This window comes from Camellia sinensis, chromosome 9 (genome assembly GCF_055761805.1).
Source record: "Camellia sinensis isolate YWXY chromosome 9, ASM5576180v1, whole genome shotgun sequence".
NCBI lineage: Eukaryota > Viridiplantae > Streptophyta > Magnoliopsida > Ericales > Theaceae > Camellia > Camellia sinensis.
This window is the reverse complement of record NC_138969.1, coordinates 181,797,591-181,869,679: the sequence shown is the minus strand read 5'-3', so window position 1 is coordinate 181,869,679 and position 72,089 is coordinate 181,797,591. Positions and strand designations below refer to the sequence as shown.

At 42.2% G+C, this 72,089-nt stretch overlaps 2 protein-coding genes and 1 pseudogene across 2 annotated transcripts; all 3 read left to right on the top strand.

The window, feature by feature from the left end:
* The first annotated feature begins 41,741 nt into the window (after positions 1-41,741).
* On the top strand, positions 41,742-49,093 carry LOC114307436 (cysteine-rich receptor-like protein kinase 25). The gene is made up of 5 exons (XM_082889609.1): positions 41,742-42,084; positions 42,375-42,457; positions 43,225-43,323; positions 48,571-48,781; positions 48,891-49,093. The coding sequence occupies exons 1-5, from the start codon at positions 41,742-41,744 to the stop codon at positions 49,091-49,093; spliced, it is 939 nt and encodes a 312-aa protein (XP_082745735.1).
* A 374-nt stretch (positions 49,094-49,467) lies between these two features.
* Positions 49,468-49,956, top strand: LOC145799959 (cysteine-rich receptor-like protein kinase 6 pseudogene; annotated as a pseudogene).
* Positions 49,957-59,861: 9,905 nt separating this feature from the next.
* LOC145800060 (uncharacterized) lies at positions 59,862-60,708 on the top strand. The gene is made up of 2 exons (XM_082889720.1): positions 59,862-60,458; positions 60,566-60,708. The coding sequence occupies exons 1-2, from the start codon at positions 59,876-59,878 to the stop codon at positions 60,592-60,594; spliced, it is 612 nt and encodes a 203-aa protein (XP_082745846.1). The 5' UTR covers positions 59,862-59,875; the 3' UTR covers positions 60,595-60,708.
* Positions 60,709-72,089: the final 11,381 nt, after the last annotated feature.

The window sequence follows — 72,089 nt, the reverse complement described above, 5'->3', positions numbered from 1 at the left end:
TGTTGTATCTCAAGCAAAAGGAGATTGGAAAGTCAAGGAGGAAAGGATGATAATCTACCACCAAACCTTGGATTTGTTAATTCCTCGGTTTGAGAAGCTAAATTTCACCCACCTCGTAAGAGAGAACAACAGGTTTGCAGATTCATTAGCAACTCTATCTTCTATGATAGACATCCCGTCCGGAGTCCGGATGCGTCCAGTCATTATTGATCAGAAGTTCGCGCCAGCATACGAGTCGATTTCCGCCATAGATGAGGTTCAAGACGGCAACCCCTGGTATTACGACATCTGGAACTTCTTGGAAAAAGAGACATATCCACTAGGGGCAAATGCCAAGGATAAGAAGGCCGTCAAAAGAATGGCTGCTCAGTTCATTATCTGCGGGGGAAAGCCGTACAAAAGGGGTCATCTGGGAATGCATAAGCTCTGTGTAGAAGCTGAAGAGTCGAAACGCCTGATGGAAGCCATCCATGGGGGAGAGTGCGGTGCACACATGAATGGAGTGATGCTGGCTAGAAAGATCCTCAGACAGGGCTACTACTGGTCAACCATGGAGGAGGATTGTATTAGTTTTGTTCGGCGATGCCACAAGTGTCAAATCCATGCAAATCGCATGAACATCCCACTGTCAAAACTGTACAACATGACTTCGCCGTGGCCTTTTTCAGTCTGGGGAATTGATGTGATCGGAGCTGTTACCCCGATGGGGTCAAACGGGCATGAGTTTATCCTGGTAGCGATAGATTATTTCACAAAGTGGGTCGAGGCCCAATCATACGCGGTGTTGAAGGCGTCGCACGTCGCAAAGTTCATCAGAAACAACATCATCTGTCGCTACGGGGTGCCAAACGAGATAATTTCAGATAATGGTTCCCATTTCAAGAAAGAAGTGATAGACTTGTTGGAAAAATACAATGTGGCTTTCCATAAGTCATCTACATACAGGCCGCAAATCAACGGAGCGGTTGAGGCCGCCAACAAGAACATCAAGCATATACTACAGAAGATGGTGGGAACCTATCGGGACTGGCCAGACAAGCTGCCATTTGCTCTGTGGGGCTACAGGACTTCAATCAGAACTTCTACTGGAGTAACTCCATATTCATTGGTCTATGGAATGGAGGCTGTTCTACCCATTGAGATTGAAGTTCCGTCGTTACGAGTATTGGCTGAATGCTAGATAGCCGAAGCAGATTGGCAGCAAAGCAGATTCGAAGAACTCATGCTCTTTGATGAAAGAAGACTGAAAGCACTGTACCACATCCAAGGCTATCAACGCAGAATTGCCCGGGCTTTCAACAAGAAGGTTAAGTCCCGGAATCTGAAAGAAGGAGATTTGGTGCTCAAAGACAACCGAGCTCCCATCCACGACCCAAGGGGCAAGTTCAAACCCAATTGGACTGGTCCTTACATCATCAAAGCTATCTGGTCAGGTGGAGCTGTGGTTCTGATGGACCTAGATGGCTTGGAGTTCTCACAACCGATCAATATGGACAAGTTGAAGAAATACTATCCTTGAGAGGCTCGCTAGGCCGAAAACCCGAAAGGGCGACCTAGGCAAAAGTCAGAGCACAAAAAAATTAGAAAATATAAAAACTGAGCTCGCAAGGTTGAAAACCCGCAAAGGGCGGCCTTGTCAAAAGTTAGAGCGCAAAAGGAGAGTGAAAATACTCGAGTGAACCTTAGCCTGAACTACGTAAGGCTTGATTCCCATCTTTGGGATACGTAGGCAACTTCACCTTGAAGTTCAGCCATAAACTTTTCCCCGATCAACTCTGTCCATTTTGATCATCTCAGTCATCTTTATCCATCAGCATTTATCGTGATCTCCGGTACAGTGTTGTTCAAACTAGGGGCAACTTTCTGTTGCCGCGACGGTGCAAAATTACTCAGACAAGGGGCAACTTTCCGTTGCTTTGCAATGCCGCATTGTTCTTCAGACTAGGGGCAACTTTCCAGTTGCAGGGATCTGGGGTTGTGCATCTCAGTGACAGATCTTCGGCGTGTCCAGTTCTGATCCACATCGAAAATAGTTTTGAAAAGTTTTAATAAAAGTTGACTTTGTTCAAATCAATCTTTTTACGACTGAGACCTTTTTTGAACCAAAAGCGAAAAAATTTCAGTACCATAACTTTCAATTTCATTGATTTCAAAATAGAAATCTCCTGCTTTCGCATTACAATTGAGGTTGCTTTTTAGTACATTCGTAAAGAAAACTTGAAAATACTAAATAAGCAACAAATTTGGGGCATAGTTGAATCAAGTATCTCTGCGCCCCCTCCCAGAGCTAGACGGAGCATCTGATGCCAAGCTAGGCCCAACCTGTGCCTCCTCATTGAGCCAATCCAAGCACTCATTGGACAAAGTGCAACTTAAAGTGGAAGTAGGGGCCAGGAGCTCTCTAGTCCTCCATGCTGTGGCATATCGGGCAAGCTATGCACCCCGGACTGGGAAAGCAGCTGGGTACTCAATCCCCTCCGGTGGGCAAGTCTGATCATGGCCAAACTGACGCAGAAACCGGAACGGAAAATAGAATACGCAGTGGGTTAGACCAATCAGTTGGATCCCAATCAGCCGAGACATACTATAGCTCATGGCCGGGAGGTTGAGCCAAGGACAACGCCAAGCAATGCCGTCTGCGGACAAATTGCACATCCAATCGAACCACCACCTTTCGTCAAAAGCATTGACTAGACGCTGCCGAAAGAAGTAGCCTCGAGCTGAATAGGCCGGGCAAGAGTCCACAACCTGCAACTTGTCCATTAACCATACCTAGGGGAGGGATGAAAAATGAGAGAATAAAGAACAGAGAGATGTACGATGAGAGAAAAGTAAGACAAGGGTTTTTGTGAGAAAAATCGAGCCTGAGGGTCGAGTGATGTGAGCAAATATATATGTAAGGTTGGGTGGGAAACATTACCTGCAGTAGCAGTGGACTCCCAGCAAACCTAGTCGCCTCCCGGCGATAGACAGAATCTAAGCCCATCAATGTCTCGGCCAAGGTCATGGCAATACAGCTCTTCCCTTCTCTTAAGCCTTGGGCGACTTCGATCAGGCGAATGCCAGCCCCGCCGAAGCCCGAGGAAAGCAGAAAGTGAGACAACATACATAAGCAGAGGGCGTGTTGCCGGAAACCCTGCCAATAATGGTTGCTGCGGTTACCAGCGTCGGAAAAACGATGGACCAAGCCGAGGATGTCCAGTTCCCCACTGCAGATCAGGGATTGAGCGTCATGCGCCATGAGCCCACACATCCGCCCTAAAGCCTGAGCATGGCCAAAACGGAGCTGGGGCAAGATCACTTCAGAACATTCAGACTCCATCAAAACCTGAAAATCTTTGAAAGTGGGGCACATCTCTTGGCCGCCAAAGCTAAAAACATGCGTCACTGGATTCTAGAACCTTGCCGCGGCATGGAGAAAAGGGAGGTATAGCAGAGTACGGCTCAACGTGAATAGTGCATTCAAGCCGAAACCTCGGAAATTCAGCTTTTCCGAGCCATCTAGAGAAGAGATCCAAGATGCGACATTTTCTGCGAGAAACGCCTCCATCTTTGTCTAAAACTAAGATGAAATGAATGTTCCCGAAGTTGAGGCTTTTATAGAAGAAAAAACACTATTCACGGGGACACGTGTCAAAAATCTGGTGGCTGCAGGACTGAGTGGCCGGCCGGCCACCTTTTCTGGCTGGCCAGCCATTTACTTTTTTCAAAACTGGCCGGCCAGCTGTCTCTCTCCACAAAAATGGCTGGCCGGCTCCCAGAGGTGGCTGGCAATGCTGCAGTGTATCTCCTTGACCCTGTTTTACTCTTCGAGGGGAAGTTTCAAGCATTTCCATACAACGGGAGAGTCAAAGGCCTTCATTTCGGATGCGTTTCGGTGCCCAGATCGTCCGAAGTACACTCTGTTATTGCTGAGTTTTGATTATCGAGTTGTTGTTTGATTATCGAGTTGTTGTTTTGCTTATCGAGTTGTTTGTCGAGCGGACGTGTTCATGTTTTCGAGCCATTGTTCTCTGTTTAAACAATCTTTGTTAAAGTCTTATTTATTTGCGTTGTTGCATTTTGTTTATCGAGTTGTAAACTTCCTAAGGTCCTGTTATATCTTAGTAAGTTGAGTTGCTTAGTTTGTTGCGTCGGTTCACTACCTGACTTGATGATTACACAATGCGCATTCCCATTCAATTTCATTTTTGTGCAAAATAAATTGATGCGATACGATGCTAAAAATACAAACACCTTTTCAAAAGCTATTTCATTCCATCATGCTTTACAACAAACAAAGGTACAAGTTTTACAAAAATAAAACTGCCTAACAATGTGCAAAGTGCTACAAACTACTAGCAAAAAAGAAAAATAAAGCAGGAAATAGCAGCATCAAAGTCCTCGGGAGCGGGAACGAGAAGCACGCCTCATCCTCTTCTGCGGGACAATCTCTGCACCATCATCATCATCTGAGTCAGAGCTGTCATCCTCAAGATCCCCCTCGACCTCGCCTCTATTCCCCGAGCCAAAACCGGAGCCCCCCTCCTCAGCAGATGTCTTTGACTGACGATCGGTAGCCTCCTCCTCCTCCTCAGCCTCCTCCTCCTCCTCATCAGGCTCCACCTCCACAACGTGAGCCCTGCGTCTGCGGACAGGCCCTCCTCGAGCTCCTCGAAAAGGCCTAGATGGCCCGGATCCTCGGGAAGGCCGAGATGACCCCGCCTCCTGAAAAGGCCCAGATGGCCCAGCTCCCCAAGGAGGCCCGGGTGACCTGGCCTGCGGCTGACCGGACCATGAAGGCATCTGAAAACAAAGAGTTCAATTCAAATACATCAATCCAAATATATACATCAGATGCAGATACAAGCAAAGGCTACGTGAAGTGAGTGCATGTAAATACAGTGTACAAGAGGGGTATGTGTCAGATGTGCTCTACACAAGTAGTCTATCGATGCAGTAGAAATCAGCATGTCATCAGAAGTATGATAAATGCCAGAAAACTGAAGGGTACCTGAATGCCCGCGACAGACAACTGTGCCTCCCTACGCAGGACCATGCCCTCGAGTGTGGCCACCAGCCCAACCACCTCCTCCATATACCCTCGATGTGGCTGCAAATATGAGCTCATAATCATCAGTGAACAAAAGAATGTCTAAACATCTGAATGATGAATGAAAAACAGTAGAGCATACCAGCGGTGAGTCAGGATCAATGGCGTATCGATCACTGGGCATCGGAGGCTCTAGTGGGATTGGGGTCGGAGAGATCGCCCCATACTGCCATGCCATCAACTCAGTGGGCATATCTGGCCATCCAGGATGAGGATAAGCCGACGGAGTCGAAGGAACCGGTCTACTCCCGCCTCTAGATGTACCAGCCCTGCTAGTAGAAGGGGCGTCTGCAGCCCGAGCCTGAGCCTGGCCCGAGGATGACATACCGGCAGGCCTCATCATCGGGATACGAGCTCCCGTCAATGGAGGCATCAAATATATGTGACGGTAAGTGGCGTAGTCCCCCTCCTCAATATGTAGTAAAGCATCACTACCCAGCATGGCGCCGACTACCTCCGAGTAAGAGAGCCTGTCAGCAGTCCGCATACTGGCTGGGGGTACTGCAGGAAGATCCTGAGAAAGATACCCCCATACCTGGCGCAGAAAGCGTTCCCCCAGGAACCATACCCTGCCAACCGGCCCTTCGAGTAGGACCCTATACTGGGAGATGTCCGACGCTCCGGTATACTGAAGTTGGAGACCATCACCCAGGGGTGCCCAAGGCTGCCATGTGATCTGCAAATGATAAATGCATAAACCAATCAGAAATCGAGAATATACAGAGCAAGTCAAAGATGAAAATGAAAAGAACTGAAAGTTCTGAGGTACCTCTGAATGTCGCACAGTGTCAAAGTACTGTCGCAGGTAAAGGAGGGTCTCTCGATGTCTCGGCCGGTGCGGGCCCTCGAACACCAATGAATAAGGGGTCATGGGAATCCCTGCCACCTCCAGCTCTGGGGCTAATGATGGGAAGTATACATAGGCCCATAGCTGAGAAAAGCAGTGCAGAATGTAAGTACGAAATGCTGAGAGCAAAATACAGACTGTAAAAAGTGTGCCGTGTGTGCAATGTACAAGTAATGAGAAGCAGAAATGCAAATCAAGGGGGACAGAAAAGTACCTCCCAGGCTCTCCAGTAGCCGCCAAGTAAATCGCCCCGCCCGCGGGAGGTCGCGCTCATATAAAAGTAAAGGGTAGCCAGGCCGGCGCCACCCCAGTCATATCTACTGACCTGTGATAGGTCGACTAGAGCGCTCAACAGATATAACCCGACTGTGTTCCCTCTGTCGGCGAACAGGGTAGTCCCGAAGAGGAACATAAGGAAACCACGGGCGTACTGCTCCGTCTCCTCGGGACTCTCAGGCACCATCTCCGCCCGCCGGAAGTGGGAAGAGAACCAAGTGTATCGGACTCTCCCAGAAACCCTGTCAACAGGCGGGCGAGTCCCCAATAGATACATCCAGGCGGCCTCCCACTCGCCCATATCCTCATCATAAGGGATGGACCAACCTCCGAGATCTAAGCCGGTCAGCACAGCGAAGTCTAGGGGCGTCATGGTCATGTCTCTAGTGGCAGAGAAATGAAAGGAGTTGGTGGTGTCCCACCATCTCTCTACCAAGGCTGCCATCAGTGTCCTCCTGGCAGGACAACGTGACAACCCGACGTAGAAGGGCCCAAACCCTGCCAAGTCTACTAAGTCTCGGACACCCTCCGGGAGCTCAGCGTACCAGTCCTGTGCGATGGTGGAACCATACCCCCGCACACTGCGGGAACAAACCTGCATTCAGAATGAATACATGTGTCAATAATGAAATGAATTGGCTGTGTGCCAATGAGATGAACTGGGCTGTGTGCCAATGAGATGAACTGGGCTGTGTGCAAAAGAGATGAACTGGGCTGCGTGCTAATGAAATGAAATGGGCTGTATGCCGATGAAGTGAAATAAGCTACATGCAAAATGAAGTTTGGGCTGCGTGTTCAACTTTCAGTTAAATTGTGGGCTGCGTGTTCACTATCTATCTGGGCTGGGTGTTCAGAAAATTTGAAGTTTGGGCTGCGTGTTCAACTTTCAGTTAAATTATGGGCTGCGTGTTCACTATCTATCTGGGCTGCGTGTTCAGAAAATTTGAAGTTTGGGCTGGGTGTTCAACTTTCAGTTAAATTGTGGGCTGCGTGTTCAGAAAATTTGAAGTTTGGGCTGCGTGTTCAACTTTCAGTTAAATTGTGGGCTGCGTGTTCACTATCTACCTGGGCTGCGTGTTCAGAAAATTTGAAGTTTGGGCTGCGTGTTCAACTTTCAGTTAAATTGTGGGCTGCATGTTCACTATCTACATGGGCTGCGTGTTCAGAAAATTTGAAATTTGGGCTGCGTGTTCAACTTTCAGTTAAATTGTGGGCTGCGTGTTCACTATCTACCTGGGCTGCGTGTTCAGAAAATTTGAAGTTTGGGCTGCGTGTTCAAATTTCAACTATTGTGGGCTGCGTGTTCACTATCTATCTGGGCTGTGTGTTCAGAAAATGTAAAGTATGGGCTGTGTGTTCACTTTCGAATTCGGGCTGCGTGTTCGATAGATCAGTGTTTGAGCCGTGTGTTCGCCTCTTAACTAATGTGTACTGTGCGTTCACAATTAATTAGTGAGCCAAGTATTCAGAAATTCGAGTGTTTAAACTACATGTTCAGGATGCAAGCAAAGTACTAAGCTAAACTGCGTGTTCAAGCATGGCAAAGGTGCGAAATCTATGAAAAATACAGAAAATGAAGTAAATACCTCTCGGGCCTCATGAGAGAGGTGCTGCTCCGGCTCTCGGAGAAGCAGATCCCCGGGTGCTCGCTCGTCAAAGCTAGTAAAGTGACGGAAGACAGCACGCGGGAGGACATGTGCTGACGGACGGTACCTCCCGGGAATAAAAGGTCGGGTCCTCGGGGGGAGGGTCATGGGATCGAAATCGTCTCCGGCACCTGGAAAACCTCCGCCGTGGGGAGAATTGCCCGCCATTTTCAAAGAATCTGCAAAAGGGAGCAAAAATGAGCAAAATGAGCCAAAATTGGAAAAAATCAACAAAAGTCAACTCTCGGGAAATGAAAAAGTCAACAAAGTCAACTCCCGAGAAAATCTTCCAAATATTAAGACAAACTTACCTCAAGTGGCGAAAATGCAAAAAGAAGCTCCGAAACCGAAATTTAATCGCTTCAAAGTGCTTGGAACTGAATGTTTTTGCGAAAATAATTTGCACGGGGCGTTGGAAAACGCGCGTGAAACTCAGATCTGGAGAGGAAAGTGTTGTAGAAGGCAAGAAAGGAAGGGGCCTCGGCTGCCTTTTATAGGCCTCAAGTCTTGGTTGAAGAAGCATGAAGGAAGGAGGCGAAAAAGACCAAACTGCCCTCGGATTTGGCATATGGCCGGCCGGCCCCTTTTTCTAGCCGGCCAGCTATCTGCTTTTTGGATAACTGGCCGGCCAGCTATCTACTTTATGGGAAACCGGTTGGCCACCTCCCCTCTTCCCTATAACCGGCCGGCCATGTCCCCCACATGCCCACCTAGCTCTCTGCAAATTTTGAGGAAGATCGGAGTTCCCGGGACCTGAAAAAGTTCAAGAAAAGTACACTTCCGGTCGCGAAATAGCTCCACCGGGACTTCAGCTTCAAGTTCTGACATATGTCTCATCATTATTCATCGAAATCGAAGTGTATCCTTTTTGAATGAGTTGTAACCTTCCAGGAAGTGGATCGGAGGCCGTAATTGAGTTACCTTCGCCGAAACATGCGTTTCCGTGCTCGTTGTTTCATGACAAACGGACACCCTGATTCACGCTCGTGTCACATTATCTTGCATTCTCATGAGTATACCTGCATTAACATGCACATTTCTTGATATTGACATAACTCTATGTTTGAGCATACGTTGTCACGCATGTTCCACACTTGCATTGCGATGCATTCACTCACCGGCACTGCGTGTGTCGAACTTTCGGAATCACATTAAATATATGTTGGTAGCATGTTGTACTTGTTGCAATTTCTCTCTTTTGCAGGCACGATATTGTATGTACGGTTCAATTGAGGCTGGTGCGACCAGATGAATCGCGCAGGTATCGTATCTTCTCCGTGTGAGACGTGGCGGGGATTGAATAATCCTCCGCATTTCTTAACTGCATGAAATGTAGTTGTTGCTTTGCATTCTTGCTTAAAACTGTTGCATCTATTCGCGAATACTTGCTTCATTACAGCTTGCTGCATTTGCATGATCATTGGGTTACCTTCGGCTTCTTGCATATCATTTGCATTTTGCCCCTGCTTGCGGGCATGCCTGCGGGCACATTTCTGTTTACCTTGTACGTTTGTCTAAGTCTTCGGCCTTGTCAAAAATGGGTCGTCTCTGGGCTTTGACACTCACTCCCGTCACTTGTGACTTCCGAGTTCTGTCAAAGAGGGGCAACTGTAGACACCCCATTTTTGACCGACCTTAAGACTCAGACGTCACCGATTGAGCGCTTGGTGATGTTGCATAATGTGCTCGTTCAGAAGTTTCAGAGTCGCGGCCATGAGCCCTGCCTCCGGACTTCCGAACCCTTTTTTATACTTTGCCTCGGTTTGCGAACCAGGCTCGGTTTTCTTTGTTTCTTTTCCTGAGGGAAGGGAGAGGTCCCGTAGACCATCTCTCAATGTCCGTAGGCTACATTTGGTGGCCGTAGGCCATTTTTCCCATTTCGGAGTCCGGTTTCCGGTTTTCGGAGCCGTCAGGCCGTGTGCCACGGTTCGGGACCGCTTAACCATCTCCTATTGCTCCGATTTTTGTCATACTTCCTATTTTCACCCTTTTGAGGGACACTGGGGTCTGAGAAACCCACTTCGTGGCCGAACGCCACTTTCGGTGCTTAACAGCCCATTTTCGGGACCCCGAACTGCGTGTTTTGGCCCCGGAACTTTCATTTTGCAACGGTTTTCGTTCATTTTTGGCAGGTACCTCTGTTTTATCGCTAGGAAGGTCACTGAAGGGTGGGAGGCCAGCAATTGTTGCAGCAACCAGTTATACATCCTTCGACGCCCTCCGGCGCCCGTTTTTCACACTTCCGGGCTAATGTTGAACCCCTTGGGCCCATTTTCTCGAACTTTGAACCACATATTTGTGATGTACACACTTGGGAGGACCCTAAAAGTTGGTGGCCGGCCAGTAATGCTGCTTGACCCTTTTGACCCCCTCCTTCCGGGCTAATGTTGAACCCCTTGGGCCCATTTTCTCGAACTTTGAACCACATATTTGTGATGTACACACTTGGGAGGACCCTAAAAGTTGGTGGCCGGCCAGTAATTCTACTTGACCCTTTTGACCCCCTCTTTCTGAGCTAATGTTGAACCCCTTGGACCCACTTTCTTGGACTTTTAACCACATGGTTGTGTTGTACACACATAGGAGGACACCATCAGTTGGTGGCCGGCCAGAAAATCTGATTGACCCTTTTGACCCCTAGCCGGCCGGCTAGGGGGTGTGGCCGGCCGGCCACCTGGAGCAAAAGTACCTGGCCGGCCGTGTTCCTTGCACTGTGCACTTTACAGCTGTGGGGCAATATCCCCCAGAAAAGATATTTATCCGGGGGATATTTTGAGGGGGAAAGTTTCTCTCCTTTTCCCCCACCTTTACACCCCCTTGTTGGCCTATATAGCAAGCAAGATATATCCTTTGTTGGGGTTGAAAAACTTCACCTTCAAGCATCCATACAAAAAGCCATCTTTATCCCTCTCATTTTCTTAAAAAAACCTTAAGTCCCTAAGCACCATTTCTTCTACACCACCAAGCTCTACCACCACCACCTAATTTCGAGCAACAAGAAAGGTTTCTCAAAGGCAAAAGGAGCTGCAAATTGGTCCAAGAAACAACAAAAGTTTTAGTCTTCAAGGGTAAGTGATACTTCTACTCTTTTGACCCTTTTTCTTGATCCATTTGTAAGCCCCACTTGCTTTTTGTTTCAAGCTCCGGCCCTAACTGAGAAGGGCCCTCTTTTGAGCTCATCTTCACTTTTCATTAAGGGCTCAACCCTGTTTGAGCCCTCCATGATACACTTGCTTCATTGATCCTCTTATATGTCATGATTTTGCATGCTATTTTTAGCCCGTGAGTAATCTGTTTTTGAGCATGTTGTAAACTGATATTAGGCTCATTTTGAGCCCCTCTTCAACATTGAAGAAGGGCTCAACACCATTTGGGACTTCCATGTTGTACCTACCTTTATACTCCTCTTTTCTTCTCCATTCTTGCATGCAATGGCAGCCTACCATGCTTTTGTTTTTGGCCATTTTATAGTTCTGAAAAAGTGCTTATTTTGGTCCATTCTTCATGTTCCATTTAGGTCCTTTCATGGTTTGGGACCTCCTTATGCCACTTCATGTTATATCTCTCTTTTATTCCCCATTCTTGCATGTTTAGTTAGCCTACCATGCTTTTGTTTTTGGCCATTTTACAGTTCTGGAAATAGTCTTATTTTGGCCCATTCTACATGTTTTATTAAGGGTCTTTGGCTGTTTGGTGATTATTTTGCATATCTCATGTTATAGCCACTTTTGAGCCCCTTTTTGCATCACATTTCTATCATGTTTGTATACTGATTTTGAGGCTGCCATGTACTGTAAATATTCATATTTTTGGTCCCTCTTCAGTGTTGTAGAAGGAAATTTTTCAGTTTGGGTTTTGCTTATATCACTTGCTTCATTACCACTCTTTTGGCCCCTATTCTTGCATGCCATTTTTGCCATACCTATGCTTGCTGTTTGGCCATGTTTATAACTGTGAAAGTGCCTTTTTGGGACTATCTAGCTTCTGTCTTTGCATTGCATGTCCATATTGTGCATGTTTAGCATAGCTATAGGCCATTTCGGGTGCCTAAATTCACATTTCGGGACAATTCCATGCATTTCATGTCATTTCGCCGCATTTCGGGACTATTTTCCCCCATATTTTAGTGCTGAAATTCCATTAGAATGATTGCTATCCATTTCATGTCATTACATCGCATTTTATCATCGCCTCGGTTTGCGTGCCCGTGTGCACGCAAACCGAGGCACTTCATTTTTATCCGCCGGCATCCGATGTGAGTGTGGCTGAGGCTCACTCATGTTGGTATAAGCCCATATCATGTTTCCATGCCATTACATCGCATTCCATCATCGCCTCGGTTTGCGTGCCCGTGTGCACGCATTTCGAGGCACTTCATTTTTATCCGCCGGCATCCTATGTGAGTGTGGTTGAGGCTCACTCATGTTGGTATAAGCCCATATCATGTTTTCATGTCATTTGCATTGCGTATGCCATTGCCTCGGTTTGCGTGCCCGTGTGCACGCATTTCGAGGCACCTCATTTTCATCAACCGGCTTCTTATGTGAGTGTGGCTGAGGTTCTCTCATGTTAGTATAAGTCCATGTTACCTTTCCCATGCCATTTTAGTCACTTGCATTGCATTCTGTCATTTTCTCGGTTTGCGTGCCCGTGTGCACGCATTTCGAGGCATCTCATTTTCATAGCATTGTGTATGTTAGGATTGCATCTTAGTTGCATTTCATGCATGTCATGCATATTGCATCGTGTCCAGAATAGGAGTTAGCCCGGGCACGGGAAACGAGGTACATTTCGTACTCCGAGTGACGGAATGTGTCTCAATCCCCCAGTCACCGACACTCCGGATTATCCATGATGGAGTTAGGATTTAGCTGTAGTTTCATGTGCATTCATCCTATATTGAGTTGTGCATTTCGACTCCTCGGCCATCATGCCTCGGTATGCGTGATTGGTGGCACGAGGATCGAGACATGCATATATCTGTGCAAATACATTGCTATGCCCCTTTCCTGCTCTCTGTTGCAACAAAACGAAGAATCAGCAACCTTTTGGGGCTTGGCACGCATTTCAAGAACAGGTGTAAACAGAGGCTAATTGGGACATTCCGGTGGATTTCCGCGCAAGACAACCCGGACATGCATCATCCATCAGAAGCAAGGCAGTCCCTGGCTTGCACGCCAGCTTTATTTGCTTTCTTAGTTAATTCATTAATTAATTAGAATTTTGTAATATTTTGGACTGTAATATTCTTTTATTCGGGACTGTAATATTTGGACTGTATTATTTATTTGGACCCTCTGCGCGAGGGCATAACTGTAATAAGTGTGCGTGCGTGTGATGTATGTCTTCCAACCCCACGTCTTTCTTCCCTTTTATTTACCCGCTTATAATGGTTAGATTAGGGCATATTTCAATTAGCATACAGTATGATAGCATGTTTGCATTCATTCATCTGTTTTGCATGCACCGGGCTCGGCACATCATACTAACTGCATTTGTATTTCAATTCCAAGTTGAATACATGATTAGCTGTAGCATTTCATATACCATGTTTAGAATAGCCGAGCCTGCTATAGTTGCATTTTGCATGTGTTGCATTAGGCATTTCTGTGTATTTAGGATCATGCATGATTTCTAATGAGCTTCTGTTTTGGCTTGGAGTACTCGGTGAGTTTTATGCTTTAGCATCCTTGCATACGTGTGAGTGACTGCCATGAATAGCATGCTTACCATGAGGCTATGTGCTTATATGATATACTTGCCTGAATGCCTGTGGGTGAAGGTTGGGTTATCTGAATTGGAATAAATCATCAAATGTTTCAAGCCTACCTGCGGGTAGAAAACCATTTTCAAAAAACAAACATGAAATGCTTCGTCCCAATTCAGACGACCCGGTCTATATCTGTATGCTGTGCGCATCACATAGTAACCTAGGCTAATAACCGGAATAAGAACTCACAATGTTTTCAAAAATTGATATCATGGTTAGTAGAGGCCGGTCTATGACCGGGCGAGCGGGGGTGCTCACGAAGTGACCTTCCCCAATCGTACCCAAGTTCCCGAGCCGAGGCAACTTTGGTGATGACAGACACGTGGCCTTTTGGCACCGAGTCAGGGTTTCCTAAATTTCCCAAAATAAAATATTTAGGTGGCGACTCTGTATCTGGCAAAGCAGTCCATGTTTGGCACTTCTTTCAAAAATCTGTTTTTCTTAAAACGATTTGCCGGATTTGGACTCTTTGGTTCAGACTTAGAACCGTGACAAATTTGAGAGTCCTGAGCTGTAGTGACCCCAAAATGAACAGAACGGGAGCTCGTTCCTCCCGGGGCGTTCCGGGGACGTCTACAGTTTCTGGCGACTCTGCTGGGGATTTAAGAGAACTTGACTCAAACTCATGATATCTGTTTTTGACTACACTTGTGTGTTTCTTTGCATTGCATTTGCATTGGTGCGCCTAGGACACCGTGTTTGCCATCTGCTATTCCTGAACGGTTTGCCGGAGGCTTGTCTTGTCAAGGCATGACCATAAGGCTGACCGGTTGTGGGCTCTGCCAGTATGGGAACACAAACCCCGGTTTTACCGGGGCACCCTCTTTGACCATTCGACCTAGTGCATATTCGGATCCATAGTGACTATTCCAACTAGGACCGGTTGCTTACCCGTTTATAGGTTGTTTGAAACCGCTGCGTGCGTAGTGAAACCCTAGCTCCTGACACAATAGGACAGGGAAACCCTACCCCAACATAGGGGTGTTTTGGCTCTCACTTATCTGTTATGTGCTTTAGAGTGCGTCTCTACAGGAATGCATGTATCAGTATATGAGTTTGGGCATCAAGCCTGGGGGCTTCAGTTCAGTATTGACAGTATCAGGCCTGCGGGCATCAGATTAGTATATGAGTTTGAGTATCAGGCCTGCGGGCATCAGTTCAGTATTGACAGTATCAGGCCTGCGGGCATCAGTTCAGTACATGAGTTTGGGTATCAGGCCTGCGGGCACCAGCCAGTATTTGAGGATTAGTTATCTGCGGATATCAGATTCTGTTTTTGGGGACAGTGATACAGGGATAATAATCAGTGTTCGAGGACAGTGTGTATTCAGCTTATTGACTGTGTGTTGTTATGCCCGACTGTGTGTCATGCATTTTATTTTAAGCTGTTATGCTGCCCGTTTATCTGTTTATTTATTTCTTTTTCGCTTTATTTATCTTTTGCTAGGTCAGTTTTTAGCACAATTGCTTCCAATCCAGCAAGCATTTCCCAAGCACTTTGGACACGAGGTCGTCGACTCCATCGATCTGAGGATCTAATCGACGGACAGCCAGTGTTCCATTCTCTACCCCCTGTTACCAGAAGGAAGCAGAAAAAACGCAGTGTATCTGAACAGAGAGCACCAGAACAGTGGTTTCCCCCATCAGAGGACAGTTGGATTGAGATCCCCATTGAGACAGATCTGCCAGTAGTTCAGACAAATCAAAACAGTATGACGGCACCAACAGGAGTTGAGGAAATGATACGCCAAATGCAGGAAACTATGCGGGCCATGCAACAGGATGCCGTCCGCCGGGATGAACTCGCTAAGCAGCAGGCCGAAATTATGACCCAACAGGCTGAGCTGATTACCAGACTGCAACAACAGAATACAGCATCTGCTTCACACCAAATTCCTCCTCCGGCAGGGGCTCCATTACCTGAGCAGACACCTGCTTTTCAGAACGCTCCTCCAAACACCCAGAATACTGTACCGACTATCCAGAACCCGCAAGAGGACACCAATCTTCCAACGGGGCCAGCTCCGCCCCCGCTTCCACCACAACTGTCCAAGGTCCATACCTCCAATCACCCGGACTCTCCATTCGAGGTCAAGGTTGATCATACGGCTCTGAAATTGAGCAAACTGGAGAAGCTCTTCAAGAAATCCCAAGGGGTCAAGGCTATGCCGGATATCGAAGATGGATATACCGAGGAGGCCGTAACACTCCCCGATAGGTTCAAAATGCCACAAATCGACCGCTTTGACGGGTCTGGCGACCCCATGGTCCATATCCGACTGTTTGCAGACATCTTGCGGCCAATGGGCCTAACACGACCACAGAAGCTCTCACTATTCGGCCGAACCCTGTCGGGTGTGGCCTCCCATTGGTACGCAAGATTACAAGATGAAGTGAAGAAGAATTGGGATGAGATGGCTGAGGCCTTTGTCAGGCAATATTCATACAACACTCAGATCGAGATCACAACTCGTGATCTTGAAACGACAAGGCAAGAACCCAAGGAAACTTTCTCGGAATTTGTGATCCGATGGAGGACGAAGGCATCAATGATGACCTTAAGGCCCACTGACAAAGATCAAATCCGGATGATTGTGCGCAATCTCCACCCAAAGCTGATGCAGAGAATGATCGTAGTCCCCTTCCCTACTTTCGCAGATTTACATGATATGGGGGTGCAAATCGAAGACGCAATGAAACAAGGTCTGTTTGACCACGACAGAAAACAACCGAGGAGGACCTTCAACCGCAACAACAATGCAGGCCCGAGTGGCGCTGCAAATACGAGAGCCTCGGAAGTTAGTATGGTCACCACCACTCCCCCTCCCCCTCCAAGGCCCATAACTGCCACACCCTTCTCCGGCGCGTCCGGAAGCAACACACAAACCAACAGATTCCAACCGCGAGGCCAAAGAACCTTTACCCCACTATATATGCCCCTGACCAAGGTTCTGGGAATATTGATCAGAAAAAATCATTTAAAACCCCTGGAGCCAAAGCCATTACCGAATCCACTCCCCCCTCTTATGACCCGTCAAAGTACTGCGCATATCACCAACAACACGGTCACGACACCGACCGTTATTACAGATTGCGTCATGAGATCCAGGATCTTATTGACAAACAGGTGATCGCGTCTCCTGATAAACCCAATGTCACAACCAACCCTCTCCCACCACATAACCAAGCTCCTCCTCCCAAAAGAATCAATTTTATCCAGACTGGGGTCGCATCTTACGATCCTAGCACCTATATTACGCCCGCCCACCTACCCAAGCCAGAGGTGCTCCTTCCCGATTGCACTGACTTCTTGTGCATGGTGGACATCTCTAAAACCCAACTAGAACCGATGGTGGTGACCGTCGAAGACAGGGCAGGGCAAATTTTGGGCGAGAATGAGATTGTTGAATCAGGGACTGGACAGAGTTTTGCTGGGAGAGCCTATGATCCAAGCGAGTATATCCTATCAACGAGCCGAATTGGGCTAGGTATAGAATTGCCAGAGACAGGAGAGCTATGCATGATCCGGGGGGATGGATCTGGGCTATGGGCAGATGATCTGACAGCCGTAGAGGAGGACTTCGCTAACCTGCAATTTTTAGATGGCCAGGAACTGGACGATACGTCAATCAACTGGTATGATTATGAGGGATCAGAGGAGGCCACTGGATGGCTTGAGGATCAACCAGATGCAGTGGGGGAAGCCCAACCAGAACAGAGCCCAGCAGGGGCAGAAGTATCAGTTGTGGCCGGAATGGCCGAAAGTCAAGTTGTATCGCCGGAGAGCGCCGGTGCTAAGAATTCCGCTCGAGACATGGGCATTACAAATACGGGAATTGTTGAATAAACAGCTGTACTGATGCAGCTGGAACGAGAAAAGTTTGAGGAGGCTGAGAGAATTAGGAAAGCTAAGGGCCCTGAGGGGACTGAAAGTGCTGTGTGCACGAAGACAGACAATGCTGCGAGCATATGGACAGAGAGCACTGAGAGTGCGAGTGGACCGGAGCCAGACAGGTGTCTGTTGGCTGCCAGCGGAATGTGGTGGGAAGATGACGACCTGTGTCTTGCCCACACCGATGAAGACTGGGGAAGTGGCCAACCGGATGACACTTGGTACCTCGATGAGGTTGACCATATGACAAGAAGTGGGCGGTACTTCAAACCCCCACACCTGGACCAACCCGAGGCATCCGGGAAGGATAGAGAAGCGCAGAAACAGAAGGAGAAGCAGATTGAAGAGGAAGCTGTGCTGAAGCAATTAAAGAAGATACAAGCAGACATCTCCATCTGGGGACAGCTAATGGCATCGCGAGTACATAGAGAAGCTGTCCTATCTGCCATGGACAAATCCAAACTCTCCATAGACACCACGCCTGAACAGCTGGTTGGGCTGGTTTTTCCGGGAGGAGGTTCCCCGGCATTAACCTTTTCGGACAAGGAACTACCACCTGAGGGCACAAGTCATACCAAACCTCTCTATATTTCTGTGGAATGTAGAGATAAGTGGATACCGGTGGTACTTGTTGATACCGGGTCTGCGATTAATGCCTGCCCAACTAGAACGGCATATGCAATCGGGTTGAAACCCGTGGACTTCGTCCCAACCACCCAAGTGATCAGAGCATACGACAATACCAGCAGAGAACTGATGGGGACTGTTAAAATTCAAACCAAGGTTGGTCCAGGACAACACAGCATCGAATTTCATATCTTGGACGTTCCCGCAACCTTTAACCTACTTTTGGGGCGACCGTGGTTGCACCAGGTCAAAGCAGTCTCTTCCACTCTACATCAGATGCTAAAGTACCCTCACGGGAAAGGGGTAACGATTGTTTTTGGGAATTCATCAATCCATCCACCGCCGGAAGTGTCTACACCTGTCTTGGAGATCGAGCACGGCACGGAGGATGTGTTTTTGTCGGGGTTCACTTCGGCCGAGGCTCAAGTGGTGCAGAATGTCATGGCTGTGAATGAGGGTATGTACGTAAGTGCTCAATCTATCTACTTCATGAACAAGCTAAAACATACCCCCGGGATGGGATTAGGGAGAAGCGGCCGGAAGGGCGTCTCAGTGTTGGCCGAAGTGCCACATAACCCTCACGCCTTTGGACTGGGTTATCTGCCCACCAAAGAGGACTGGGTGAGGAAAGGAAAAGAAATGGCCGGAAGGGCCAGAGCAAAGAAGGCCGGGAAGCCATTTGAGTTAATGCACAGGCCCATCTGGGGTACCCTAAACGGACGCTTCGTCCGGGAGGGAGAAGATTTTCCATTCTACGGCTTCCCGGAGCCATGGCTAAACGCGGAGGGGAAGCGCGTGCCTGGTTTTGAAATCTTCTTCGACATACAATTATCTGGGGATGACGTTGCCGAAGCGCAGACAGACCCACCAACTGAGGCTGAGCAGTGTGAAGCAGTGGATCCTGAGAGCACAGAGCTTGAAATGGGGGTAGCACTGGCGTGTCTACTATCAGATCCTCCGATCGGCCAAGAGTGCTTGGGGGATAACTCTTCGGTTTCTATGATTGGAGATGAAATAGCTGCGGGCTTTCCAGCGCCGATCTTGGATGCATCTATCGCACCTTCTCTCATCTGGCAATATGAAGAAGGCTTTTTATCTAGCAGCTCCGGGTCAGGTAGTGAGTCGAAATCTGATTCTACCGAATCTTGTGCGTCGGAATCAGATTCCAGCTCGACTGAGTCTGAGTCCGGTATTCCTGGGGGTGATAACCCGGATGCCACAGTCCTGTCTAGGTCGTCTTTTTCATTTTCTTTTGAGTCTGTTGTAACAGAGGAATCTGACGGCTTGGAAGTATTTAATGAGAATGATGTGGATGTGGTTTCCGAGTATTTTTCTGTGCCTTTGATTTATTGCTTAAATCAGGATTTTCAAAATTTTGATGAAAACAGCGAGGAAGAAATTCCCCCAGTTTTGCAACGATTAATTGATCAAGAGCAGGAAAGATTTGTTAAACCTTTGATGGATGAAATCACTACTGTGAATGTTGGTACTGAGAAGGACCCGCGGCTGGTCCAGATCGGGTCCACGTTGTCTTCGGAGGAGCGCGAGCGCTTAGTCACTTTATTAAAAGATTTCAAAGATGTTTTCGCGTGGTCCTACGAAGACATGCCTGGAATCGATCCTGAGATTGTACAGCACCGGATCCCTCTTGACCCCGAGGCCCGCCCTGTCAAACAGAAACTCAGAAGGATTCGCCCGGACTGGGCCCTCAAAATAAAGGAAGAGGTCACCAAGCAAATTGACGCAGGGTTCCTGCTGGTATCTGAATATCCAACTTGGTTGGCCAACATTGTTCCGGTGCCAAAGAAGGACGGCAGAATTCGGGTCTGTGTAGACTTCAGAGATTTGAACAGGGCCAGTCCGAAAGATGACTTTCCCTTGCCGCACATCGATGAATTGGTGGATCTCACGGCAGGACACGCCTTGCTTTCGTTTATGGATGGTTTCTCAAGCTATAATCAGATAGTGATGGCACCCGAAGACCGGGAGAAGACTGCGTTCACTACCCCGTGGGGGACATATTGTTATAGAGTGATGCCATTCGGGTTGAAAAATGCTGGAGCTACGTATCAACGGGCAGCAACTACAATATTGCATGATATGATCCATAAAGAGGTCGAGGTGTATGTGGACGACATGATTGTCAAGTCCAAAGATAGAGAAGGCCACTACACCGCCTTACAAAAATTCTTTCAAAGGATCAAGGAGTTTCGGCTGCGACTGAATCCCCAGAAATGCACGTTTGGTGTTACAGCAGGGAAGATGCTAGGGTTTCTGATTACACAAAGGGGCATCGAGGTCGACCCTTCCAAAATCAAGGCCATCTTAGAAATGCCACCACCAAGGACTGAAAAGGAGGTGCGAGGCTTTCTGGGTAAAGTGCAATTCATAAGACGGTTTATTTCTAAATTAACCTTGACTTGTGAACCACTTTTTGGTCTCCTGAAGAAAGGAAAGAAATTCCAATGGGACGGCCGATGTCAAGCAGCTTTTGAGCAGATCAAAGAGTATCTACAGAACCCACCCGTGTTGTCACCACCAGAACCGGGGAGACCGTTGATACTGTACCTTTCGGTAACTGAGACTACCATGGGCTGCATGCTCGCGCAGGAGTCAGAAGACAAAGTGGAAAGGGCCATATACTATCTGAGCAAAAAGATGCTGGATTACGAGACCCGCTATACGCCGCTGGAGAAGGCTTGTTTGGCCTTGGTATGGGCAACCAGGAAGCTGCGGCACTACCTGTTAGCCCACTCTGTAATGTTGGTTTCGCGTTTGGATCCCATCAAATATCTTTTCGAGAAACCAGCACTTACGGGTAGGCTAGCTCGTTGGTTGCTGTTGCTCTCCGAATTTGATTTGAAGTATGTAACGCGCAAGTCAGTAAAAGGGAGAGCGGTAGCGGAGTTCCTTGCCGACCACCCGGTTGAGGGGGATGAAGCGGTTGAGTATCTATTCCCAGATGAAGCCATTCTGCACGTCGAAGATGAAACTTGGACGATGTACTTTGACGGAGCGTCAAACCAGTATGGGTATGGGATAGGGGTGTTGCTGATAGCGCCTGATGATTCCCGTATCCCTTTAGCATTCAAGCTCCAGTTCAAAGTCTCCAACAATGAAGCAGAGTATGAGGCATGTATTGCTGGCCTGGAAGCAGCCCTAGAACTAGGGGCAAGACGGTTGGACGTCATTGGGGACTCGAACCTTGTTGTATCTCAAGCAAAAGGAGATTGGAAAGTCAAGGAGGAAAGGATGATAATCTACCACCAAACCTTGGATTTGTTAATTCCTCGGTTTGAGAAGCTAAATTTCACCCACCTCGTAAGAGAGAACAACAGGTTTGCAGATTCATTAGCAACTCTATCTTCTATGATAGACATCCCGTCCGGAGTCCGGATGCGTCCAGTCATTATTGATCAGAAGTTCGCGCCAGCATACGAGTCGATTTCCGCCATAGATGAGGTTCAAGACGGCAACCCCTGGTATTACGACATCTGGAACTTCTTGGAAAAAGAGACATATCCACTAGGGGCAAATGCCAAGGATAAGAAGGCCGTCAGAAGAATGGCTGCTCAGTTCATTATCTGCGGGGGAAAGCTGTACAAAAGGGGTCATCTGGGAATGCATAAGCTCTGTGTAGAAGCTGAAGAGTCGAAACGCCTGATGGAAGCCATCCATGGGGGAGAGTGCGGTGCACACATGAATGGAGTGATGCTGGCTAGAAAGATCCTCAGACAGGGCTACTACTGGTCAACCATGGAGGAGGATTGTATTAGTTTTGTTCGGCGATGCCACAAGTGTCAAATCCATGCAAATCGCATGAACATCCTGCTGTCAAAACTGTACAACATGACTTCGCCGTGGCCTTTTTCAGTCTGGGGAATTGATGTGATCGGAGCTGTTACCCCGAAGGGGTCAAACGGGCATGAGTTTATCCTGGTAGCGATAGATTATTTCACAAAGTGGGTCGAGGCCCAATCATACGCGGTGTTGAAGGCGTCGTACGTCGCAAAGTTCATCAGAAACAACATCATCTGTCGCTACGGGGTGCCAAACGAGATAATTTCAGATAATGGTTCCCATTTCAAGAAAGAAGTGATAGACTTGTTGGAAAAATACAATGTGGCTTTCCATAAGTCATCTACATACAGGCCGCAAACCAACGGAGCGGTTGAGGCCGCCAACAAGAACATCAAGCATATACTACAGAAGATGGTGGGAACCTATCGGGACTGGCCAGACAAGCTGCCATTTGCTCTGTGGGGCTACAGGACTTCAATCAGAACTTCTACTGGAGCAACTCCATATTCATTGGTCTATGGAATGGAGGCTGTTCTACCCATTGAGATTGAAGTTCCGTCGTTACGAGTATTGGCTGAATGCCAGATAGCCGAAGCAGATTGGCAGCAAAGCAGATTCGAAGAACTCATGCTCTTTGATGAAAGAAGACTGAAAGCGCTGTACCACATCCAAGGCTATCAACGCAGAATTGCCCGGGCTTTCAACAAGAAGGTTAAGTCCCGGAATCTGAAAGAAGGAGATTTGGTGCTCAAAGACAACCGAGCTCCCATCCACGACCCAAGGGGCAAGTTCAAACCCAATTGGACTGGTCCTTACATCATCAAAGCTATCTGGTCAGGTGGAGCTGTGGTTCTGATGGACCTAGATGGCTTGGAGTTCTCACAACCGATTAATATGGACAAGTTGAAGAAATACTATCCTTGAGAGGCTCGCTAGGCCGAAAACCCGAAAGGGCGACCTAGGCAAAAGTCAGAGCACAAAAAAATTAGAAAATATAAAAACTGAGCTCGCAAGGTTGAAAACCCGCAAAGGGCGGCCTTGGCAAAAGTTAGAGCGCAAAAGGAGAGTGAAAATACTCGAGTGAACCTTAGCCTGAACTACGTAAGGCTTGATTCCCATCTTTGGGATACGTAGGCAACTTCACCTTGAAGTTCAGCCATAAACTTTTCCCCGATCAACTCTGTCCATTTTGATCATCTCAGTCATCTTTATCCATCAGCATTTATCGTGATCTCCGGTACAGTGCTGTTCAAACTAGGGGCAACTTTCCGTTGCCGCGACGGTGCAAAATTACTCAGACAAGGGGCAACTTTCCGTTGCTTTGCAATGCCGCATTGTTCTTCAGACTAGGGGCAACTTTCCAGTTGCAGGGATCTGGGGTTGTGCATCTCAGTGACAGATCTTCGGCGTGTCCAGTTCTGATCCACATCGAAAATAGTTTTGAAAAGTTTTAATAAAAGTTGACTTTGTTCAAATCAATCTTTTTACGACTGAGACCTTTTTTGAACCAAAAGCGAAAAATTTTCAGTACCATAACTTTCAATTTCATTGATTTCAAAATAGAAATCTCCTGCTCTCGCATTACAATCGAGGTTGCTTTTTAGTACATTCGTAAAGAAAACTTGAAAATACTAAATAAGCAATAAATTTGGGGCATAGTTGAATCAAGTATCTCTGCGCCCCCTCCCAGAGCTGGACGGAGCATCTGATGCCAAGCTAGGCCCAACCTGTGCCTCCTCATTGAGCCAATCCAAGCACTCATCGGACAAAGTGCAACTGAAAGTGGAAGCAGGGGCCAGGAGCTCTCTAGTCCTCCATGCTGTGGCATATCGGGCAAGCTGTGCACCCCGGACCGGGAAAGCAGCTGGGTACTCAATCCCCTCCGGTGGGCAAGTCTGATCATGGCCAAACTGACGCAGAAACCGGAACGGAAAATAGAATACGCAGTGGGTTAGACCAATCAGTTGGATCCCAATCAGCCGAGACATACTATAGCTCATGGCCGGGAGGTTGAGCCAAGGACAACGCCAAGCAATGCCGTCTGCGGACAAATTGCACATCCAATCGAACCACCACCTTTCGTCAAAAGCATTGACTAGACGCTGCCGAAAGAAGTAGCCTCGAGCTGAATAGGCCGGGCAAGAGTCCACAACCTGCAACTTGTCCATTAACCATACCTAGGGGAGGGATGAAAAATGAGAGAATAAAGAACAGAGAGATGTACGATGAGAGAAAAGTAAGACAAGGGTTTTTGTGAGAAAAATCGAGCCTGAGGGTCGAGTGATGTGAGCAAATATATATGTAAGGTTGGGTGGGAAACATTACCTGCAGTAGCAGTGGACTCCCAGCAAACCTAGTCGCCTCCCGGCGATAGACAGAATCTAAGCCCATCAATGTCTCGGCCAAGGTCATGGCAATACAGCTCTTCCCTTCTCTTAAGCCTTGGGCGACTTCGATCAGGCGAATGCCAGCCCCGCCGAAGCCCGAGGAAAGCAGAAAGTGAGACAACATACATAAGCAGAGGGCGTGTTGCCGGAAACCCTGCCAATAATGGTTGCTGCGGTTACCAGCGTCGGAAAAACGATGGACCAAGCCGAGGATGTCCAGTTCCCCACTGCAGATCAGGGATCGAGCGTCATGCGCCGTGAGCCCACACATCCGCCCTAAAGCCTGAGCATGGCCAAAACGGAGCTGGGGCAAGATCACTTCAGAACATTCAGACTCCATCAAAACCTGAAAATCTTCGAAAGTGGGGCACATCTCTTGGCCGCCAAAGCTAAAAACATGCGTCACTGGATTCCAGAACCTTGCCGCGGCATGGAGAAAAGGGAGGTGTAGCGGAGTACGGCTCAGCGTGAATAGTGCATTCAAGCCGAAACCTCGGAAATTCAGCTTTTCCGAGCCATCTAGAGAAGAGATCCAAGATGCGACATTTTCTACGAGAAACGCCTCCATCTTTGTCTAAAACTAAGATGAAATGAATGTTCCCGAAGTTGAGGCTTTTATAGAAGAAAAAACACTATTCACGGGGACACATGTCAAAAATCTGGTGGCTGCAGGACTGAGTGGCCGGCCGGCCACTTTTTCTGGCTGGCCAGCCATTTACTTTTTCCAAAACTGGCCGGCCAGCTGTCTCTCTCCACAAAAATGGCCGGCCGGCTCCCAGAGGTGGCTGGCAATGCTGCAGTGTATCTCCTTGACCCTGTTTTACTCTTCGAGGGGAAGTTTCAAGCATTTCCATACAACGGGAGAGTCAAAGGCCTTCATTTCGGATGCGTTCCGGTGCCCAGATCGTCCGAAGTACACTCTGTTATTGCTGAGTTTTGATTATCGAGTTGTTGTTTGATTATCGAGTTGTTGTTTTGCTTATCGAGTTGTTTGTCGAGCGGACGTGTTCGTGTTTTCGAGCCATTGTTCTCTGTTTAAACAATCTTTGTTAAAGTCTTATTTATTTGCGTTGTTGCATTTTGTTTATCGAGTTGTAAACTTCCTAAGGTCCTGTTATATCTTAGTAAGTTGAGTTGCTTAGTTTGTTGCGTCGGTTCACTACCTGACTTGATGATTACACAATGCGCATTCCCATTCAATTTCATTTTTGTGCAAAATAAATTGATGCGATACGATGCTAAAAATACAAACACCTTTTCAAAAGCTATTTCATTCCATCATGCTTTACAACAAACAAAGGTACAAGTTTTACAAAAATAAAACTGCCTAACAATGTGCAAAGTGCTACAAACTACTAGCAAAAAAGAAAAATAAAGCAGGAAATAGCAGCATCAAAGTCCTCGGGAGCGGGAACGAGAAGCACGCCTCATCCTCTTCTGCGGGACAATCTCCGCACCATCATCATCATCTGAGTCAGAGCTGTCATCCTCAGGATCCCCCTCGGCCTCGCCTCTATTCCCCGAGCCAAAACCGGAGCCCCCCTCCTCAGCAGATGTCTCTGACTGACGATCGGTAGCCTCCTCCTCCTCCTCAGCATCCTCCTCCTCCTCATCAGGCTCCACCTCCACAACGTGAGCCCTGCGTCTGCGGACAGGCCCTCCTCGAGCTCCTCGAAAAGGCCTAGATGGCCCGGATCCTCGGGAAGGCCGAGATGACCCCGCCTCCTGAAAAGGCCCAGATGGCCCAGCTCCCCAAGGAGGCCCGGGTGGCCTGGCCTGCTGCTGACCGGACCATGAAGGCATCTGAAAACAAAGAGTTCAATTCAAATACATCAGTCCAAATATATACATCAGATGCAGATACAAGCAAAGGCTACGTGAAGTGGGTGCATGTAAATACAGTGTACAAGAGGGGTATGTGTCAGATGTGCTCTACACAAGTAGTCTATCGATGCAGTAGAAATCAGCATGTCATCAGAAGTATGATAAATGCCAGAAAACTGAAGGGTGCCTGAATGCCTGCGACAGACAATTGTGCCTCCCTACGCAGGACCATGCCCTCGAGTGTGGCCACCAGCCCAACCACCTCCTCCATATACCCTCGATGTGGCTGCAAATATGAGCTCATAATCATCAGTGAACAAAAGAATGTCTAAACATCTGAATGATGAATGAAAAACAGTGGAGCATACCAGCGGTGAGTCAGGATCAATGGCGTATCGATCACTGGGCATCGGAGGCTCTAGTGGGATCAGGGTCGGAGAGATCGCCCCATACTGCCACGCCATCAACTCAGTGGGCATATCTGGCCATCCAGGATGAGGATAAGCCGACGGAGTCGAAGGAACCGGTCTACTCCCGCCTCTAGATGTACCAGCCCTGCTAGTAGAAGGGGCGTCTGCAGCCCGAGCCTGAGCCTGGCCTGAGGATGACATACCGGCAGGCCTCATCATCGGGATACGAGCTCCCGTCAATGGAGGCATCAAATATATGTGACGGTAAGTGGCGTAGTCCCCCTCCTCAATATGTAGTAAAGCATCATTACCCAGCATGGCGCCGACTACCTCCGAGTAAGAGAGCCTGTCAGCAGTCCGCATACTGGCTGGGGGTACTGCGGGAAGATCCTGAGAAAGATACCCCCATACCTGGCGCAGAAAGCGTTCCCCCAGGAACCATACCCTGCAAACCGGCCCTTCGAGCAGGACCCTATACTGGGAGATGTCCGACGCTCCGGTATACTGAAGTCGGAGACCATCACCCAGGGGCGCCCAAGGCTGCCATGTGATCTGCAGATGATAAATGCATAAACCAATCAGAAATCGAGAAAATACAGAGCAAGTCAAAGATGAAAATGAAAAGAACTGAAAGTTCTGAGGTACCCCTGAATGTCGCACAGTGTCAAAGTACTGTCGCAGGTAAAGGAGGGTCTCTCGATGTCTCGGCCGGTGCGGGCCCTCGAACACCAATGAATAAGGGGTCATGGGAATCCCTGCCACCTCCAGCTCTGGGGCTAATGATGGGAAGTATACATAGGCCCATAGCTGAGAAAAGCAGTGCAGAATGTAAGTACGAAATGCTGAGAGCAAAATACAGACTGTAAAAAGTGTGCCGTGTGTGCAATGTACAAGTAATGAGAAGCAGAAATGCAAATCAAGGGGGACAGAAAAGTACCTCCCAGGCTCTCCAGTAGCCGCCAAGTAAATCGCCCTGCCCGCGGGAGGTCGCGCTCATATAAAAGTAAAGGGTAGCCAGGCCGGCGCCACCCCAGTCATATCTACTGACCTGTGATAGGTCGACTAGAGCGCTCAACAGATATAACCCGACTGTGTTCCCTCTGTCGGCGAACAGGGTAGTCCCGAAGAGGAACATAAGGAAACCACGGGCGTACTGCTCCTTCTCCTCGGGACTCTTAGGCACCATCTCCGCCCGCCGGAAGTGGGAAGAGAACCAAGTGTATCGGACTCTCCCAGAAACCCTGTCAACAGGCGGGCGAGTCCCCAATAGATACATCCAGGCGGCCTCCCACTCGCCCATATCCTCATCATAAGGGATGGACCAACCTCCGATATCTAAGCCGGTCAGCACAGCGAAGTCTAGGGGCGTCATGGTCATGTCTCCAGTGGCAGAGAAATGAAAGGAGTTGGTGGTGTCCCACCATCTCTCTACCAAGGCTGCCATCAGTGTCCTCCTAGCAGGACAACGTGACAACCCGACGCAGAAGGGCCCAAACCCTGCCAAGTCTACTAAGTCTCGGACACCCTCCGGGAGCTCAGCGTACCAGTCCCGTGCGATGGTGGAACCATACCCCCGCACACTGCGGGAACAAACCTGCATTCAGAATGAATACATGTGTCAATAATGAAATGAATGGGCTGTGTGCCAATGAGATGAACTGGGTTGTGTGCCAATGAGATGAACTGGGCTGTGTGCCAATGAGATGAACTGGGCTGTGTGCCAATGAGATGAACTGGGCTGCGTGCTAATGAAATGAAATGGGCTGTATGCCGATGAAGTGAAATAAGCTACATGCAAAATGAAGTTTGGGCTGCGTGTTCAACTTTCAGTTAAATTGTGGGCTGCGTGTTCACTATCTATCTGGGCTGGGTGTTTAGAAAATTTGAAGTTTGGGCTGCGTGTTCAACTTTCAGTTAAATTGTGGGCTGCGTGTTCACTATCTATCTGGGCTGCGTGTTCAGAAAATTTGAAGTTTGGGCTGCGTGTTCAACTTTCAGTTAAATTGTGGGCTGCGTGTTCACTATCTATCTGGGCTGCGTGTTTAGAAAATTTGAAGTTTGGGCTGCGTGTTCAACTTTCAGTTAAATTGTGGGCTGCGTGTTCACTATCTACCTGGGCTGCGTGTTCAGAAAATTTGAAGTTTGGGCTGCGTGTTCAACTTTCAGTTAAATTGTGGGCTGCATGTTCACTATCTACCTGGGCTGCGTGTTCAGAAAATTTGAAATTTGGGCTGCGTGTTCAACTTTCAGTTAAATTGTGGGCTGCGTGTTCACTATCTACCTGGGCTGCGTGTTCAGAAAATTTGATGTTTGGGCTGCGTGTTCAAATTTCAACTATTGTGGGTTGCGTGTTCACTATCTATCTGGGCTGTGTGTTCAGAAAATGTAAAGTATGGGCTGTGTGTTCACTTTCGAATTCGGGCTGCGTGTTCGATAGATCAGTGTTTGAGCCGTGTGTTCGCCTCTTAACTAATGTGTACTGTGCGTTCACAATTAATTAGTGAGCCAAGTATTCAGAAATTCGAGTGTTTAAACTACATGTTCAGGATGCAAGCAAAGTACTAAGCTAAACTGCGTGTTCAAGCATGGCAAAGGTGCGAAATCTATGAAAAATACAGAAAATGAAGTAAATACCTCTCGGGCCTCATGAGAGAGGTGCTGCTCCGGCTCTCGGAGAAGCAGATCCCCGGGTGCTCGCTCGTCAAAGCTAGTAAAGTGACGGAAGACAGCACGCGGGAGGACATGTGCTGACGGACGGTACCTCCCGGGAATAAAAGGTCAGGTCCTCGGGGGGAGGGTCATGGGATCGAAATCGTCTCTGGCACCTGGAAAACCTCCGCCGTGGGGAGAATTGCCCGCCATTTTCAAAGAAACTGCAAAAGGGAGCAAAAATGAGCAAAATGAGCCAAAATTGGAAAAAATCAACAAAAGTCAACTCTCGGGAAATGAAAAAGTCAACAAAGTCAACTCCCGAGAAAATCTTCCAAATATTGAGACAAACTTACCTCAAGTGGCGAAAATGCAAAAAGAAGCTCCGAAACCGAAATTTAATCGCTTCAAAGTGCTTGGAACTGAATGTTTTTGCGAAAACAATTTGCACGAGGCGTTGGAAAACGCGCGTGAAACTCAGATCTGGAGAGGAAAGTGTTGTAGAAGGCAAGAAAGGAAGGGGCCTCGGCTGCCTTTTATAGGCCTCAAGTCTTGGTTGAAGAAGCATGAAGGAAGGAGGCGAAAAAGACCAAACTGCCCTCGAATTTGGCATATGGCCGGCCGGCCCCTTTTTCTAGCCGGCCAGCTATCTGCTTTTTGGATAACTGGCCGGCCAGCTATCTACTTTATGGGAAACCGGTTGGCCACCTCCCCTCTTCCCTATAACCGGCTGGCCATGTCCCCCACAAGCCCACCTAGCTCTCTGCAAATTTTGAGGAAGATCGGAGTTCGCGGGACCTGAAAAAGTTCAAGAAAAGTACACTTCCGGTCGCGAAATAGCTCCACCGGGACTTCAGCTTCAAGTTCTGACATATGTCTCATCATTATTCATCGAAATCGAAGTGTATCCTTTTTGAATGAGTTGTAACCTTCCAGGAAGTGGATCGGAGGCCGTAATTGAGTTACCTTCGCCGAAACACGCGTTTCCGTGCTCGTTGTTTCATGACAAACGGACACCCTGATTCATGCTCGTGTCACATTATCTTGCATTCTCATGAGTATACCTGCATTAACATGCACATTTCTTGATATTGACATAACTCTATGTTTGAGCATACGTTGTCACGCATGTTCCACACTTGCATTGCGATGCATTCACTCACCGGCACTGCGTGTGTCGAACTTTCGGAATCACATTAAATATATGTTGGTAGCATGTTGTACTTGTTGCAATTTCTCTCTTTGGCAGGCACGATATTGTATGTACGGTTCAATTGAGGCTGGTGCGACCAGATGAATCGCGCAGGTATCGTATCTTCTCCGTGTGAGACGTGGCGGGGATTGAATAATCCTCCGCATTTCTTAACTGCATGAAATGTAGTTGTTGCTTTGCATTCTTGCTTAAAACTGTTGCATCTATTCGCGAATACTTGCTTCATTACAGCTTGCTGCATTTGCATGATCATTGGGTTACCTTCGGCTTCTTGCATATCATTTGCATTTTGCCCCTGCTTGCGGGCATGCCTGCGGGCACATTTCTGTTTACCTTGTACGTTTGTCTAAGTCTTCGGCCTTGTCAAAAATGGGTCGTCTCTGGGCTTTGACACTCACTCCCGTCACTTGTGACTTCCGAGTTCTGTCAAAGAGGGGCAACTGTAGACACCCCATTTTTGACCGACCTTAAGACTCAGACGTCACCGATTGAGCGCTTGGTGATGTTGCATAATGTGCTCGTTCAGAAGTTTCAGAGTCGCGGCCGTGAGCCCTGCCTCCGGACTTCCGAACCCTTTTTTGTACTTTGCCTCGGTTTGCGAACCAGGCTCGGTTTTCTTTGTTTCTTTTCCTGAGGGAAGGGAGAGGTCCCGTAGACCATCTCTCAATGTCCGTAGGCTACATTTGGTGGCCGTAGGCCATTTTTCCCATTTCGGAGTCCGGTTTCCGGTTTTCGGAGCCGTCAGGCCGTGTGCCTCGGTTCGGGACCGCTTAACCATCTCCTATTGCTCCGATTTTTGGCATACTTCCTATTTTCTCCCTTTTGAGGGACACTGGGGTCTGAGAAACCCACTTCGTGGCCGAACGCCACTTTCGGTGCTTAACAGCCCATTTTCGGGACCCCGAACTGCGTGTTTTGGCCCCGGAACTTTCATTTTGCAACGGTTTTCGTTCATTTTTGGTAGGTACCTCTGTTTTATCGCCAGGAAGGTCACTGAAGGGTGGGAGGCCAGCAATTGTTGCAGCAACCAGTTATACATCCTTCGACGCCCTCCGGCGCCCGTTTTTCACACTTCCGGGCTAATGTTGAACCCCTTGGGCCCATTTTCTCGAACTTTGAACCACATATTTGTGATGTACACACTTGGAAGGACCCTAAAAGTTGGTGGCCGGCCAGTAATGCTGCTTGACCCTTTTGACCCCCTCCTTCCGGGCTAATGTTGAACCCCTTGGGCCCATTTTCTCGAACTTTGAACCACATATTTGTGATGTACACACTTGGGAGGACCCTAAAAGTTGGTGGCCGGCCAGTAATTCTACTTGACCCTTTTGACCCCCTCTTTCTGAGCTAATGTTGAACCCCTTGGACCCACTTTCTTGGACTTTTAACCACATGGTTGTGTTGTACACACATAGGAGGACACCATCAGTTGGTGGCCGGCCAGAAAATCTGATTGACCCTTTTGACCCCTAGCCGGCCGGCTAGGGGGTGTGGCCGGCCGGCCACCTGGAGCAAAAGTACCTGGGCGGCCGTGTTCCTTGCACTGTGCACTTTACAGCTGTGGGGCAATATCCCCCAGAAAAGATATTTATCCGGGGGATATTTTGAGGGGGAAAGTTTCTCTCCTTTTCCCCCACCTTTACACCCCCTTGTTGGCCTATATAGCAAGCAAGATATATCCTTTGTTGGGGTTGAAAAACTTCACCTTCAAGCATCCATACAAAAAGCCATCTTTATCCCTCTCATTTTCTTAAAAAAACCTTAAGTCCCTAAGCACCATTTCTTCTACACCACCAAGCTCTGCCACCACCACCTCATTTCGAGCAACAAGAAAGGTTTCTCAAAGGCAAAAGGAGCTGCAAATTGGTCCAAGAAGCAACAAAAGTTTTAGTCTTCAAGGGTAAGTGATACTTCTACTCTTTTGACCCTTTTTCTTGATCCATTTGTAAGCCCCACTTGCTTTTTGTTTCAAGCTCCGGCCCTAACTGAGAAGGGCCCTCTTTTGAGCTCATCTTCACTTTTCATTAAGGGCTCAACCCTGTTTGAGCCCTCCATGATACACTTGCTTCATTGATCCTCTTATATGTCATGATTTTGCATGCTATTTTTAGCCCGTGAGTAATCTGTTTTTGAGCATGTTGTAAACTGATATTAGGCTCATTTTCAGCCCCTCTTCAACATTGAAGAAGGGCTCAACACCATTTGGGACTTCCATGTTGTACCTACCTTTATACTCCTCTTTTCTTCTCCATTCTTGCATGCAATGGCAGCCTACCATGCTTTTGTTTTTGGCCATTTTACAGTTCTGAAAAAGTGCTTATTTTGGTCCATTCTTCATGTTCAGTTTAGGTCCTTTCATGGTTTGGGACCTCCTTATGCCACTTCATGTTATATCTCTCTTTTATTCCCCATTCTTGCATGTTTAGTTAGCCTACCATGCTTTTGTTTTTGGCCATTTTACAGTTCTGGAAATAGTCTTATTTTGGCCCATTCTACATGTTTTATTAAGGGTCTTTGGCTGTTTGGTGATTATTTTGCATATCTCATGTTATAGCCACTTTTGAGCCCCTTTTTGCATCACATTTCTATCATGTTTGTATACTGATTTTGAGGCTGCCATGTACTGTAAATATTCATATTTTTGGTACCTCTTCAGTGTTGTAGAAGTAAATTTTTCAGTTTGGGTTTTGCTTATATCACTTGCTTCATTACCACTCTTTTGGCCCCTATTCTTGCATGCCATTTTTGCCATACCTATGCTTGCTGTTTGGCCATGTTTATAACTGTGAAAGTGCCTTTTTGGGACTATCTAGCTTCTGTCTTTGCATTGCATGTCCATATTGTGCATGTTTAGCATAGCTATAGGCCATTTCGGGTGCCTAAATTCACATTTCGGGACAATTCCATGCATTTTATGTCATTTCGCCTCATTTCGGGACTGTTTTCCCCCATATTTTAGTGCTGAAATTTCATTAGAATGATTGCTATCCATTTCATGTCATTACATCGCATTTTATCATCGCCTCGGTTTGCGTGCCCGTGTGCACGCATTTCGAGGCACTTCATTTTTATCCGCCGGCATCCGATGTGAGTGTGGCTGAGGCTCACTCATGTTGGTATAAGCCCATATCATGTTTCCATGTCATTACATCGCATTCCATCATCACCTCGGTTTGCGTGCCCGTGTGCACGCATTTCGAGGCACTTCATTTTTATCCGCCGGCATCCTATGTGAGTGTGGTTGAGGCTCACTCATGTTGGTATAAGCCCATATCATGTTTTCATGTCATTTGCATTGCATATGCCATTGCCTCGGTTTGCGTGCCCGTGTGCACGCATTTCGAGGCACTTCATTTTCATCAACCAGCTTCTTATGTGAGTGTGGCTGAGGCCCTCTCATGTTAGTATAAGTCCATGTTACCTGTCCCATGCCATTTTAGTCACTTGCATTGCATTCTGTCATTTTCTCAGTTTGCGTGCCCGTGTGCACGCATTTCGAGGCATATCATTTCCATAGCATAGTGCATACTAGGTTGTATCTTAGATTGCATTCTGTCATTTTCTCGGTTTGCGTGCCCGTGTGCACGCATTTCGAGGCATCTCATTTTCATAGCATTGTGTATGTTAGGATTGCATCTTAGTTGCATTTCATGCATGTCATGCATATTGCATCGTGTCCGGAATAGGAGTTAGCCCGGGCACGGGAAACGAGGTACATTTCGTACTCCGAGTGACGGAATGTGTCTCAATCCCCCAGTCACCGACACTTCGGATTATCCATGATGGAGTTAGGTTTTAGCTGTAGTTTCATGTGCATTCATCCTATATTGAGTTGTGCATTTCGACTCCTCGGCCATCATGCCTCGGTATGCGTGATTGGTGGCACGAGGATCGAGACATGCATATATCTGTGCAAATACATTGCTATGCCCCTTTCCTGTTCTCTGTTGCAGCAAAACGAAGAATCAGCAACCTTTTGGGGCTTGGCACGCATTTCAAGAACAGGTGTAAACAGAGGCTAATTGGGGCATTCCGGTGGATTTCCGCGCAAGACAACCCGGACATGCATCATCCATCAGAAGCAAGGCAGTCCCTGGCTTGCACGCCAGCTTTATTTGCTTTCTTAGTTAATTCATTAATTAATTAGAATTTTGTAATATTTTGGACTGTAATATTCTTTTATTCGGGACTGTAATATTTGGACTGTATTATTTATTTGGACCCTCTGCGCGAGGGCATAACTGTAATAAGTGTGCGTGCGTGTGATGTATGTCTTCCAACCCCACGTCTTTCTTCCCTTTTATTTACCCGCTTATAATGGTTAGATTAGGGCATATTTCAATTAGCATACAGTATGATAGCATGTTTGCATTCATTCATCTGTTTTGCATGCACCGGGCTCGGCACATCATACTAACTGCATTTGTATTTCAATTCCAAGTTGAATACATGATTAGCTGTAGCATTACATATACCATGTTTAGAATAGCCGAGCCTGCTATAGTTGCATTTTGCATGTGTTGCATTAGGCATTTCTGTGTATTTAGGATCATGCATGATTTCTAATGAGCTTCTGTTTTGGCTTGGAGTACTCGGTGAGTTTTATGCTTTAGCATCCTTGCATACGTGTGAGTGACTGCCATGAATAGCATGCTTACCATGAGCTATGTGCTTATATGATATACTTGCCTGAATGCCTGTGGGTGAAGGTTGGGTTATCTGAATTGGAATAAATCATCAAATGTTTCAAGCCTACCTGCAGGTAGCAAACCATTTTCAAAAAACAAACATGAAATGCTTCGTCCCAATTCAGACGACCCGGTCTATATCTGTATGCTGTGCGCATCACATAGTAACCTAGGCTAATAACCGGAATAAGAACTCACAATGTTTTTAAAAATTGATATCATGGTTAGTAGAGGCCGGTCTATGACCGGGCGAGCGGGGGTGCTCACGAAGTGACCTTCCCCAATCGTACCCAAGTTCCCGAGCCGAGGCAACTTTGGTGATGACGGACACGTGGCCTTTTGGCACCGAGTCAGGGTTTCCTAAATTTCCCAAAATAAAATATTTAGGTGGCGACTCTGTATCTGGCAAAGCAGTCCATGTTTGGCACTTCTTTCAAAAATCTGTTTTTCTTAAAACGATTTGCTGGATTTGGACTCTTTGGTTCAGACTTAGAACCGTGACAAATTTGAGAGTCCTGAGCTGTAGTGACCCCAAAATGAACAGAACGGGAGCTCGTTCCTCCCGGGGCGTTCCGGGGACGTCTACACTATCCCAATGACAAAAGAAGCTTCACCAAGATCTTTCATTTCAAAATTTCTTGTAAGGAATTTCTTTGTCTCTTGTACCATACCCAAATTATTGCTAGCAAGCAATATATCATCAACATACAAAACCATAATGCAGATATTACCCCCACTGATTTTAAGGTAGAAACATTGATCAACCACATTATCCTTAAAATCAAATTTGGTGAGAACTTTCATGAAATTTAAGATATCATTGTCGAGATGCCTGCTTTAGACCATATATGGACTTCTCAAGCCTACAAACCATATTTTCCTTGCTTTTATCCTAAAAACCTTCAGGTTGGTCCATGTAGACCACTTCATGCAAGTCACCATTCAAAAAGCTGTTTTAACGTCCATTTGATGTAACTCTAAATCATAATGAGCTACTACGGCCATGACTATTCTCAAGGAATCTTTATTAGAAACGGGAAAATAAGTTTCCTTATAGTCTATTCCTTCTTTTTGAGTGTATCCTTTAGCAACTAATCTGGCCTTGTATCTTTCAACATTGCCTTTAGGATCACGCTTGGTTTTAAAAACCCATTTGCATCCAACAGTTGTGGCTCCCTTAGGCAATTCTACAAGATCCCAGACATTGTTGTCTTTCATGGATTTTAACTCATCTTTCATGGCATTTAACCATTGAGTTGCATTTCCATTTTTCATGACTTGGGCATAAGAAACAGGATCGTTCTCCAAGCCTATATTACACTCATTTAGGTAAACCTCATAGTCATTTGATATGGCTGGTTTTTTTTCTTTTTGTGATCTGCGTAAAGGTTGTTCTGCAACTGGGACAACCTCTTTTCCAATGTGAGAAATCTCTTGTGTACCAATAGCTTTAGGTACAACATTTTCTTGGATAATCGTGGAAGGCGTAAAATCACGATTTTCCTCCAAAGAAATATTTTTGAGATTCATACTCCCACTAATGTTTTCATCCTCTAAGAACACAGCATTTCTAGTTCAACAATTCTTGTGCTATGAGTGGGGCAGTAAAATCTAAAACCCTTTGATCTCTCAGGATATCCAATGAAATAACAACTTATAGTTCTAGGCTCTAATTTCTTTATTTGTGGGTTGAAAATTTTTGCTTCAGCAGGACAACCCTATACATGTAAATAATTCAAATTAGGTTTCCTACCAACCCACAACTCATAAGGAGTTACAAGCACAGCCTTACTAGGAACCCTATTAAGAACATGTACAGCTGTTTTTAAAGCTTCACCCCACAAGTAATCTGGCAAAGAAGAGTTACTTATCATGCTTCTCATCATGTCCAAAAGAGTACGGTTTCGTCGCTCAGCTACACCGTTTTGCTCAGGTGTACCAAGCATTGTGTAGTTAGCAACAATACCATTCTCAGCCAAAAATAAAGCAAAAGCACTTGGATTTTGACCCCACTCAGTGAATCTACCATAATATTCACCACCTCTATCAGATCTTACACTTTTAATCCGTCTATCAGGTTGACTTTCAACTTCAGCTTTATAGAGTTTGAACAGATCCAGTGCTTCTGATTTTTCACGAATAATATACAAATAAGTATACCTAGAAAAGTCATCAATAAAAGTAATAAAATATTTATGTCAAGAAATAGTTGGAACAATAAAGGGACTATATATATCAGTATGAATTGTGTCTAATAATTCAGTAGTCCTAGTAGCACCCTTTTTCTTTGTCTTTGTGTATTTTCCTTTAACACAATTCACACAAGTACTAAAATCAGAAAAATCAAGTGAATTTAAAATTCCGTCTTTAATAAGACGTTCCATCCTTTCTCTTGATATGTGGCCCAAACGCTTATGCCACAACATGGATGAATATTCATTCACTTGCTTTCTCTTTTTATTTACCAAGTCGTTTACATTAAAGGATAAAAGAGATTGTGCATAAGTGGAATCTAAATTCAATGAATAAAGATTACCATATAAAGTACTAGAACCAATCATATGAGAATTGTGGAATAAAGAGACTCTATTATTTCTAAACTTGAATTCATAACCACAAGAATCAAGTTGTGAAACAGAAATTAGGTTTCTAAGTAAAAACAGGAACGTAAACTGTGTTTACTAAATCTAAAGTGAAACCAAAGTCTAAAATTAGACGGAGGGTGCCAATAGCCTCAGCGTCCACTTCTTTCCATTCCTAACCGTTATGATTCGTTCTCGTTTATTTAGTTTCCGACTTGTAAGGTATCCCTGCATGGAATTTGTTATGTGAATACTTGCACCGGTGTCAATCCACCAAGAATTTGGTGGAACATCTACCAAAAGGGATTCATAAGACACAAAGCATTGAGTGTTACCGTTCTTGTCCAACCAACTTTTAAAACCTGGATAGTCCTTTTTTATGTGACCTTTCTTTCGACAAAAATGGCATCGAATTTTATTTTCTTCATTAGCCTTGTGAGTTTCATCATTTGCATTCTTCTTCTTCTTACTTTTGCCTTTCTTCAAAATCTTTTTGGTTGGACCCAAAGTGGTAAGGTGAGCCATATCAGGCTTTTCAGCTTTAAGCCTCTCTTCTTCTTGAACACACATGGCAATTAACTCACTCATCTTCCACTTATCTTTCTGCGTATTATAATTGATCTTAAAAGGACCAAATTGCGCAGGAAGAGAAGTCATAATGAAATGAACAAGAAAACCTTCAAAAATTTCCATGTCCATTCCCTTTAATTGAGAGGCCATGTCATTCATCTTTAAAATATGTTCACGAACACCACTCAAACCATCATGTTTCATTGTTATCATTTTAATCATGAGAGTACTAGCAAGGGATTTGGAAGTTCCAATGAATTGTTCTTTAATGGATTTCATATAGCTCACTGCACTTTCAGAAACAGGGATTGCTCCTTGAATTGCAGGCGTAATTGAGCCTTTCATAATCATTAGACTTAAGCGATTAGAGCGTTCCCATTTTTCATATAAAGCCATGTGTTCCTTAGAACTTGTATCATTAGGCTTTGTAAGAGCTGGCTCTCTTAATGCATAGTTTAAATCCATAATTCGCAAAACAATTCCAATTTGTTCTTTCCATTTCTTAAAATTAGTTCCACTCAAAGCATCAATACCAGACAAGTAACTATTGATGGCAGTAGGATTCAATGCTACAAACACATAATATCCATTACATAATATAATCAAGAAAACTACTTTTCACATCTCATAAAAATAACACCACAAGTTAAATATATCTAACTATAAAACATAATTAGTTAGATACGAAATGAAGGTATCCTTCCGTTGGGCCGAATAACAATATATTTTAACAATTCATAAAAGTAAATGAGATGACTAATAAAAATAAACAACATAAAATAAAATAAAATAATCATTAAGACCGTAATGAGTTTATCACCGTTGGGCAGAAAAACTCAAATGTCTCTTATTTTATTTTATTAACTAAAGCACGTGAGAAGTTTATCACCGTTGGGCAGAAAAACTTATTGCTATATTTATTATACTAATCATCTCGGTTGTTCAAACATACATAGTGTTGAACCTTCGTTGGGCTGATCAACAATGTTTCAACTCATAAGGTGTGTAACAAAACATTATAAGTGCATAAAACATTATCTTAATTACCACTTGTTCAATAATTTTCAATTTTTATTTTAATATCAACAGAATAAAAGATTGGACAAATGTAAATCAAGGTTTTGCACTTGTTACACCAAGCATCATCATAAAATGAAATTCATACTTATACGTTTCATGCATCAGAATTGAGAACCATGGCTCTGATACCAATTGATAGAAAACTTTGCGGAACATAAACTAAAAACATTAAGGATTCAATTCTATACATGAAAACTATATTAGTTTCTACTATACAACTTAAGTAAATACATACCTTGATCCATGATAGTATGAAATCCTCTTGCAAGAAAGAGAAACCTTGAATGGAAGACCTTGATCTTTAAGTTCTTGACTTGTTTAAGATCTTCAAACCACTTCTCTCTCTCTAGGCGATGGGAGCCTTCTTGTGGTGACAACTTGAGTTTTTTGATGGAGAGTGTGGTTTGGGACCTTACACTATTTATACTAGTATTCTTCCCATCAAAGAATCCATTCATTCAATGAACTTCATTAAATAGATTAATGTATCTTATACATTCATGATACATAATGCATCTTCTATATTAATGAATTCATTAGATAGATTAATGTATCTTACATATTCATAATAGATACATAATGCATCTCTAAGATTCATTCATAATGAATCCATCACGTTCAATGTGCATCTCTAAGATTCATTCATAATGAATCCATCACATTCAATGTGCATTAGTATTAGTCTTCTATACATTGTATATGTAGGTGCATTCATCAATAATTAGTCACTATCTAATTGATGTACATATATCTTACTTAATGAGATGAATCTAGTATAATCATGCATAAGCCACATTAAGCCATATTTAGGAAAAGTTCTTACAACTATTACTTATCTCAACTCAACTCTTTGTAATATTTTTTGAAATATTTTGACTTACACCGTTCCAAGTCGAACCCAGATTTTGTTTGTTTTGCTTTGTTTTGTTTTGTTTTGCTCTCTCTCTCTCTCTCTCTCTCTCTCTCTCTCTCTCTCTCTCATCATTATATGTAATTTTTCTATTTTTTCTTCTGTTGGCTCAACCAAGCTAACTAATGCATAATAATTCTTAATTTCGTGTAAGAATTTTGAGTTCTAGCTAACTGCCCCATAGATAATGACTTCTAAAAATGCAATTGAAAAACCAAGCCACTGAACCATTATGAAGCATGGATACTCTAAAAAAGGTCAAGTATGGGATACTTTTCAGAGATACAGACATGCGTCTGATATGGCCGGATACATATCAGATACGGCTGAAGAGTATCTGAAAATATATTTTTTATTTTTCTAATTTTGGATACGTCTTGGATACGGGATGGATACGGTCAAGATATAGGAATGATATGTTCAGGATATGGCAGGGGACGGAAACATAATTTTCTTACGGATTTTATTGGAGGTCAAATTGTAAAATTATAAAGTTTAATGCAAGTAAAAAATACCAAACATATGCCACTTTTTAAGCACTTACGAAATGATCAAACGAAGTACAAATGAAGGAACCTTAGCCTCTATAAAGACAAAAAATAAAATAAAATAAAAAACTAAAATGAAACAACATCATCGATCTCCAAAGGTCGATCATGTCTCTTTCTTTTTTTTTTTCTTTCTACCTTTATCTTCACAAAAATACCTCTATGCCAGTCTCACATGAACAGGAACAGGCAAAAATTGACATTGATATTCTGAATTAATATAATTGTTTTTATTAGCTTGCTTTAGGATTTGATATGTTCTGAATCAACATTTGATATTAAGTAAATAAAAGAACTCATGCTCGAACAAATTACAAAAATATATTTTTTACAAAACGTATTCTCACTATATCCGTATCCTACTTTTTTAGATTTTATTGTATTGCCGTATCTATATTGTACCGTATCCATATCCTGTATCCGTATCGGCATTTCCTAACTGAACCAATTCTCGGGCCTCGTTTGGGAACAGGCTAATTTAGTAACTTTTTAGCTATTTGGCTAAAATATGAGCTAAAAAAAACTAGTATGTTTGGAATGACTTTTTGACTTTTTACGAAAAGATGTGCAAAAAGTAGAGAGAAAAGAGAATCTTTCACTTTTTGATATGGGTTGTTGGCTTTTTGGATTTCTTAGTAACTTTTTGACTTTTTGACTAAATGGGATGGTTCCCAAACGAGGCCTCAGTATTAGTACCCTACTAGTTAATTTGTTGACGGACTTTTTCAATTCAAGGCTTATCTTGACAGTGGGAACCAGCCCATTTAGTAAATAAAGATGAGAAACATAAGCCTTGAAATGGGCTGGTTCAGAATGCAAGCCAGGAGATCATGACAGTGTGTCCAACCCAGAATGCAATTATATGGCATGAATTCTGTCAAGTTCGGAACTCATACCGACCTTTCTATTCCAGGGACGGCTATACTAGAATGTATCCTGACTCGAATAAAGATGAGAAAAATATATCAGACAGCGTTGGTTTTGTTGTAGTTTTGAAGGATTTCATGAATAAACTCTCCGATCAAGTTGCATTCAATCTTTCTAAGCTCATGTTTGCGATTGGTAAAACCAAAATTTCGACGAATGAAACGATTTATGGGCTTGTACAGTGCACAAGAGACATCTCTCGAAGGGACTGTAGAGTTTGTTTGAATTTTGAATTTGGAGACCTTGATGGGTGCTATGAGTATCGCCAAGGCGGTACTGTTTTAAGCAGAAACTGCAACATGAAGTTTCAGCTATACCCGTTTTACAACGAACCTACTGTCAATGGTAAGAAAATTGAATTTAAAATAGCTACTTTGTCTATGCTATTGCTTGTTGCTATACTTGAAGAAAACAAGAAAACCATATTGTTTGTCTAAAATCATTTGAATACTTTGCGCAAATAACTCTCATGTAGTTTCAATTTTGGGCCAAAATGATTTTTTAAAAAAAATTCCTAAACAGGGTGTTTTCAATCAAATTTCGCCAAAAGAATTTGCCAAACATGTTTATTGTCATTAGTGTATACAATATATGAACTGAAATTGAATACATAGATCTTTTTCCTAAACAAACAGGGAATAGAAAGAAGATTAAGGTGGCTATGCTAGTTACCGGTCCAACAACATTTGTGCTCGCAGGTCTTGCTGCTGGTTGTTGTGTTATTCGGCATCAACGAAGCAACCGAACACAAAAGGGTAAATTTACAAAACGGCAAGTTTAAAAACACAGAAACCAAACACAAAATCAGACACAGAACATGCATTTTCTGTGTCTGGTTTTGGATTTTGTTTATGTATTTTGAGACTTATTGTTGTCCAAATGCTTAATTACCAACACGCTACATTCCCATGTCTAGGATTGTGTAAAATACTGCCCAATCCATAAAAACCGCACCAATCCACACTGTTCTATTAGCTAACCCCGGATTAAACATTAAAATTTATAATCTGCCTTAAAAAACGCTCCGTTCCACTATAGTTAATACATATATATTTTTTTAACCTCTAATAAAATATAAAGTAAAAATGAGTATGAGAGAGTTTTTTTAATTTGTTACCAATTAATAGTTATATATATGAATAATATTATGAAAAATTAGTTTGTGTTATGTATATGAAAAATATTATGTAAATTAGTGTTATATATTACACAAATGCTTGATAATTGGTTAAGAATATTTTTCAATCCGTCAATCCGCCCCAAACCGTCCATACCGCAATTTGGTCATCCATCAATCCGCCATTTGGTTTATAATTTTACTCTCAAACTGCCCAAACCACACCATATCAATGAAACAACTACCATTAACAGAAGAGTCTGCAGCCTTGTAGATGAGGAAAAAAAAGCCAAAGTACATTGTTACGAGAATTGGCAAACCCACCTAGTGCTGACATTAATCAAGAAGGTGAATTTGTCAATTCTCAGGAACTGCCTTTCATGGAGTTGGCTACTATAAAGGCAGCCACAGGAAACTTTTCTGATACAAATAAGCTCGGACAAGGTGGGTTCGGCACTGTTTACAAGGTAACAACTTTTTCCCTGTTAGTGTGATCATTCTCGTAGTCTTCCAGATGGTTTTAAACAATAGTATCGGGGACACGTATTTATATCAGTGATACAGTCGTAACAGCTAATATATTAGTTGTCCAAAATCTCAATACATATCATTGTAACAAGCCCGCGGGGGACCTCGCCACAGTTCGGACTCGACTTTTCGTAAGTCACGGTTCTAAGTCTGAACCAAAGAGTCCAAATCTGACAAATCGTTTTTGAGAAAACTAATTTTTGAAAGAAGTGCCAAACATGGACTACTTTGCCAGATACAGAGTCGCCACCTAAATATTTTATTTTGGGAAATTTAGGAAACCCTGACTCGGTGCCAAAAGGCCACGTGTCCGTCATCACCAAAGTTGCCTCGGCTCGGGAACTTGGGTACGATTGGGGAAGGTCACTTCGTGAGCACCCCCGCTCGCCCGGTCATAGACCGGCCTCTACTAACCATGATATCAATTTTTGAAAACATTGTGAGTTCTTATTCCAGTTTATTAGCCTAGGTTTACTATGTGATGCGCACAGCATACAAATATAGACCGGGTCGCCTGAATTGGAATGAAACATTTCATGTTTGTTTTTGAAAATGGTTTGCTACCCGCAGGTAGGCTTTAAAACATTTGACGATTTATTCCAATTTAAGTAACCCAACCTTCACCCACAGGCATTCAGGCAGTTATATCAGATAAGGACATAGCCTCATGGTAAGCATGCTATTCATGGCAATCACTCACACGCATGCAAGGATGCTAAAGCATAAAACTTACCGGGTACTCCAAGCCAAAATAGAAACTTTATTAGAAATCATGCATGATCCTAATTATACAGAAATGCCTAATGCAACACATGCAAAAATGCAACTATAGCAGGCTCGGCTATTCTAAGATGGCATATGGAATGCTACAACTAACATGTATTCAATTTGGAATTGAAAATACAATGCAGTTAGTATGATGCGCCGAGCCCGGTGCATGCAAAACAGATGAATGAATGCAAACATGCTATCATACTGTATGCTAATCGAAATATGCCCTAATCTAACCATCATAAGCAGGTAAATAAAAGGGAGAAAGACGTGGGGTTGGAAGACATACAACACACACACGCACACTTATTACAGTTGTGCCCTCGCGCAGAGGGTCCAAATAAATATACAGTCCGAATATTACAGTCCCGAATGAAAGAATATTACAGTCCCGAAATATTACAAAATCCTAATTAATTAACAAATTAACTAAGAAAAACAAATAAAGTTGGCATGCAAGCCAGGGACTGCCTTACTTCTGATGGATGATGCATGTCCGGGTTGTGCTGCGCGGAAATCCACCGGAATGCCCCAATTAGCCTCTATTTACACCTGTTCTTGAAATGCGTGCCAAGCCTCAAAAAGTTACTGATTCTTCGTTTTGCTGCAACAGAGAGCAAGAAAGGGGCATAGCAATGTATTTGCACCAATATATGCATGTCTCGATTCTCGTGCCACCAATCACGCATACCGAGGCATGATGGCCGAGGAGTCGAAATGCACAACTCAATATAGGATGAATGCACATGAAACTACAGCTAAAACCTAACTCCATCATGGATAATCCGGAGTGTCGGTGACTGGGGAATTGAGACACATTCCGTCACTCGGAGTACGAAATGTACCTCGTTTCCCGTGCCCGGGCTAACTCCTATTCCGAACATGATGCAATATGCATGATATGCAACTAAGATACAATCCTAACATACACAATGCTATGGAAATAAGATGCCTCAAAATGCGTGCACACGGGCACGCAAACCGAGAAAATGACAGAATGTAATCTAAGATACAACCTAGTATGCACAATGCGATGGAAATGATATGCCTCGAAATGCGTGCACGCGGGCACGCAAACCGAGAAAATGACAGAATGCAATCTAAGATACAACCTAGTATGCACAATGCGATGGAAATGATATGCCTCGAAATGCGTGCACACGGGCACGCAAACCGAGAAAATGACAGAATGCAATCTAAGATACAACCTAGTATACACTATGCTGTGAAAATGAGATGCCTCGAAATGCGTGCACATGGGCACGCAAACCGAGAAAATGACAGAATGTAATTTAAGATACAACCTAGTATGCACTATGCTGTGAAAATGAGATGCCTCGAAATGCGTGCACACGGGCACGCAAACCGAGAAAATGACAGAATGCAATGCAAGTGACTAAAATGGCATGGGAAAGGTAACATGGACTTATACTAACATGAGAGAACCTCAGCCACACTCACATAAGAAGCCGGTTGATGAAAATGAGGTGCCTCGAAATGCGTGCACACGGGCACGCAAACCGAGGCAATGGCATACGCAATGCAAATGACATGAAAACATGATATGGGCTTATACCAACATGAGTGAGCCTCAGCCACACTCACATAGGATGCCGGTGAATGAAAATGAAGTGCCTCGAAATGCGTGCACACGGGCACGCAAACCGAGGCGATGGCAGAATGCAATGTAATGACATGAAAACATGATATGGGCTTATACCAACATGAGTGAGCCTCAGCCACACTCACATAGGATGCCGGTGAATGAAAATGAAGTGCCTCGAAATGCGTGCACACGGGCACGCAAACCGAGGCGATGGCAGAATGCAATGTAATGACATGAAAACATGATATGGGCTTATACCAACATGAGTGAGCCTCAGCCACACTCACATAGGATGCCGGCGGATAAAAATGAAGTGCCTCGAAATGCGTGCACACGGGCACGCAAACCGAGACGATGGCAGAATGCGATGTAATGACATGAAAACATGATAGCAATCATTCTAATGGAATTTCAGCAGTAAAATATGGGGGAAAACAGTCCCGAAATGAGGCGAAATGACACCAAATGCATGGAATTGACCCGAAATGCAAATTTAGGCACCCGAAATGGCCTATAGCTATGCCAAACATGCACAATATGGACATGCAATGCAAAGACAGAAGCTAGACAGTCCCGAAAAGGCACTTTCACAGTTATAAACATGGCCAAACAGCAAGCATAGGTATGGCAAAAATGGTATGCAAGAATAGGGGCCAAAAGAGGGGTAATGAAGCAAGTGATATAAGAAAAACCCAAACTGAAAAATTTCCTTCTACAACACTGAAGAGGGACCAAAAATATGAATATTTACAGTATATGGCAGCCTCAAAATCAGTGTACAAACATGATAGAAATGTGATGCAAGATGAGGCTCAAAAGTGGCTATAACATGAGGTATGCAAAATATTCACCAAACAGCCAAAGACCCTTAATAAAACATGTAGAATGGGCCAAAATAGGACTATTTACAGAACTGTAAAATGGCCAAAAACAAAAGCATGATAGACTAACTAAACATGCAAGAATGGGGAATAAAAGAGAGATATAACATGAAGTGGCATATGGAGACCCCAAACCATGAAAGGACCTAAATGAAACATGAAGAATAGACCAAAATAAGCACTTTTTCAGAACTGTAAAATGGCCAAAAACAAAAGTATGGTAGGCTGCTATTGCATGCAAGAATGGGGAAGAAAAGAGGAGTATAAAGGTAAGTACAACATGAAAGTCCCAAATGGTGTTGAGCCATTCTTCAATGTTGAAGAGGGGCTCAAAATAAGCCTAATATCAGTTTACAACATGCTCAAAAACAGATTACTCATGAGCCAAAAATAGCATGCAAAATTATGACATATGAGAGGATCAATGAAGTAAGTGTATCATGGAGGGCTCAAACAGGGTTGAGCCCTTAATGAAAAGTGAAGATGAGCTCAAAAGAGGGCCCCTTTCAGTTAGGGCCGGAGCTTGAAACAAAAAGCAAGTGGGGCTTACAAATGGATCAAGAAAAAGGGTCAAAAGAGGAGAAGTACTACTTACCCTTGAAGACTAAGACTTTTGTTGCTTCTTGGATCAATTTGTAGCTCCTTTTGCCTTTGAGAAACCTTCCTTGTTGCTGGAAATGAAGTGGTAATGGTAGAGCTTGGTGGTGTAGAAGAAATGGTGCTTAGGGACTTAGAGATTTTCAAGGAAATGAGAGGTATAGAGATGGAGTTGTGTATGGAAGCTTGAAGGTGAAGTTTTCTAACCCCAACAAAGGATGTAGCTTGCTTGTTATATAGGCCAAGAAGGGGGTGTAAAGGTGGGGGAAAAGGAGACAAACTTTCCCCCACAAAATATCCCCCGGATAAAGATCTTTTCTGGGGGATAAAGCTCCACAGCTGTAAAGTGCACAGTGCAAGGAGCTCGGCCGGCCTGGTACTTTTGCTGCAGGTGGCCGGCCGGCCACACCCCCTAGCCGGCCGGCTAGGGGTCAAAAGGGTCAATCAGATTTTCTGGCCGGCCACCAACTGATGGTGTCCTCCTATGTGTGTACAACACAACCCTGTGGTTAAAAGTCCAAGAAAGTGGGTCCAAGGGGTTCAACATTAGCTCCGAAGGAGGGGGTCAAAAGGGTCAAGTAGCATTAATGGCCGGCCACCAACTTTTAGGGTCCTCCCATGTGTGTACATCACAAATATGTGGTTCAAAGTTCAAGAATGTGGGCCCAAGGTGTTCAACATTAGCCCGGAAGTGCGAAAAACGGGCGCCGGAAGGCGTCGGAGGATGTATAACTGGTTGCTGCAACAATTACTGGCTTCTCACCCTTCAGTGACCTCCCCGGTGATAAAACAGAGGTACCTGCCAAAAATGAACGAAAACCGTTGCAAAACGAATGTTCGGGGGCCAAAACGCGCAGTTCGGGGTCCCAAAAATGGGCTGTTAAGCACCGAAAGTGGCATTCGGCCACGAAGTGGGTTTCTCAGCCCCTAGTGTCCCTCAAAAGGGAGAAAATAAGATGTATGCCAAGAATCAGAACAAACGGAGATGGTTAAGCGGTCCCGAACTGAGGCACACGGCCTGACGGACATTGAGAGATGGTCTACGGGACCTCTCTCTTCCCTCAGGAAAAGAAACCGAGAAAATCGAGCCTGGTTCGCAAACCGAGGCAAAGTACAAAAGAGGGTTCGGAAGTCCGGAGGCAGGGCTCACGGCCGCAACTCTGAAACTTCTGAACAAGCACATTATGCAACATCACCAAGCGCTCAATCGGTGACGTCTGAGTCTTAAGGTCGGTCAAAAATGGAGTGTCTACAATCATATCAATTGATATTATACAAATTTACAGTCCTTTATCCTTTTTGATCAATAAATATTTAACTGAAATTTGTAGGGTATCTTGTGTGATGGCAAGGAAATAGCGGTCAAAAGGCTATCGAGGAAATCATGGCAAGGATTAGAGGAGTTCAAGAACGAAGTCATACTAATAGCAAAACTTCAACATAGAAACCTTGTGAGGCTTGTGGGTTGTGGCATAGAGGGAGAAGAAAAGTTGCTCATTTATGAATACATGCCCAACAAAAGCCTTGATCTCTTTATATTTGGTTTGTTCTTGTATCTTTTATTTATAGGCTTTCTTACAGCTCAGTATAACTAAGAAAATAAACAAAAAATTATTATCTCAGGTAGCTTTAATTTTATATACAATTTCAGATTCAGAGAAACGTGCAAAACTTCATTGGGATATACGCCTGAACATTATTCTTGGGATTGCTCGAGCACTAATTTATTTGCACGAAGACTCGAGGCTTAAAATCATACACAGGGATCTAAAGCCTAATAATGTTCTATTGGACCAAGAAATGGTGGCTAAGATATCAGATTTCAGAATGGCGAGAATTTTTGGTGAAAACTAAAATATAGCTAACACCAAAAGAGTTGTAGGAACATAGTACGTCTATTCTTTCTCGTAGTTTTAAATATTGGTTGATACATATTAGGTTTCAGCCCTTCCAATAACAATGAATAAAAATTACACCCATATTAGCCAACTCCCAATACATATCGATTCAAAAGTTGATATGACTACTATATATAAAGCTCTATAAAGCTATTTTGGCTGTTGATGATTTAATACGTATTGTTCACTACACTTGATATCAACCGTGACCAATACCAATCGTGACCTATTGTTATTTAAACCCTTGCTCTTTCCTTTATCTTTCACTGAAACTACATATTTTAATTGAAAAGAAGATAAAATAATGATCATATTTGATATAGTGGATACATGGCTCCCGAGTATGCAATGTGTGGATTATTCTCTGTAAAATCTAATGTTTTCAGTTACGGAGTGATCTTGCTCGAGATCATTAGTGGGCAAAGAAACAGTGGCGTTTACCTTGCAGAACATGCTCAGACACTCCTTGCTTATGTATGTGTTTTCAACCCCCTCTCCAACTACAAATACTCAAATAACTAGAATGTGACAACTACTCATTCAAATTAAAACAATGTGATTTTATAGGCATGGAGACTATGGAGCGATGGAAAAGAACTAGAATTTTTAGATCCATTGTTGGCGAGGTCATGCCCCGTGGCAGAAGTTGTAACATGTATCCATATTGGGCTTCTATGTGTCCAAGAAGATCCGAAAGATAGACCAAATATGTCATCTGTGGTGGTTCTATTGGGAAGTGAATCAGCAACACTTCCTGAACCAAATCAACCTGCATTTCTGTTGGCAGGGTTGCTCATATCGAACCATCTTCATCCATAGATCCTTCTGTAAAAAATCAAGTCACTGTTTCTGGCATATCACTGCAGTGAATGCTAAAAGGTTGTCACTTACTATGATTTTTGTTGTGTGTTGTGATTGTAAAGTGAAGTAATTTATATAATAATTCATATAGTTGTGACCAATGGGAAAAGTGGTTTGTACTAGTCCAATGCTAAAAGTAATGACAATTCATTTCTCTATTAAAAATACGGAGTGGATCCCCTCCAATCCTTAATCCCGATTGAGGGGCCCTATTTGGATCCTTGGGTCCATCACAGGTTTTGTTTTGATAATTCAAACCATTCATTTTATTAGGCATTTCATGTATATCAGTCAGAAAAAAAAATTGTGACGATCTCACGTTTGTCACCAAAAAATGAAAGGTCTATTTTAAAAATCACAATTGTTGTCTATGTTTTTGGTGACAAACGTATTAAATTAAAAATGTTACGATTATCAACAATTTCTGCTCTTATGTAAAAGTTGGAAGAAAAAGAATGATGCTTGTAATTGTTCTCTCTACCTCATCAGGAACTATGATTCCTCTATTTTTTTCTCTCCTGCTTGTTATTCAACACTCTTTGATCATGGCACAACCCAAACACCTATACACTATGTGCTCAACAAATAACACAAATTACACTATGGGTAGTGTTGGTAAAAATTTGGTTTAAGCCCAATCGACAGTAATTGATCAACAAACTTAAATAAATTTTAAATAAACACAAGAAGATCAGGCTTTGGGGTTGAATTCCATGCCTTAAACAGATTAAGGACTTCCTTGGAGGTAATTAAATAAAGAAGAAATGGAACAGAACAAAATATATATTAATTCGAATAAATTATCACTTGTCACTAGTTACAAGAACTTTAAATAAGAACAAAGAATTTAATAAATATAGCAATCGATAGAAAGAAGAGAAATAAAGGTGGGAAAACTATCACTTAGGCTACTCCTAAAATGGCTAACTTAAACTCCTCCTAAATAATTCTTCACGATTTGTGAGTGGTTGATGATTGATTAATTGATGCCTTTTTGTATCTCTCTTGGCCTATTTATAAGCTTAGCCACATGAGAGAAAGAAACAACCTAAGCCCACGAGATCAAAGTACGGACAGTAGTCATTTTGGCAACAGGAGCAAATGTCTCATCATAATCAATACCATACTCTTGAGAGAAATCTTTGGCAACCAGACGAGCTTTGTAACGCTCAAGAGAACCATCAGAATGAGTCTTGACATTATAGACCCATTTGCAACCAACTAGGTTCTTATCAGCAAGCAAAGGAACCAACTCCCAAGTACTAGTTTTTTGTAAAGCAGATAACTCATCCTCTACAGCTTGAACCCAATGAGGATCCTGACAGGCCTCCTTGTAAGACTGAGGTTCTACAAAAGAGTGAATAGCAGACAAAAAGGTACGATAGGAAGCAGAAAAAACAAGTATTAGACCAACCCAACCTGTTTGGAGGATGACGTGCTCGAGAAGGATATCGGTGTGCAGTAGGATCAGAGTCGTCAGAAGTAAAGGGAGCAGCAGCAGGGGTAGAGACAACCGGTGGGAGAAGAGCCTTGCGACGAGAATAAACTAACAACGGAGGAGGAGAAGAAGCCGAAGGAAGAGAAGAAGCCGAAGGAAGAGAAGAAGCCGAAGAAGGAGAAGCAACTAGAGGTATAGGAGGAGAAGATGGAACAAGCTCAGGGAGAATAGTGGAGATGTACTCATCAGACGAGATCTCAAAAGGAAATGGGTCAATGTGAACCAAATCCTCTTTGGAAACTGGAGCAGTGAGAGGGGGAAGCTGGAAGTAAGATAGACGTTCAAGAAAGGCAATATGACGGGAGACATAAAGACGACGGGAAACAGGGTCGTAACACCGATAACCTTTCTGAGTAGGACTATAACCCAAAAAGACACAGAGGACAGACCGGGCACTAAGTTTGGTCTTATCTTTGCGGGGAAGAAGAACAAAATAGGCAGACCCAAACACACGAAGGAGGGAATAGTTAAGAATTTAGGAGAACAAAGCCTCATAAGGAGACCGACCAGAAAGAAGGAAAGTAGGCATGCGGTTGAAAAGAAAAGCAGTTGTAAGAACTGCCTCTCTCTAGAATAGAGCCAAAACTGAGGTAGAGAGAAGAAGAGACCTAGCAGTCTCAAGAAGATGACGGTGTTTACGCTCGGCTCGACCATTTTGGGCAGGTGTATTTGTACAGGAAGTTTGGTGAATGGTACCCAAATTGGCCAAATACTCACAGAACTCATTTTTAAAATATTCCCCACCCAAGTCAGACCGTAACACTTTAATTGTAGACCCAAACTGAGCAGTAATCATAGACTGAAAAGTACGGTATATCTGATAGAAATCGGACTTATGAGTCATAAGATAAACCCAAGTGTAACGGGTGCAATCATCAACAAATGACACATAGTATGCAGAAACCCCTTTGGTGAGAACAGGAGAAGGGCCCCAAACATCAGTATGAACTAAAGAAAACGGTGTATCACATATAGAAGTACTTTTACAAAAAGGTAAGGCTGTCATTTTGGTAAGTTTACACCCCCAACATTCAGTAAGTTCACTAGGAGAAACTTTACCCAAAATACCTGACTGAGCTAAAGACCGTAAGCGGTCAGCAGACAAATGCCCTAATCGATAATGCCATAAGTAGAAAGGACTAGACAGAGAATCTAACTGAAAATAGGAAAAGGCAGTCAAAGAGGTTGCTATAAGCAGATGCAAGCTCTCCACTATATAGATGTCTCCAATTCTACGGCCGGCCCCAATTTGCTGCTTAGACATTCGATCCTATACAGAATAGATAGCAGAAGAAAAGATAACATCAAAACCAGCGGCATCAAGTTGACTGATAGATAATAAACTGACAGATAACTGAGGAACATAAAGGACAGATGGAATAGAGACAGCAGACATAGTAGACGGTAGGACAGATGCAACAGATACAACAGACATACTAGATCCATTAGTAGCATTGACAGTAATAGGAAAGGGAGGAGGAGTGCAATTTTGAAGTAAGGAGAGATGGGGAGTCATATGATGAGAAGCACTAGAGTCAAAAATCCAAACAGACGAAGAAATACCTGAAGAAAAACCAAGCAAACCTGAATGAAGAGAGGAAACAATGGAGGCAAATGGGGATGGCTAGGGGGTAGACAATATATGCTGAAGCTGACTAATCTGAGCAGTTAAGGAAGCCAAGTTAGGATCAAGAGCTGGAGCGAATGTAGTGTACGTAGCGGGAGAAGCCCAGAATTGATTCTGAGACTACTGAAAAGATATGGCAGACAGACATCTCTTCTTGGGACAATGGTACTTTTAATGGCCTTTTTGATGGCAGAAAGCACACTCATCAGAAGCCAGAGACATCACAGTAATCAGAAAACTGAGAGGTTCAAGTATAATCAAACAAAATAGCCAAACCAAGAGTTTAAGTGTAATACTCAAAATCTGAGGGGGCAAACTATAAATAAAAGCTTTTCCAGGTCAACTAACAACAAACCAGAACCAAAGAGAGAGGAATCGTAAACAACAATAGAGGGAGAGAGAGAGACTTATCGTGACTTATAGGTAGATAAGGAGACCACGAACTGTCAGTCTTTTGAATCAACCGAACCAAACGAAGCAACCAGATGGGTCGAATAAGCAGATGAGTCAAAATGACTCGATGGGTCGCGAGTATCAGATGCGACGAACACAGAGGGACTAATCGCGAGACACAAGAATGCAGAGCTTTAATCACGTAAGGTAGAGTCGAACATAGAGGGGCTGATCGCAAACCAAATGGGTGAGTCATGAGCCAGATGGGTGAGTCGCGAGTTGCAATTCCGGCTCTGGTTGGGTCTCGACTCCGGCGAAAAGAGGTGCTAAATGTGATTCTAATACAATCGTATCAGATTCAGTGCTGGACCACTCACAAGAGAGGTCGAACCAAAGAGACCAGAACTGGAGTCAACAATTGATGGGACTAGGGTTTTGTACACGGCTCTGATACCAAGTAAGATTTCTGAAAGCTTTTCTGTATATTCCATTGTATCAAAGATTACAATCAGACCTTAGATTATATAGCCCTAAATCCTAAACCAAAAAGGAAAATACAAATACAATTATGTCTCTAATAGGACTCTAACACAATCATGCCTCTAATAGGACTCCAATTTGTACAAAACACACAATAATATATTCTATATTCTCACAACAACCACTAGTAACTAGTGTGTTATCAGAAAATTTATAAAATAAATAAATAAATAAATCCCTTAAGGTATCATGCGTTTTACATTTTTAAATCTTAGTATTTCAATTTTGACAAATTAAATTATGGAGTTTCATCCGTGTTTCAATGTGTCCCCTGTTTAGCTACGTCTGTGTAAGATAACGGAGAATTGTTTTGGGCCCAATGGCAGCCCAAAACGCTTTCATTCACCACAACCCACCATTATAAGGCTCAATCGTGAAGATTAAGGCAAAATCGATCCCCCCCCCCCCAATTGCTGCGATTATGGCAAGGAGATTCACCCTGCTGGTGCGATTCCACTCACAATTGAACACACGCAGCTGGGGCTTGTGGTTTCTATTCCTAGTACGATCCACCCACATGTGTTTGTGGTAAAAAAGTTCAATGTTAATTTTTTAATTACTGTGCACATTATTTATGTTGTGAATGAAAGCTTTTGTTTATAATATGATAAGGTCCAAATGCCAAAAAAAAAAGTGAATATTTTTTCCTTTCAAAAAGTGTTCCATTAAAACAAATTGAATGAAAATGGGCATGATATAAATAGTGGCTAAAATAATACCATTTGTTTTTAGAAGGTTGGAAAGGAAAAACAATTACAGTCAGTATCAGCATAAGTCTGTCAGCATTCCTAGTGCCATCTCTACTTGGTGCTTGTATCTACTACCAAAGGAGAAGGAAAAGAGCAAAGAAAGGTAACTACATTCTTTTAGTCACTGCCACAATCCTATTACATGTTCACAACCCAATATGTCAATTTATTCTTCTTTTTGCCTGCAAGAGAGAAACAACAGCCAAGAAGTCCAATTACTCGACTTGGGAGGACAATTTTGTGATGACTACAACAGTGAAAAATTGCTAGGTGACAAGCACACAAAATCACAAGACTTTCCTTCAATTCAGTTAGATCTTATACGTGCAGCTACAAAACATTTTTCTGGTGAAAATAAGCTTGGAGAAGGTGGATTTGGTCCAGTTTACAAGGTACTTATGGTGCTGACAATAATCTTTGAAGGATATAAATCATAGTTTGTCACATGTATGGGTAACATGGTGCACTAGGTGATTGACAATACATGGTTAAATTTAAAGAACCAACACAACCATAAATAGGCGTTAATGTAGCCATTTCTCATTAAAGATTGTTGCATGACTTGAAAATGTTTGCAGGGTATATTATCAGATGGCAAGGAAATAGCAGTTAAGAGACTCAAAAAGTTCTGGCCAAGGATTACAAGAGTTCAAGAATGAAGTTATTTTAATCGCAAGACCACAACATAGGCATCTTGTTAGACTGTTGGGTTGTTGCTTGGAGGGAGATGAGTCACTCCTCATCTTCAAGTACATGCCCAACAAAAGCCTAGATGTCTTTCTCTTTGGTCTGGACCCTTTTAAATCCTAGTCACTTGCAACCAAATAAAAGCTAAAAATGAATTACTAAAGATTGTAATCAACTTGACTGCTTGTTTGTTTCCTTTCTAGATTCAAATAAAGTGCGCAACTAGACTGGAGGAGACACTTTTTTATTATTAATGGAATTGCTCGGGGCCTTCTATACCTGCACGAGGATTCCTGTCTTAGAATAATTCATAGAGTTATATATCTTTAAATTTTAGGTTTGCCTGGCCCTGCATTATTTTTCATTGTTGTTTGAATAAAAAACAGACAAACAAACCAAAAATACAAGAATTAGGCCAATGTCTCCATGGCCAGGGGCCATCAGACCACTTGTACCATTCAACACTCAAGAATTTGAAGACATGCTGTAATCAAGTCATAGGAATGTCTCTTTTGTTTAATGAAGTGATCATTTTTGTTCAATACAGTTATTTTAAGACTTAGTGTTATATATATATATATATTATGCCGGAGCTAGAAATTTAATATAGGGGAATCTATTAATTATAATTTCAAAATTTTTCTTTCTCAATCAATAACAATAACATAATAATAATTTTTCGAGCTAATATTAAACACAAAAAATTAATATTAGCACAAATTAATATTTTTAATTTTAGCACAAATCAAATCTAGCACAAATCAAATCCCTAATTTTAACACAAACAACAACAAAACACAAATTTCTAATTTTAATATAAATCACCACCAATCAAAATTCATAATTTTAGCATTTCAAAATCTCTTATTTTAACATAAATAATAACAAATAATTTTTTTTTTTTTACAAAATCAAAACTTAACAAATAACTATAAATTAATACTCATAACTTTTATTTAAAAGTAAAAAATAATAAATAAAGTTACCTGTAAACAATGAAGACAAGACACCAAGGTTGTAGTGTGGTCCCAAATCGGTGTTGTGTGATCCGAGTCTGGTGAATCACGAGTTGGTAAATTGCAAAACAACAAAGGGAGACAAAGAAAATATGGAGACACTTAATAAGTACTGTGAATAAATAAAAAAATAACGAATTTCATACACTTTTAGAGTTTTAGAGATCCTGCCGGCTGTCGTTCAAAGCTTTGCCCAACAAGTTTTTTTTTTTTTTTTTTTTTTTAGATTAACCCTTGCCCAGCAAGTTAAGAATTAAAAAAAAAAAAGAAAAAAGTCGAGACTTTGGAAATGGGGAGGGGTTGTATAAGTGTTTATTAGTGTTTGTGTGTGTCAGTGTTTAGCTAGGAGTCTGGGACCCAAAAAAAAAAAAAAATTGAAAAGTCAGGATGTGGGATGTCAAGTTTGGTTTGGGGCAATGTGTTAGCGTTTAGTTAAGACTTCAAAAAAAATAATAAAAAATAAAACATAAAAATATTTGAAATGTCAGGGGAGGCACGTAACCCCATGGTCCTTTAGTGCCTCCACCCCTATATATATATATATATATATTAACTAGACCTCAATATTATATGAAATGATGACTTCCTAATGTTTGCCGCCTTTGTTAGATGTAAAAAATATGTTTGATTTTTTTCCTTATCAGTCAAAATTTTAATTAGGATTATAAAGAATTATGGAGCTTTTGGCAACAAATGTTATGTTTACTGCTTAGGCCCACTGCCATTGTAGGGACAAAGAGTATGAACAAGTAGAGACCCTGTTTCTATTGAGGACTTTATGCCTTTGGTGTAATCCCAATTACTGCTAGTTATGACTGCTAAAGTATTTATTGTGTTCTTAATTTCTTATACATAGAAAACATAGGCATAACTAGCAGAATAAACAGTGTGGTAAAAATTCAAAGTCACAGCACAACCAGTTGAAAAGTCCAATGATATCAAATTAACCTAATGCCCTGTTTGATTACAGAAAAAGTAAAGGAAACAAGAAAAAATTAAAAATCATTATATAAACAGTGACATACAATTTATACATTGAGGCCTCGTTTGGAAACATGTTATTTTAATAACTTTTTAGATTTTTGGCTAAAATATGAGGTAAAAAAACAAACTTGTTTGTGCAAAAAATAGAAAGAAAAAGGATTTTTTGATTTTTTGGTATAGATTATTGGTTTTTTGATTTTTTTAGTAACTTTTTTGATTTTTAGGTTAAAAGTGTTGCATGCCAAATAAGGTCTGAATACACAAAAAAAAAAAAAAAAAAAAAAAAAAAAAATCGAAAAGAACTTATCATTTTTCCATTATATAGGTAGTTTTATCAGTGCTGCTACAGACCCCCACTGGGGGTCGACCCCCAGTGACGTGGCGGGCCTTCATTGGCCAGTTTTCTGTTTTTTTTTTTTTTTTTTTTTCTTTCTTCCAATCCCGCAGTGCCACGTGGCACTGGGGGTCGGTGGGGGTGGCATTTGCTGGGGGTCTAAAGTATTATTCTAGTTTTATAATTCAAAAAATGAACTTACATGGAGGTAATGGAGGTCGATCAGTTCCATCTGTTATGTTTGTATCCATCACAGTCGCAGAGACGTGCTTCAGATTTCAGATTGCATATGAGTGTTTCATCTTCAATCGCAGAGAATGAAAACCCTTGATTATTAAAGTCCTGTATACAATGAATGATAATCTAGGGGCTTTAAAATGACGATTGTGTCATCTTTATTCATGGATTTGTCAGATGCAAAGAGTGTTAGATAATGTCTCAATGGGACCACATAATTAAATATGGTGTTATCATTTATAAGAAGTTTACAATTTAAGTGATTCAATTTAGTTAATAGGCTTAAGGGTATATGTGTTATAGACCTAATGTGTAGATACTAGTTGTATAATTTCTATTTCTATGAGGGGCAGAAATAGAAATTAAAACATATTGGTTAAAGTTGGTTTTCATTACCTTTCAGTTTTAAAACCAATAATAATAATGGTTAATTTATTAGTTTTTATTACCTTTCAGTTATGAAACTAATAATGGTTAATTTATTGGTTTTTATTACCTTTCAGTTATGAAACCAATAATGGTTAATTTATTGGTTTTCATTACCTTTCAGTTATGAAAACCAATTACAACCTTTAAAAGGTTATGGTCTCTATTCCTTCCCAAGAGTGAAAAACAAGAATACTGCTTTGTTTTCTAAATCCTCTCAAGGAGAAACATAAGGAGGGAAAGGATTAGAAGGCTCTAACAAAGTCAATATTAAGGTTTTATTGACAATCAGACGCTTCCGTTTAACCGTTCATCAATAGATTCAGGTATGTCATTTTGTCTTGATCTCTTAATAATACACATGGTAAATGATTCAAAGTGTAAGGTTTATGTTCTGAAATTTTATGTTTACAAGTGGTATCAGAGCCAACATATCATGTGTCTTATCAGAATTGATATGCTTTATTCATTCTATTTAGTTTCCTGGAATCAGATTCTGAATTTTCTTATGGATGTAAATTCTGTTTTTTCCTGTTTTGTTCTGTGAAAATGGCAATCTATTTTCTGGCATTGTAAAATGATTCGGTGGGCAGTTTTTTTTTGGACCCGTCAATTCTATTTATATATGTATATATATAATTGGAATTGCTTCAGATTATATAACATATACGGGGTCACAAATTTAGAAATCTTTAAATTTAATGTAATTTCATACAACGTCTACAGAAATTTAATTTTCTAACATTCTCAATATAAGTCAATTCAAACAAGATGTCACAAAAGTGATCTCTCTTGTCTAGATTGTTTTATATGGAATGTTTTGAAGTTCATGTCTGTGTATCTCATGCGGGTATTTATCGGTCCAAAGACATGATTAAAACTTGGCAGAATTACACACACATTTTGTGGTGATAAACATGTGCCAATTGTCAAGAAAACCTAATGTGAATAATAAATCTATCAAAAGATAGATTTGTTATTTGACATAACTTATTGTCAATGTTTGATCATTACAACAAGAATACCACTTACAGTTAATATCACTACCCAAAGGTTTGGTATTAATGTTGTGCTAGGTATCTTGAGATGTTGTTATTTTTTTATTTAGAGATTATCTGTTTGGTAACTTAATGTGAGCATTCCTTTTATTTTCTTGTCTATTCAGCTTTAATGTCGACTACTTCAATCTCTGCCAACATGAACAATGTTCCAATGTTAAATGGAACAAACTTTAAGGACTGGAAAGAGAACATATTGATTGTTCTCGACTGCATGGACATAGACTTGGCATTAAGAATGCCAAAACCGAATGCTCTCACTGCACAAAGTACTCCTGAGGAAACTGTGTACTCTGAAAAATGAGATCGTTCTAACAGGCTAAGTCTTATGATCATGAAGCGTGGGATTCCAGAAGTTTTTCGAGGTGCAATAACAGAGGATGTTACCGTTGCCGGTGAATTTCTTTCAGAAATTCAAAAGCGTTTTGCTAAAAACGATAAGGCTGAAACAAGCACACTTTTAGCAAGCTTGATTTCAATAAAGTATAAAGGCAAGGGTAATGTTCGCGAGTACATCATGGAAATGTCTCATCTGGCTTCAAAACTTAAGGCACTAAAGCTCGACTTATCTGATGATTTGCTCGTGCATTTAGTTCTCATCTCTCTTCCTGCACAATTTAACCAATTTAAGGTCAGTTATAACTGCCAGAAGGAGAAATGGACTCTCAATGAGCTCATTTCATTTTGTGTGCAAGAGGAAGAGAGATTGAAGCAAGAAAGGACTGAAAGTGCTCATCTGGCAAGCACCTCCAAGCATACGGGCAAAAGAACGCATAAGGGAAAGGAAGTTGCTATTCCTCAGGGTCCGGAACCAAAGAAACAGAAAGTGCAGGATGGTTGTTTCTTTTGTGGCAAGCCCGGACACAGAAAGAAGAATTGTGCCAAATACGTCGCCTGGCGTGTAAAGAAAGGTACATTTCATGTTTTGGTCTGTTCTGAAATAAATTTAGCTTCAGTACCAAGAAACACTTGGTGGGTAGATTCTGGTGCTACTACTCACATATGTGTTTCTATGCAGGGTTGCCTGAACTACCGAAAGCCAACTGATGCTGAAAGATACATCTTTGTGGGTGATGGCAAGTCGATAGAAGTGCAGGCAATAGCGCACTTTAGATTATTACTGAAAACTGGTTATTATTTGGATTTATTAGACACTTTTGTTGTACCGTCCTTTAGACGGAATTTAATTTCTGTTTCTGTATTGGACAAATTGGGATATTATTGTTCTTTTGGAAATATGAAGTTTAGTATGTCTATTAATTCCAATGTTGTTGGTACTGGTTTACTTAATGTGTTTGATAATCTATATTTGCTCGAAACTATTGCATCTTATAATGCAACCTTGCACGTGGAATCACGAGGTACAAAGCGTAAATTAACTAAGGAAAATTCAGGCTCATTATGGCACAAACGCCTAGGTCACATCTCTAAATCTAGAGTTGAGCGCCTTGTGTCTGATGGAATTTTGGACTCTCTTGATTTTTCAGATTTTGATGTCTGTGTTGAGTGTATCAAGGGAAAACAGACCAAAATAAAGAAATATGGTGCCCATAGGACTACAGATGTCTTAGAATTAATTCATACGGACATTTGTGTCCCATTCCCTATGGCGTCTTGGAATGGTCAACATTATTTTATCACATTCATAGACGACTATTCCAGATATGGGTATCTATTTCTTATCCATGAGAAATCACAGTCTTTGGACGTATTCAAAAAATTTAAGGCCGAAGTTGAGTTACAACTCAACAAACGGATTAAAAGTGTCAGGTCTGACCGTGGTGGTGAATACTATGGCAGATATGATGGATCAGGTGAACAACGTCCAGGACCGTTTGCAAAATAGCTGGAGGAATGTGGAATCATCCCACAATACACCATGCCAGGATCACCTAGCATGAATGGTGTATCTGAGAGACGAAACCGGACTCTTAAGGATATGGTAAGAAGTATGATCAGTCATTCTACTTTACCAGAGTCCCTCTGGGGTGAGGCTCTAAAGACAGCAACTTATATCTTAAATCGGGTGCCAACTAAAGCAGCTGCAAAAACACCTTATGAGCTTTGGGTTGGGCGAAAGCCTAGTCTAAAACATTTGCATGTGTAGGGGTGTCCTGCTGAGGCGAGGCCTTATAAACATCATGAACGAAAATTGGACTCTAAAACCATTAGCAGCTACTTTATTGGCTATGCCGAACGATCACGGGGTTACAAGTTTTATGATCCCACAAATAGGTCAATTTTTGAGACGGGAATTGCAACATTTTTTGAGGATGTTGAGTTTGGGGGGAGAAATCCAGTTAGAGATATTGTCTTTGAGGAGGAAGCAGGAGTAATCCCACTTCCTACTACTACTTTTGACCAATCACAGGTTCCTATACCTGTCATTGCTCGAGAACCTGACAATGTTGTTCAAGATAATATAGTTCAAACCCCCATTCAAGATGAGGTAATTGTTCCTGAGGAACAAACTCTACAACCTCAACCTCAAGAATCTGTGCCATTAAGGCGATCCACCAGAGAAAAGAGATTTGCATTTTCAGATGATTATATTGTATATCTCCAGGAACATGAGGTAGAAAATGGAATGTCGAAAGATGATCCAATCAACTTTCATCAAGCCATGGAAAGTTCCAACTCTCATAAGTGGATAGAAGCCATGAATGAAGAATATAAGTCTATGCAAGACAATAAAGTTTGGGAACTTGTCTCATTACCAGTTGGTGCGAAGCCCGTAGGTTGTAAATGGATATTTAAAACCAAAAGGGATTCAAATGGTAATGTGGAGAGGTATAAGGCACGTCTTGTAGCCAAAGGCTTTACTCAAAAAGAAGGAATTGACTTTAAAGAAACTTTCTCTCCAGTTTCTTCGAAAGATTCTTTTAGGACAATTATGGCGCTTGTTGCATATTTTGATCTTGAGTTGCATCAGATGGATGTCAAAACAGCTTTTCTTAATGGTGACATTAAAGAAACAATTTATATGGTGCAGCCAGAAAACTTTGTGTCAGGAGACCCAAAGAATATGGTTTGCAAATTGGCTAAATCCATCTATGGACTCAAACAAGCTTCTCGTCAGTGGTACTTCAAATTTCATCAAGTTCTTACTTCGTATGGTTTTGAAACTAACGTTGTTGATGAATGTGTGTATCACAAGTTCAGTGGGAGTAAACACATATTTTTGGTTTTATATGTTGACGACATATTGCTTGCTACAAACGATATAAACTTATTGCATGACACCAAGAGATTTCTATCTAAGAATTTTGAAATGAAAGATCTTGGTGATGCTTCCTTTGTATTAGGAATCGAAATACTCCGAGATCGTTCTCGGGGTATTCTGGGATTATCACAAAGGAGCTATATCGAAAAAATACTCATTACATTTGGCATGCAAAATTGTAAATCAGGTGAAACCCCGGTTGCTAAGGGAGACAAGTTTAGTCTCAGCCAATGCCCGAAGAACAGTCTTGAAATTCAAGAAATGCAGAAGATTCCTTATGCCTAATGTATGCTCAAGTATGTACGCGTCCGGATATTGCGTTTATAGTTGGCATGTTAGGCAAATATTTAAGTAATCCTGGCATGGATCATTGGAAAGCAGTCAAGCGTGTTATGCGATATTTACAGAGAACAAAGGAATATATGCTCACATATAGGAGATCGGATAAGTTAGAGGTCATTGGATATTCCGACTCCGATTTTGCTGGATGCCAAGACAGTAGGAAATCCACATCAGGCTATATTTATCTGTTAGCTGGCGGAGCAATTTCTTGGAGGTTTGCAAAGCAGACGCTCATAGCTTCATCCACCATGGCTGCAGAGTTTGTAGCATGTTATGAGGCATCAAACCAAGGGATATGGCTGCGGAATTTTGTCACTGGGTTGCGTATTTTGGAAGGCACTGAAAGACCACTTAAGATATATTGTGACAATAAGTCTGCAGTTTTATATTCCAATAACAACAGGAGCTCGACAAAATCAAAGCATATTGATATCAAGTTCCTAGTTGTAAAAGAAAGAGTGCAGAGTGGACAGATTTCCATAGAGCACATTGGGACAAACTCCATGATAGCGGATCCACTTACGAAGGGACTACCACCCAAGGTCTTTCATGAGCACACTGCTCAGATGGGTGTTGTTCTATTTGAGAACATTCTGGTTTAGTGGGAGTTTGTATTTATATTACTGCTTTATGTCAGTCTTGAGTTTTATCTATGTAATTAGATTAATTTCTGCAGAAATGAAGTATTCAGTTTATTACGCTCTGTTACGTATTGTGAAGTATTGATCTCAATAAAGTTAAGTAGGACCAGTTGGAAATAGGCATGTATGGATCACATCACATGTAATTTCCATGCTACGCATCCATGATTGATCTATGTCATTTAGCTGTATTAGTATACGTGACCATTGGTGGGTCGAGTTACGATTGATGTAACGAAGACCGCTTTGATCCTATATTAATATAGTTAATGGACAAGATTGTTTGGATACCCTCAAGTTATGATAACAAATTTCTGAGCTTACTAAAGTTAAGCACATTTTTCAGGATACATATGTGGTCCAGTGGGAGATTGTTAGATAATGTCTCAATGGGACCACATAATTAAATGTGGTGTTATCATTCATAAGAAGCCTACAATTTAAGTGATTCAATTTAGTTAATAGGCTTAAGGGTATATGTGTTATAGACCTAATGTGTAGATACTAGTTGTATAATTTCTATTTCTATGAGGGGCAGAAATAGAAATTAAAACATATTGGTTAAAGTTGGTTTTCATTACCTTTCAGTTTTAAAACCAATAATAATAATGGTTAATTTATTAGTTTTTATTACCTTTCAGTTATGAAACTAATAATGGTTAATTTATTGGTTTTTATTACCTTTCAGTTATGAAACTAATAATGGTTAATTTATTGGTTTTTATTACCTTTCAGTTATGAAACTAATAATGGTTAATTTATTGGTTTTTATTACCTTTCAGTTATGAAACCAATAATGGTTAATTTATTGGTTTTCATTACCTTTCAGTTATGAAAACCAATTACAACCTTTAAAAGGTTATGGTCCCTATTCCTTCCCATGAGTGAAAAACAAGAATACTGTTTTGTTTTCTAAATCCTCTCAAGGAGAAACATAAAGCACATAAGGGAAAGGATTAGAAGGCTCTAACAAAGTCAATATTAAGGTTTTATTGACAATCAGACGCTTCCGTTTAACCGTTCATCAATGGATTCAAGTATGTCATTTTGTCTTGATCTCTTGATAATACACATGGTAAATGATCCAAAGTGTAAGGTTTATGTTCTGAAATTTTATGTTTACAAAGAGTGCTTGTTGTCATTGTTTTCAAATCGAGATACCAATGGTGTATCCTTTTTTAATTTTTTTGAATTGTGTATCTTATCGTAAAATAATTTAATACCTTTAAAAATAAGTTAAAAAAATAAATGTAATTATAACAAATAAATATCTTATGTGAATAAAACACTAAACAATATATATTTTTGTCAATTGCAAAAACAAAGTTCTTTAAATTAGATATATACATGCAGCAATACATATTATATTCAGAAGGCATATATTAATTACACAAGATTCTTAATATCATACAGTAGATGTGTCAAAAAAGTCAAGAAATAAACTAAAAAGTACCATTCCCATCTGGAAAAATAGCTATTTTTTTAATAGGTTAATGAATTTTTTTGACGATATTAACTTACATAAAATAATTTGATTATTTTTTATTCAAATTTGCTAAAGAAATTTAAGTATTTATGTAACATACGTATCACATTATGTATTGCGTATCGTATATCGCATCACGTATTATAAATGTATCGTAAGATACATTTAATTTAAGCTATATATTGATGATAGTATCAATTTCCTTTTGAAAGGAATCAAATAGTAAGATACGTATCGTGAATCGTAAGATACTGACAACACTACTTGCCGTTACTTGTTCCAAAAGGCTGTGAAGAATTGGACAACTATGATTGAAATCCAAAAGTTTAGGGAGCCAGTAGATCAAATTAAAAGTTTAGGGGTGAAGTAGACAAAATTGTAATACTTTAGGGGGAAAAAGTGAATTTAACCCGAAAATTAAATGCAACAAAACTAATTACAAGAGGTTAAATTTACGTGGTTCGGCAATACATCCACGGATTCAATTCCAAATTAAACTTCCACTATAACATAATATGTTGCCACAACTAAAGCATACAACCATCAAGAGAATATTCTTGAATTACTAATCAATAATTATATCATCATTATAAAGGTGGATTTTAAAAAAATCAACAAAGATAAAAATTTAAGTCACTTCAAAGTAGATGTTCCAAAACCAATCTGAGAGAGTTTTGACGAAATCGACTCCGATCAATACATATAGTTTTTCTTTGTAAACAATAGACTAAAATTTTATCAAGATCAAGCAAGAAATAACGATCTCATCATGGCTTGAAAGTCACTTTCTAACTTTTAATTCATTTTGGGTTACATCATCTCTCACATTTTTTACACGATTTTTCGAAAAAAAAATTAAAAAAAAACTAATTTTTAACCATCTTTCAAAAACACCCTCAAATTTGTCTCTCTCTCGGCTCTTTGAAACAAAATGTCTCTTTTCTTCCATTTGACTTGCAGGCACCAAAAAAGCTTTGAAGAGAAGCTTCCCAACTAATAATAAAATAACAAAAATGTTGACACTAAATGAATTGTTAAAATTTTTACCAAATCACAGATATGGTTATGCATCCCGCACTATTTGAATAATTTGGTAATATTTGAGTCTTGGGATCCAACTAAGGAGGGATACCACCCATCAACAACTATAATTTAACAAAAAGGGCAAGTTTCTTTCCATTTCGGAATCGGACTAGAGTATGTTGCTGGGCTCATGGGGGCCCATCACAAGTCTTATTTTGATAATTCAAATCATTCAATATATAGAACTCACCGAGTATTTCATTCCTGCAAAAACTCACTTTGATCGGATATCGATAGTTACTTAATCAAATCATATTTCTGTCAACGGTAAATATGATATTCAAAATAAATTATTGACATAAATTTGAACTGATCAAGTAGCTATCAACATCCAATTAACGTGATTTTTTACAAGAATGAAATACTCACTGCAGGAAAATTGATTTTTAGCGGCGTTTCAAAAACCACCCTATAAGTCTCAAAAACGCCGTCATAAGTTACAACGACGTTTAATATTTTCGTCGCTGATACGACCGCCGTAATAACTTTACAACGTTTTAAAAACGTCGCTAAAAACATCAAGCGGCATTTTAAAAAACGTCGCAAAAACATTGACGTCTGCTACCTTTTTGTCACATGACATCATGATGACGTCATTTAGTGGCGCTTTTTTAAAAAACGCCACCTTTTTTTTGGGGGGGGGGATTTTGTATCTAGCACAACATAGCTAGATAATTTAACTAAAATATAGCATAACACAACCAAAGAATTTAACCAAAATATGACATAACACTGGGCCAAAGAATTTAACTAAGAAAAAAGCTTGAGAATTTAACTACCTGTATACAAGAGCAATAGTATGTACAATCTGTGATTTGGCAAAAAAAAAAAATCACTAAAAATTCAATTTCAAACCACTCTTCAAACTACTCTCACAAAAATTTAAAGAATCAAGAAATCAATGAAAATAACAAGGCCTGAGGCTCTGGGAACACAAAGTGAAATGCACAAAAAGAAGGAAACGAAAAAGAGAAATGAAGTAGAAGCTAAATGGAAAAAAGAAATTTGTACGACCCGGCGGCTTCCAACATGAGCCGTTCGAAGAAGACCTACATTTTCTCTGGTTTTTTTCAAAATAAAATTGTTAGCATCCATTTCCAACCAGAACAGTGTTCAAGAGCAAAGGATTGAATAAAAGAGTCTCTATTAGTACTTACACAGAAACTGTAGATCCTGTAACTATCCCAAAACGTCGATTGAAAAGGATCCCAATTCCCTGTATGATGACGTTCTGTGTGGGTGATTTTCCGACCACACTGCCCGCTTAGTAACCAGCTGGAGAGCACTGGCAGAATAGATGGCACCTGACTGACCTGCAACAGAAATATAAGAATCTCGCGGTGGTTTCGACCACCCGGGGGCACTCCGATGATCAAGTCAGTATATCTCTTCAAAGATAAATCAAGTACTAAACTCACAAGCTTGAGTATCAAAAGCATACCTTAGACCCATGGGGGTGCCTCTCTTTTATAGGCAACATAAACCTAGTCCCAATAGAAGCCTAACTTCTATGGACTCAGGATTACTGCTAATCTGGGACTTCCAGTGGAATTAGGATAAACTCTCTAAGAGTCTTATCTTTATCCATACTGAAGTCTTCTCCCAATGTAAGACTCTTGTCCCTTATCCAGGTTGAGTTCCCTTTTTCATTCTAGGACTCTTGTCCTTTTATCCACTTATCTCGGATTCCGATATCTTCGGAGATAACCTCGGCCTTGCCGAGATCACCTCGGCGTCACGACCAGGACACGTGGCACCTCGGCTGACATGTCGGCGTCACCTTGCCACGTGTTGGTACTTAGAAAATATATCCCCACAACTGCCCCCTAGGTTCTATTACCTCGGCATTCTGAGGTGATGGAACCTACACTGTTCGTTCATCTGTGCCCCTCTGTCCGAGATCAAACTTGCCGACCTCAAAGTTCCTTAGACTCTACTGTTCACTTCCAAGTATCAAGATTCATGCCTTCCAAGCCGCTTGAAATCGCACCTCCTAGCCTTCTGGTTCCATTAATTCGTAAACTTCAAGAGCTTTTGCAACTGTTCCACTCACACTCTCTGGTGAGTTCCCGATTTCCAGTCATCTATTTGACTTCGGCGATTTTCATATCGGCGTTCATTTCACTTTGTAGGTTCATAAACTCTTTACTTGCTATTAAGCTCAATCTTTCATAACTCTTCTGATTTTGTTTACTTGCCTTCTGTTGCCTTCTATTTTTGTCTGTCTTCAAGTCTTGAATTGTTTGAATGCCTAGCACCTGTTCTTGTCATATCCGCTTTCTGTTGCTAGCATCGTGTCTTTTCTTGTTTCTTTACATACTTACTTAGTGCTTGTGCACTTGGCTTTATTCTTGAACTTTGTCATCTTCTTGACTCTGATTTTTCTCTTCTTGTTTTTCTTGATGTATTTCCATATTCTTGCCTTCATTTCTGTTTTTTTGCATAGTCTTACGTCCCTTCTTGAAATTGTTGCCAAGATCATGGTAAAGAAGCTCTCCAGCTGACTGCTAATGCTAAACCATCGTCAACCGTTGAAGTAGATTAGTCCGACGTTCTTGCCTTAGTCCCTAGTTCTTAGGGTCTTCATCTTTGTATTTTTGTTTTCTTTGCATATGTCACCTTTTTTTCTTCTGAAAAATGTCTAATGTTAGCCGATGTTAACATTCCTTGCTCCTTGATTATCATTCCTTAGTCCACTGTATTTGATAGCCATGTCGGGTAATTGACTTCTCGGATGGCCCTGAGCTCCGAAAGTCTGTCTACTTCTATTGCTTCGACGCGCATCAACGTCGGGCATTTTGCTTGTTGGATTTACAGGTTTGGCCGACCTCAATGTTTGCTCTCAAATAAGCTTCCAATTCTCTTTCTTCTTCTTCGGCTAAGCTTGAGAAGAAAGAAACGTTCTTCATCCCCCTCCTAGACGAGGATTTTCAGTGCCTCTTCACTCCTCTCGGCTGGCTCCTTGCCGACATCATCTAGGACCTCTATGTCCTCGTTTTCAATCTTTGCCTTCTCTAGTTCTCGAATGCTGCAGGTAGATTTCATTGCTACCATGGACTCCGCCTGCAGTTGATCCCCTCTTACTTCTTCAATCCCATGTTCTGTTGGGAACCGCAGTAATTGATGCAACGTTGAAGGAACTGCCCCCATTGTATGCAGCCATGGCCTTTCCAAGATGATATTGTATGGTGAGGGCGTGTCAATCACCATGAATTCTGTCTTGATCTTCTTCGAACTGCTCTTGCATGATTCTATACTTAGAATTTTTTGCATGCCTCTCATACTTTGCCTCCTTTGTGCAATCTTCTCGGAGTTACATACCTCGGGTATAATAGCTACAAAACTTTTACTTCGGCAAGATACTGACCTGCAAACTTTTCATAAATTCTAACAAGTGTGAAACATATACTACTCAATGTTAACTTTGCAAACTTTTTCTCAAGTTTCAACAAGTGTTTAAACGGTGATCTCGGTCTAGCCTACTTGTAAATTGCTACAAATTTCAACAAGGATTAACATATACTGTAACAGGGATCAACAAGGATTAACATAACAAGTGTTAAACAATAATCTATTTGTAAATTGCTACGAATTTCAACAAGTGTTTAAATATACTTAGCTCTTTCCTCAACCTGTAAATTGCTGCAAATTTCAAGAGATGATCATATGTCGGCTTAACGTTATCTTGTAAATTGCTACAAATTTCAACAAGTGTTAAGCATCTTCTTTGGTTTAACCACCCTGTAGATTGCTTACAAGTGTTTAAGCAAAAACCTCGGCTTTGCTTCAACTCATAAATTGCTGCGAATTTAAACAAGCGAAGAGAAACGGTAATCTTGGCTTAACTTCAACTTGTAAATTGCTACAAATTTCAACAAGTGAAGATAAGGAACCATCTTGGCTTAACTTCAACTTGTAAATTGCTACAAATTTCAACAAGTGAAGATAAGGAACCATCTCAGCTTAACTTCAACTTGTAAATTGCTACAAATTTCAACAAATGAAGATAAGGAACCATCTCAGCTTAACTTCAACTTGTAAATTGCTACAAATTTCAACAAATGAAGATAAGGAACCATCTCAGCTTAACTTCAACTTGTAAATTGTTGCAAATTTCAACAAGTGAAGATAAGGAACCATCTCGGCTTAACTTCAACTTGTAAATTGCTACAAATTTCAACAAGTGAAGATAAGGAACCATCTCAGCTTAACTTCGGTTAAGCATTATCTCAGTTTACCTTCGGTTAAACATCATCTTCGGCTTAACTTCGATTAAGCATCATCTCGGTTTAACTTCGGTTAAACATCATCTTCGGCTTAACTTCGGTTAAGCATTATCTCAGTTTGACTTCGGTTGAACATCATCTTCGGCTTAACTTCGGTTAAGCATTATCTCGGCTTAACTTCGGTTAAGCATCATCTCAGCTTAACTTCGGTTAAGCATCGTCTCGGTTTAACTTCGGTTAAACATTATCTGGGCTTAACTTCGGTTAAGCATCTTCTCGGCTTAACTTCAGTTAAGCATCGTCTCGGCTTAACTTCGGTTAAGTATCATCTCGGCTTAACTTCGGTAAAGCATCATATTGGTTTAACCAACTTGTAAATTGCTACAAATTTCAACAAGTGATAAACGCATTCTTCTTCTCTCTGCCCCCAATGTGAACTTAAAATCCACTTGGGTTCTCATCATACATGTAGCTTCGACCTTGTCGCCGAGGTTGAATTCAAGCCGAGATTGTCGGCCTTGGTTTCTCTATTGATCTTACTTGGCTCCAACCTGAGTTTGATTTTTGGCCTCGCATCGGCGAGCCATTTCTCTTTTCTTGTTCCGACGCCTTTGTTCCCGGCATGTCTTCCTCGGCCCTAGCATACTTCTCTATTATGGCCAACTTTAGTCTGATCTTATGTGTTTCCTTTTTATCTTCTGGGATCTGAGATCTGCTCATTGTGCTCTTCTCTTCTTGGACTCAGGTGCCGAGATCTTATCTTCTGGAATCTTGGATTTGCTCACTTAGGTTGAGCTCTCGTCTTCTCGGGCCTACTTGTCTAGGCTGAGATCATGTCTTCTCGGATCCGGGATCCAGGATCTGGAATCCGGGATCTGCTCACTCAGGATGAGTTCTTCTATACTTGAATGTTATCTCCTTAGGAGCGCTTATGCCCCCTGTCTTTGCATTCCTTCTGGAAGGGTCTTCGTTCCTCCGCAGGTATCTATCCTTCCATACCTGGAGGTTGTCTTCGTTTCTTCGATCTGTTGTCTTTGGTGTGTCACCTTCCTGGCTGGCTTCTTTCACTCCGCGACTCTGGTCACGAGTTTCTGTGTTGCTATTGTCCCCTTCAATGTCGAGATCGATAGGTCTCCGACTCTCAGTAGGAGCATTGTCTCTAATCTGATCCTTCTGTCCGTCATTGGCCATCTATTCTTCTTTCTTTCCCACAGACGGCGCCAAATTGTGTGGGTGATTTTTCGACCACACTGCCCGCTTAGTAACCAGCTAGAGAGCACTGGCAGAATTGATGGCACCTGACTGACCTGCAACAGAAATATAAGAATCTCACGGTGGTTTCGACCACCTGGGGGCAATCCGATGATCAAGTCAGTATATCTCTTCAAAGATAAATCAAGTACTAAACTCACAAGCTTGAGTATCAAAAGCATACCTTAGACCCATGGGGGTGCCTCTCTTTTATAGGCAACATAAACCTAGTCCCAATAGAAGCCTAACTTCTATGGACTCAGGATTACTGCTAATCTGGGACTCCCAGT

Bases quoted from the DNA above. Each gene is read 5' to 3' on its own strand.
- LOC114307436 (XM_082889609.1), top strand. From the start codon at position 41,742: ATGTATCCTGACTCGAATAAAGATGAGAAAAATATATCAGACAGCGTT. The intron at 42,085-42,374 runs GTAAGAAAATTG...CTAAACAAACAG, and splicing joins CAACGAACCTACTGTCAATG to GGAATAGAAAGAAGATTAAG. The intron at 43,324-48,570 runs GTAACAACTTTT...TGAAATTTGTAG, and splicing joins GGTTCGGCACTGTTTACAAG to GGTATCTTGTGTGATGGCAA.
- LOC145800060 (XM_082889720.1), top strand. From the start codon at position 59,876: ATGATCATGAAGCGTGGGATTCCAGAAGTTTTTCGAGGTGCAATAACA. The intron at 60,459-60,565 runs GTACATTTCATG...GTTTCTATGCAG, and splicing joins CGCCTGGCGTGTAAAGAAAG to GGTTGCCTGAACTACCGAAA.